The sequence below is a fragment of the Phasianus colchicus genome, chromosome 13, assembly GCF_987193195.1.
Source record: "Phasianus colchicus chromosome 13, bPhaCol1.hap1.1, whole genome shotgun sequence".
Classification (NCBI taxonomy): Eukaryota; Metazoa; Chordata; class Aves; order Galliformes; family Phasianidae; genus Phasianus; species Phasianus colchicus.
Window position 1 is genome coordinate 568,217 of NC_143448.1, and position 72,089 is coordinate 640,305.

Below are 72,089 nucleotides of genomic sequence, written 5' to 3' on the forward strand. Positions count from 1 at the left end.
TTGATTCCTAGCGACATTTCGTTTTCCTCTGTTTTTCCGATGCTACACTTCAGCATTCTGTGACGAACAGAGTAGAAGGGAAAAGCCCCTCTAATAAGGCAGCTAGAAGTTCCAGGAGCGACACACGTTGTGCTTTCAGAGAGGACGTTACAGAAAGTCGAGATCTGTGGATTCTTTCCTGCGGAGAAAAAACCCCTGTTTTCAGCAAATGCAGTATTTTAAAATCGCACGTTCTCGGCATAGCAATTTCGCTATTTCGCTCTCGTGGGAGCACAGCGCCACTCTCTGTTAACCGCTTCGGAGAGTTTGCAGTTGCTGGCCGAGAAATCGCTCTTCTCCAAATGCCGCTTTCTGCCTTCAGCAGCGGTCTCGTCTCTCTCGCATGCCGAGAAAGAGCGACTTGAGCCGGATGCGTTTCTCGGACGAGCGGCTTCTTCTGCGCACATCGGAAAATAGCGGTTCGGTCTTCTCCTTGTGTCCATGCATTCTGCACTACGCTTCTCTCTCATTCTTATGCCTTTCCTTTTATTCCTAGCGACATTTCGTTTTTCTCTGTTTTTCCGATACTACACTTCAGCATTCTGTGACGAACAGAGTAGAAGGGAAAAGCCCCTCTAACAAGGCAGCTAAAAGTTCCAGGAGCGACACACGTTGTGCTTTCAGGGAGGACGTTACAGAAAGTCGAGATCTGTGGATTCTTTCCTGCGGAGAAAAAACCCCTGTTTTCAGCAAATGCAGTATTCTAAAATCGCACGTTCTCGGCATAGCAATTTCGCTCTCGTGGGTTGACAGCGCCACTCTCTGTTAACCGCTTCGGAGAGTTTGCAGTTGCTGCCCGTTAAATCGCGGTTCACCCCGAATGCCGCTTTCTGCCTTCAGCAGCGGTCTCGTCTCTCTCGCATGCCGAGAAAGAGCGACCTCAGCCGGATGCTTTTCTCGGACGAGCGGCTTCTTCTGCGCACATCGCAAAGGAGCAGTTCTGTCTTCTTGTGTCCATGCATTCTGCATTACGCTTCTCTCACATTCGTAACCCTTGATTCCTAGCGACATTTCGTTTTCCTCTGTTTTTCCGATGCTACACTTCAGCATTCTGTGACGAACAGAGTAGAAGGGAAAAGCCCCTCTAACAAGGCAGCTAAAAGTTCCAGGAGCGACACACGTTATGCTTTCAGAGAGGACGTTACAGAAAGTCGAGAGCTGTGGATTCTTTCCTGCGGAGAAAAAACCCCTGTGTTTTCAGGCAATGCAGAATGCAGAATTCACACGTTCTCGGCATCACAGTTCCGTTATTTCCCTCACGCACTTCTAAAGCGGCACTCTCTGTTAACCGCTTCGGAGAGTTTGCAGTTGCTGGCCGAGAAATCGCGGTTTTGCCCGAATGCCGCTTTCTGCCTTCAGCAGCGGTCTCGTCTCTCTCGCATGCCGAGAAAGAGCGACTTCAGCCGGATGCTTTTCTCGGACGAGCGGCTTCTTCTGCGCACATCGGAAAATACCGGTTCGGTCTTCTCCTTGTGTCCATGCATTCTGCATTACGCTTCTCTCTCATTCGCAACCCTTGATTCCTAGCGACATTTCGTTTTCCTCTGTTTTTCCGATGCTACACTTCAGCATTCTGTGACGAACAGAGTAGAAGGGAAAAGCCCCTCTAATAAGGCAGCTAGAAGTTCCAGGAGCGACACACGTTGTGCTTTCAGAGAGGACGTTACAGAAAGTCGAGATCTGTGGATTCTTTCCTGCGAAGAAAAAACCCCTGTTTTCAGGAAATGCAGTATTTTAAAATCGCACGTTCTCGGCATAGCAATTTCGCTATTTCGCTCTCGTGGGAGCACAGCGCCACTCTCTGTTAACCGCTTCGGAGAGTTTGCAGTTGCTGCCCGTTAAATCGCGGTTCACCCCGAATGCCGCTTTCTGCCTTCAGCAGCGGTCTCGTCTCTCTCGCATGCCGAGAAAGAGCGACTTCAGCCGGATGCGTTTCTCGGACGAGCGGCTTCTTCTGCGCACATCGGAAAATAGCGGTTCGGTCTTCTCCTTGTGTCCATGCATTCTGCACTACGCTTCTCTCTCATTCTTATGCCTTTCCTTTTATTCCTAGCGACATTTCGTTTTCCTCTGTTTTTCCGATGCTACACTTCAGCATTCTGTGACGAACAGAGTAGAAGGGAAAAGCCCCTCTAACAAGGCAGCTAGAAGTTCCAGGAGCGACACACGTTGTGCTTTCAGAGAGGACGTTACAGAAAGTCGAGAGCTGTGGATTCTTTCCTGCGGAGAAAAAACCCCTGTGTTTTCAGGCAATGCAGAATGCAGAATTCACACGTTCTCGGCATCACAGTTCCGTTATTTCCCTCACGCACTTCTAAAGCGGCACTCTCTGTTAACCGCTTCGGAGAGTTTGCAGTTGCTGGCCGAGAAATCGCGGTTCTCCCCGAATGCCGCTTTCTGCCTTCAGCAGCGGTCTCGTCTCTCTCGCATGCCGAGAAAGAGCGACTTCAGCCGGATGCTTTTCTCGGACGAGCGGCTTCTTCTGCGCACATCGGAAAATACCGGTTCGGTCTTCTCCTTGTGTCCATGCATTCTGCATTACGCTTCTCTCTCATTCGTAACCCTTGATTCCTAGCGACATTTCGTTTTCCTCTGTTTTTCCGATGCTACACTTCAGCATTCTGTGACGAACAGAGTAGAAGGGAAAAGCCCCTCTAATAAGGCAGCTAGAAGTTCCAGGAGCGACACACGTTGTGCTTTCAGAGAGGACGTTACAGAAAGTCGAGATCTGTGGATTCTTTCCTGCGGAGAAAAAACCCCTGTTTTCAGCAAATGCAGTATTTTAAAATCGCACGTTCTCGGCATAGCAATTTCGCTATTTCGCTCTCGTGGGAGCACAGCGCCACTCTCTGTTAACCGCTTCGGAGAGTTTGCAGTTGCTGGCCGAGAAATCGCTCTTCTCCAAATGCCGCTTTCTGCCTTCAGCAGCGGTCTCGTCTCTCTCGCATGCCGAGAAAGAGCGACTTCAGCCGGATGCGTTTCTCGGACGAGCGGCTTCTTCTGCGCACATCGGAAAATAGCGGTTCGGTCTTCTCCTTGTGTCCATGCATTCTGCACTACGCTTCTCTCTCATTCTTATGCCTTTCCTTTTATTCCTAGCGACATTTCGTTTTTCTCTGTTTTTCCGATACTACACTTCAGCATTCTGTGACGAACAGAGTAGAAGGGAAAAGCCCCTCTAACAAGGCAGCTAAAAGTTCCAGGAGCGACACACGTTGTGCTTTCAGGGAGGACGTTACAGAAAGTCGAGATCTGTGGATTCTTTCCTGCGGAGAAAAAACCCCTGTTTTCAGCAAATGCAGTATTCTAAAATCGCACGTTCTCGGCATAGCAATTTCGCTCTCGTGGGTTGACAGCGCCACTCTCTGTTAACCGCTTCGGAGAGTTTGCAGTTGCTGCCCGTTAAATCGCGGTTCACCCCGAATGCCGCTTTCTGCCTTCAGCAGCGGTCTCGTCTCTCTCGCATGCCGAGAAAGAGCGACTTCAGCCGGATGCTTTTCTCGGACGAGCGGCTTCTTCTGCGCACATCGCAAAGGAGCGGTTCTGTCTTCTTGTGTCCATGCATTCTGCATTACGCTTCTCTCTCATTCGTAACCCTTGATTCCTAGCGACATTTCGTTTTCCTCTGTTTTTCCGATGCTACACTTCAGCATTCTGTGACGAACAGAGTAGAAGGGAAAAGCCCCTCTCACAAGGCAGCTAAAAGTTCCAGGAGCGACACACGTTATGCTTTCAGAGAGGACGTTACAGAAAGTCGAGAGCTGTGGATTCTTTCCTGCGGAGAAAAAACCCCTGTGTTTTCAGGCAATGCAGAATGCAGAATTCACACGTTCTCGGCATCACAGTTCCGTTATTTCCCTCACGCACTTCTAAAGCGGCACTCTCTGTTAACCGCTTCGGAGAGTTTGCAGTTGCTGGCCGAGAAATCGCGGTTTTGCCCGAATGCCGCTTTCTGCCTTCAGCAGCGGTCTCGTCTCTCTCGCATGCCGAGAAAGAGCGACTTCAGCCGGATGCTTTTCTCGGACGAGCGGCTTCTGCGCACATCGCAAAGGAGCGGTTCTGTCTTCTCCTTGTGTCCATGCATTCTGCACTACGCTTCTCTCTCATTCGTAACCCTTGATTCCTAGCGACATTTCGTTTTCCTCTGTTTTTCCGATGCTACACTTCAGCATTCTGTGACGAACAGAGTAGAAGGGAAAAGCCCCTCTAATAAGGCAGCTAGAAGTTCCAGGAGCGACACACGTTGTGCTTTCAGAGAGGACGTTACAGAAAGTCGAGATCTGTGGATTCTTTCCTGCGGAGAAAAAACCCCTGTTTTCAGCAAATGCAGTATTCTAAAATCGCACGTTCTCGGCATAGCAATTTCGCTATTTCGCTCTCGTGGGAGCACAGCGCCACTCTCTGTTAAACGCTTCGGAGAGTTTGCAGTTGCTGCCCGTTAAATCGCGGTTCACCCCGAATGCCGCTTTCTGCCTTCAGCAGCGGTCTCGTCTCTCTCGCATGCCGAGAAAGAGCGACTTCAGCCGGATGCTTTTCTCGGACGAGCGGCTTCTTCTGCGCACATCGCAAAGGAGCGGTTCTGTCTTCTTGTGTCCATGCATTCTGCATTACGCTTCTCTCTCATTCGTAACCCTTGATTCCTAGCGACATTTCGTTTTCCTCTGTTTTTCCGATGCTACACTTCAGCATTCTGTGACGAACAGAGTAGAAGGGAAAAGCCCCTCTAACAAGGCAGCTAAAAGTTCCAGGAGCGACACACGTTGTGCTTTCAGGGAGGACGTTACAGAAAGTCGAGAGCTGTGGATTCTTTCCTGCGGAGAAAAAACCCCCTGTTTTCAGGCAATGCAGAATGCAGAATTCACACGTTCTCGGCATCACAGTTCCGTTATTTCCCTCACGCACTTCTAAAGCGGCACTCTCTGTTAACCGCTTCGGAGAGTTTGCAGTTGCTGGCCGAGAAATCGCGGTTCTCCCCGAATGCCGCTTTCTGCCTTCAGCAGCGGTCTCGTCTCTCTCGCATGCCGAGAAAGAGCGACTTCAGCCGGATGCTTTTCGCGGACGAGCGGCTTCTTCTGCGCACATCGCAAAGGAGCGGTTCTGTCTTCTCCTTGTGTCCATGCATTCTGCACTACGCTTCTCTCTCATTCTTATGCCTTTCCTTTTATTCCTAGCGACATTTCGTTTTTCTCTGTTTTTCCGATGCTACACTTCAGCATTCTGTGACGAACAGAGTAGAAGGGAAAAGCCCCTCTAATAAGGCAGCTAGAAGTTCCAGGAGCGACACACGTTGTGCTTTCAGAGAGGACGTTACAGAAAGTCGAGATCTGTGGATTCTTTCCTGCGGAGAAAAAACCCCTGTTTTCAGCAAATGCAGTATTTTAAAATCGCACGTTCTCGGCTTAGCAATTTCGCTATTTCGCTCTCGTGGGAGCACAGCGCCACTCTCTGTTAACCGCTTCGGAGAGTTTGCAGTTGCTGGCCGAGAAATCGCTCTTCTCCAAATGCCGCTTTCTGCCTTCAGCAGCGGTCTCGTCTCTCTCGCATGCCGAGAAAGAGCGACTTCAGCCGGATGCTTTTCTCGGACGAGCGGCTTCTTCTGCGCACATCGGAAAATACCGGTTCGGTCTTCTCCTTGTGTCCATGCATTCTGCACTACGCTTCTCTCTCATTCTTATGCCTTTCCTTTTATTCCTAGCGACATTTCGTTTTTCTCTGTTTTTCCGATACTACACTTCAGCATTCTGTGACGAACAGAGTAGAAGGGAAAAGCCCCTCTAACAAGGCAGCTAAAAGTTCCAGGAGCGACACACGTTGTGCTTTCAGGGAGGACGTTACAGAAAGTCGAGATCTGTGGATTCTTTCCTGCGGAGAAAAAACCCCTGTTTTCAGCAAATGCAGTATTCTAAAATCGCACGTTCTCGGCATAGCAATTTCGCTCTCGTGGGTTGACAGCGCCACTCTCTGTTAACCGCTTCGGAGAGTTTGCAGTTGCTGCCCGTTAAATCGCGGTTCACCCCGAATGCCGCTTTCTGCCTTCAGCAGCGGTCTCGTCTCTCTCGCATGCCGAGAAAGAGCGACTTCAGCCGGATGCTTTTCTCGGACGAGCGGCTTCTTCTGCGCACATCGCAAAGGAGCGGTTCTGTCTTCTTGTGTCCATGCATTCTGCATTACGCTTCTCTCTCATTCGTAACCCTTGATTCCTAGCGACATTTCGTTTTCCTCTGTTTTTCCGATGCTACACTTCAGCATTCTGTGACGAACAGAGTAGAAGGGAAAAGCCCCTCTCACAAGGCAGCTAAAAGTTCCAGGAGCGACACACGTTGTGCTTTCAGGGAGGACGTTACAGAAAGTCGAGAGCTGTGGATTCTTTCGTGCGGAGAAAAAACCCCTGTGTTTTCAGGCAATGCAGAATGCAGAATTCACACGTTCTCGGCATCACAGTTCCGTTATTTCCCTCACGCACTTCTAAAGCGGCACTCTCTGTTAACCGCTTCGGAGAGTTTGCAGTTGCTGGCCGAGAAATCGCTCTTCTCCAAATGCCGCTTTCTGCCTTCAGCAGCGGTCTCGTCTCTCTCGCATGCCGAGAAAGAGCGACTTCAGCCGGATGCGTTTCTCGGACGAGCGGCTTCTTCTGCGCACATCGGAAAATACCGGTTCGGTCTTCTCCTTGTGTCCATGCATTCTGCATTACGCTTCTCTCTCATTCGTAACCCTTGATTCCTAGCGACATTTCGTTTTCCTCTGTTTTTCCGATGCTACACTTCAGCATTCTGTGACGAACAGAGTAGAAGGGAAAAGCCCCTCTAACAAGGCAGCTAGAAGTTCCAGGAGCGACACACGTTGTGCTTTCAGAGAGGACGTTACAGAAAGTCGAGAGCTGTGGATTCTTTCCTGCGGAGAAAAAAACCCCTGTTTTCAGGCAATGCAGTATGCAGAATTCACACGTTCTTGGCATCACAGTTCCGTTATTTCCCTCACGCACGTCTAAAGCGGCACTCTCTGTTAACCGCTTCGGAGAGTTTGCAGTTGCTGCCCGTTAAATCGCGGTTTTGCCCGAATGTCGCTTTCTGCCTTCAGCAGGGGTCTCGTCTCTCTCGCATGCCGAGAAAGAGCGACTTCAGCCGGATGCTTTTCTCGGACGAGCGGCTTCTGCGCACATCGCAAAGGAGCGGTTCAGACTTCTCCTTGTGTCCATGCATTCTGCACTACGCTTCTCTCTCATTCTTATGCCTTTCCTTTTATTCCTAGCGACATTTCGTTTTTCTCTGTTTTTCCGATACTACACTTCAGCATTCTGTGACGAACAGAGTAGAAGGGAAAAGCCCCTCTAATAAGGCAGCTAGAAGTTCCAGGAGCGACACACGTTGTGCTTTCAGAGAGGACGTTACAGAAAGTCGAGATCTGTGGATTCTTTCCTGCGGAGAAAAAACCCCTGTTTTCAGCAAATGCAGTATTCTAAAATCGCACGTTCTCGGCATAGCAATTTCGCTATTTCGCTCTCGTGGGAGCACAGCGCCACTCTCTGTTAAACGCTTCGGAGAGTTTGCAGTTGCTGCCCGTTAAATCGCGGTTCACCCCGAATGCCGCTTTCTGCCTTCTGCAGCGGTCTCGTCTCTCTCGCATGCCGAGAAAGAGCGACTTCAGCCGGATGCTTTTCTCGGACGAGCGGCTTCTTCTGCGCACATCGCAAAGGAGCGGTTCTGTCTTCTTGTGTCCATGCATTCTGCATTACGCTTCTCTCTCATTCGTAACCCTTGATTCCTAGCGACATTTCGTTTTCCTCTGTTTTTCCGATGCTACACTTCAGCATTCTGTGACGAACAGAGTAGAAGGGAAAAGCCCCTCTAATAAGGCAGCTAGAAGTTCCAGGAGCGACACACGTTGTGCTTTCAGAGAGGACGTTACAGAAAGTCGAGAGATGTGGATTCTTTCCTGCGGAGAAAAAACCCCTGTTTTCAGGAAATGCAGTATTTTAAAATCGCACGTTCTCGGCATAGCAATTTCGCTATTTCGCTCTCGTGGGAGCACAGCGCCACTCTCTGTTAACCGCTTCGGAGAGTTTGCAGTTGCTGCCCGTTAAATCGCGGTTCACCCCGAATGCCGCTTTCTGCCTTCTGCAGCGGTCTCGTCTCTCTCGCATGCCGAGAAAGAGCGACTTCAGCCGGATGCTTTTCTCGGACGAGCGGCTTCTTCTGCGCACATCGGAAAATACCGGTTCGGTCTTCTCCTTGTGTCCATGCATTCTGCACTACGCTTCTCTCTCATTCTTATGCCTTTCCTTTTATTCCTAGCGACATTTCGTTTTTCTCTGTTTTTCCGATACTACACTTCAGCATTCTGTGACGAACAGAGTAGAAGGGAAAAGCCCCTCTAACAAGGCAGCTAAAAGTTCCAGGAGCGACACACGTTGTGCTTTCAGGGAGGACGTTACAGAAAGTCGAGATCTGTGGATTCTTTCCTGCGGAGAAAAAACCCCTGTTTTCAGCAAATGCAGTATTCTAAAATCGCACGTTCTCGGCATAGCAATTTCGCTCTCGTGGGTTGACAGCGCCACTCTCTGTTAACCGCTTCGGAGAGTTTGCAGTTGCTGCCCGTTAAATCGCGGTTCACCCCGAATGCCGCTTTCTGCCTTCAGCAGCGGTCTCGTCTCTCTCGCATGCCGAGAAAGAGCGACTTCAGCCGGATGCTTTTCTCGGACGAGCGGCTTCTTCTGCGCACATCGCAAAGGAGCGGTTCTGTCTTCTTGTGTCCATGCATTCTGCATTACGCTTCTCTCTCATTCGTAACCCTTGATTCCTAGCGACATTTCGTTTTCCTCTGTTTTTCCGATGCTACACTTCAGCATTCTGTGACGAACAGAGTAGAAGGGAAAAGCCCCTCTCACAAGGCAGCTAAAAGTTCCAGGAGCGACACACGTTGTGCTTTCAGGGAGGACGTTACAGAAAGTCGAGAGCTGTGGATTCTTTCGTGCGGAGAAAAAACCCCTGTGTTTTCAGGCAATGCAGAATGCAGAATTCACACGTTCTCGGCATCACAGTTCCGTTATTTCCCTCACGCACTTCTAAAGCGGCACTCTCTGTTAACCGCTTCGGAGAGTTTGCAGTTGCTGGCCGAGAAATCGCTCTTCTCCAAATGCCGCTTTCTGCCTTCAGCAGCGGTCTCGTCTCTCTCGCATGCCGAGAAAGAGCGACTTCAGCCGGATGCGTTTCTCGGACGAGCGGCTTCTTCTGCGCACATCGGAAAATACCGGTTCGGTCTTCTCCTTGTGTCCATGCATTCTGCATTACGCTTCTCTCTCATTCGTAACCCTTGATTCCTAGCGACATTTCGTTTTCCTCTGTTTTTCCGATGCTACACTTCAGCATTCTGTGACGAACAGAGTAGAAGGGAAAAGCCCCTCTAACAAGGCAGCTAGAAGTTCCAGGAGCGACACACGTTGTGCTTTCAGAGAGGACGTTACAGAAAGTCGAGAGCTGTGGATTCTTTCCTGCGGAGAAAAAAACCCCTGTTTTCAGGCAATGCAGTATGCAGAATTCACACGTTCTTGGCATCACAGTTCCGTTATTTCCCTCACGCACGTCTAAAGCGGCACTCTCTGTTAACCGCTTCGGAGAGTTTGCCGTTGCTGCCCGTTAAATCGCGGTTTTGCCCGAATGTCGCTTTCTGCCTTCAGCAGGGGTCTCGTCTCTCTCGCATGCCGAGAAAGAGCGACTTCAGCCGGATGCTTTTCTCGGACGAGCGGCTTCTGCGCACATCGCAAAGGAGCGGTTCTGTCTTCTCCTTGTGTCCATGCATTCTGCACTACGCTTCTCTCTCATTCTTATGCCTTTCCTTTTATTCCTAGCGACATTTCGTTTTTCTCTGTTTTTCCGATACTACACTTCAGCATTCTGTGACGAACAGAGTAGAAGGGAAAAGCCCCTCTAATAAGGCAGCTAGAAGTTCCAGGAGCGACACACGTTGTGCTTTCAGAGAGGACGTTACAGAAAGTCGAGATCTGTGGATTCTTTCCTGCGGAGAAAAAAACCCTGTTTTCAGCAAATGCAGTATTCTAAAATCGCACGTTCTCGGCATAGCAATTTCGCTATTTCGCTCTCGTGGGAGCACAGCGCCACTCTCTGTTAAACGCTTCGGAGAGTTTGCAGTTGCTGCCCGTTAAATCGCGGTTCACCCCGAATGCCGCTTTCTGCCTTCTGCAGCGGTCTCGTCTCTCTCGCATGCCGAGAAAGAGCGACTTCAGCCGGATGCTTTTCTCGGACGAGCGGCTTCTTCTGCGCACATCGCAAAGGAGCGGTTCTGTCTTCTTGTGTCCATGCATTCTGCATTACGCTTCTCTCTCATTCGTAACCCTTGATTCCTAGCGACATTTCGTTTTCCTCTGTTTTTCCGATGCTACACTTCAGCATTCTGTGACGAACAGAGTAGAAGGGAAAAGCCCCTCTAATAAGGCAGCTAGAAGTTCCAGGAGCGACACACGTTGTGCTTTCAGAGAGGACGTTACAGAAAGTCGAGAGATGTGGATTCTTTCCTGCGGAGAAAAAACCCCTGTTTTCAGGAAATGCAGTATTTTAAAATCGCACGTTCTCGGCATAGCAATTTCGCTATTTCGCTCTCGTGGGAGCACAGCGCCACTCTCTGTTAACCGCTTCGGAGAGTTTGCAGTTGCTGCCCGTTAAATCGCGGTTCACCCCGAATGCCGCTTTCTGCCTTCTGCAGCGGTCTCGTCTCTCTCGCATGCCGAGAAAGAGCGACTTCAGCCGGATGCGTTTCTCGGACGAGCGGCTTCTTCTGCGCACATCGCAAAGGAGCGGTTCTGTCTTCTTGTGTCCATGCATTCTGCATTACGCTTCTCTCTCATTCGTAACCCTTGATTCCTAGCGACATTTCGTTTTCCTCTGTTTTTCCGATGCTACACTTCAGCATTCTGTGACGAACAGAGTAGAAGGGAAAAGCCCCTCTAATAAGGCAGCTAGAAGTTCCAGGAGCGACACACGTTGTGCTTTCAGAGAGGACGTTACAGAAAGTCGAGAGATGTGGATTCTTTCCTGCGGAGAAAAAACCCCTGTTTTCAGGAAATGCAGTATTTTAAAATCGCACGTTCTCGGCATAGCAATTTCGCTATTTCGCTCTCGTGGGAGCACAGCGCCACTCTCTGTTAACCGCTTCGGAGAGTTTGCAGTTGCTGCCCGTTAAATCGCGGTTCACCCCGAATGCCGCTTTCTGCCTTCTGCAGCGGTCTCGTCTCTCTCGCATGCCGAGAAAGAGCGACTTCAGCCGGATGCGTTTCTCGGACGAGCGGCTTCTTCTGCGCACATCGGAAAATAGCGGTTCGGTCTTCTCCTTGTGTCCATGCATTCTGCACTACGCTTCTCTCTCATTCTTATGCCTTTCCTTTTATTCCTAGCGACATTTCGTTTTCCTCTGTTTTTCCGATGCTACACTTCAGCATTCTGTGACGAACAGAGTAGAAGGGAAAAGCCCCTCTAACAAGGCAGCTAGAAGTTCCAGGAGCGACACACGTTGTGCTTTCAGAGAGGACGTTACAGAAAGTCGAGAGCTGTGGATTCTTTCCTGCGGAGAAAAAACCCCTGTGTTTTCAGGCAATGCAGAATGCAGAATTCACACTTTCTCGGCATCACAGTTCCGTTATTTCCCTCACGCACTTCTAAAGCGGCACTCTCTGTTAACCGCTTCGGAGAGTTTGCAGTTGCTGGCCGAGAAATCGCGGTTCTCCCCGAATGCCGCTTTCTGCCTTCAGCAGCGGTCTCGTCTCTCTCGCATGCCGAGAAAGAGCGACTTCAGCCGGATGCTTTTCTCGGACGTGCGGCTTCTTCTGCGCACATCGGAAAATACCGGTTCGGTCTTCTCCTTGTGTCCATGCATTCTGCATTACGCTTCTCTCTCATTCGTAACCCTTGATTCCTAGCGACATTTCGTTTTCCTCTGTTTTTCCGATGCTACACTTCAGCATTCTGTGACGAACAGAGTAGAAGGGAAAAGCCCCTCTAATAAGGCAGCTAGAAGTTCCAGGAGCGACACACGTTGTGCTTTCAGAGAGGACGTTACAGAAAGTCGAGATCTGTGGATTCTTTCCTGCGGAGAAAAAACCCCTGTTTTCAGCAAATGCAGTATTTTAAAATCGCACGTTCTCGGCATAGCAATTTCGCTATTTCGCTCTCGTGGGAGCACAGCGCCACTCTCTGTTAACCGCTTCGGAGAGTTTGCAGTTGCTGGCCGAGAAATCGCTCTTCTCCAAATGCCGCTTTCTGCCTTCAGCAGCGGTCTCGTCTCTCTCGCATGCCGAGAAAGAGCGACTTCAGCCGGATGCGTTTCTCGGACGAGCGGCTTCTTCTGCGCACATCGGAAAATAGCGGTTCGGTCTTCTCCTTGTGTCCATGCATTCTGCACTACGCTTCTCTCTCATTCTTATGCCTTTCCTTTTATTCCTAGCGACATTTCGTTTTTCTCTGTTTTTCCGATACTACACTTCAGCATTCTGTGACGAACAGAGTAGAAGGGAAAAGCCCCTCTAACAAGGCAGCTAAAAGTTCCAGGAGCGACACACGTTGTGCTTTCAGGGAGGACGTTACAGAAAGTCGAGATCTGTGGATTCTTTCCTGCGGAGAAAAAACCCCTGTTTTCAGCAAATGCAGTATTCTAAAATCGCACGTTCTCGGCATAGCAATTTCGCTCTCGTGGGTTGACAGCGCCACTCTCTGTTAACCGCTTCGGAGAGTTTGCAGTTGCTGCCCGTTAAATCGCGGTTCACCCCGAATGCCGCTTTCTGCCTTCAGCAGCGGTCTCGTCTCTCTCGCATGCCGAGAAAGAGCGACTTCAGCCGGATGCTTTTCTCGGACGAGCGGCTTCTTCTGCGCACATCGCAAAGGAGCGGTTCTGTCTTCTTGTGTCCATGCATTCTGCATTACGCTTCTCTCTCATTCGTAACCCTTGATTCCTAGCGACATTTCGTTTTCCTCTGTTTTTCCGATGCTACACTTCAGCATTCTGTGACGAACAGAGTAGAAGGGAAAAGCCCCTCTAACAAGGCAGCTAGAAGTTCCAGGAGCGACACACGTTGTGCTTTCAGAGAGGACGTTACAGAAAGTCGAGAGCTGTGGATTCTTTCATGCGGAGAAAAAAAACCCTGTTTTCAGGCAATGCAGAATGCAGAATTCACACGTTCTCGGCATCACAGTTCCGTTATTTCCCTCACGCACTTCTAAAGCGGCACTCTCTGTTAACCGCTTCGGAGAGTTTGCAGTTGCTGGCCGAGAAATCGCGGTTTTGCCCGAATGCCGCTTTCTGCCTTCAGCAGCGGTCTCGTCTCTCTCGCATGCCGAGAAAGAGCGACTTCAGCCGGATGCTTTTCTCGGACGAGCGGCTTCTGCGCACATCGCAAAGGAGCGGTTCTGTCTTCTCCTTGTGTCCATGCATTCTGCATTACGCTTCTCTCTCATTCGTAACCCTTGATTCCTAGCGACATTTCGTTTTCCTCTGTTTTTCCGATGCTACACTTCAGCATTCTGTGACGAACAGAGTAGAAGGGAAAAGCCCCTCTAATAAGGCAGCTAGAAGTTCCAGGAGCGACACACGTTGTGCTTTCAGAGAGGACGTTACAGAAAGTCGAGATCTGTGGATTCTTTCCTGCGGAGAAAAAACCCCTGTTTTCAGCAAATGCAGTATTCTAAAATCGCACGTTCTCGGCATAGCAATTTCGCTATTTCGCTCTCGTGGGAGCACAGCGCCACTCTCTGTTAAACGCTTCGGAGAGTTTGCAGTTGCTGCCCGTTAAATCGCGGTTCACCCCGAATGCCGCTTTCTGCCTTCAGCAGCGGTCTCGTCTCTCTCGCATGCCGAGAAAGAGCGACTTCAGCCGGATGCTTTTCTCGGACGAGCGGCTTCTTCTGCGCACATCGCAAAGGAGCGGTTCTGTCTTCTTGTGTCCATGCATTCTGCATTACGCTTCTCTCTCATTCGTAACCCTTGATTCCTAGCGACATTTCGTTTTCCTCTGTTTTTCCGATGCTACACTTCAGCATTCTGTGACGAACAGAGTAGAAGGGAAAAGCCCCTCTAACAAGGCAGCTAAAAGTTCCAGGAGCGACACACGTTGTGCTTTCAGGGAGGACGTTACAGAAAGTCGAGAGCTGTGGATTCTTTCCTGCGGAGAAAAAACCCCCTGTTTTCAGGCAATGCAGAATGCAGAATTCACACGTTCTCGGCATCACAGTTCCGTTATTTCCCTCACGCACTTCTAAAGCGGCACTCTCTGTTAACCGCTTCGGAGAGTTTGCAGTTGCTGGCCGAGAAATCGCGGTTCTCCCCGAATGCCGCTTTCTGCCTTCAGCAGCGGTCTCGTCTCTCTCGCATGCCGAGAAAGAGCGACTTCAGCCGGATGCTTTTCTCGGACGAGCGGCTTCTTCTGCGCACATCGGAAAATACCGGTTCGGTCTTCTCCTTGTGTCCATGCATTCTGCATTACGCTTCTCTCTCATTCGTAACCCTTGATTCCTAGCGACATTTCGTTTTCCTCTGTTTTTCCGATGCTACACTTCAGCATTCTGTGACGAACAGAGTAGAAGGAAAAAGCCCCTCTAATAAGGCAGCTAGAAGTTCCAGGAGCGACACACGTTGTGCTTTCAGAGAGGACGTTACAGAAAGTCGAGATCTGTGGATTCTTTCCTGCGGAGAAAAAACCCCTGTTTTCAGCAAATGCAGTATTTTAAAATCGCACGTTCTCGGCATAGCAATTTCGCTATTTCGCTCTCGTGGGAGCACAGCGCCACTCTCTGTTAACCGCTTCGGAGAGTTTGCAGTTGCTGGCCGAGAAATCGCTCTTCTCCAAATGCCGCTTTCTGCCTTCAGCAGCGGTCTCGTCTCTCTCGCATGCCGAGAAAGAGCGACTTCAGCCGGATGCGTTTCTCGGACGAGCGGCTTCTTCTGCGCACATCGGAAAATACCGGTTCGGTCTTCTCCTTGTGTCCATGCATTCTGCACTACGCTTCTCTCTCATTCTTATGCCTTTCCTTTTATTCCTAGCGACATTTCGTTTTTCTCTGTTTTTCCGATACTACACTTCAGCATTCTGTGACGAACAGAGTAGAAGGGAAAAGCCCCTCTAACAAGGCAGCTAAAAGTTCCAGGAGCGACACACGTTGTGCTTTCAGGGAGGACGTTACAGAAAGTCGAGATCTGTGGATTCTTTCCTGCGGAGAAAAAACCCCTGTTTTCAGCAAATGCAGTATTCTAAAATCGCACGTTCTCGGCATAGCAATTTCGCTCTCGTGGGTTGACAGCGCCACTCTCTGTTAACCGCTTCGGAGAGTTTGCAGTTGCTGCCCGTTAAATCGCGGTTCACCCCGAATGCCGCTTTCTGCCTTCAGCAGCGGTCTCGTCTCTCTCGCATGCCGAGAAAGAGCGACTTCAGCCGGATGCTTTTCTCGGACGAGCGGCTTCTTCTGCGCACATCGCAAAGGAGCGGTTCTGTCTTCTTGTGTCCATGCATTCTGCATTACGCTTCTCTCTCATTCGTAACCCTTGATTCCTAGCGACATTTCGTTTTCCTCTGTTTTTCCGATGCTACACTTCAGCATTCTGTGACGAACAGAGTAGAAGGGAAAAGCCCCTCTAACAAGGCAGCTAAAAGTTCCAGGAGCGACACACGTTGTGCTTTCAGGGAGGACGTTACAGAAAGTCGAGAGCTGTGGATTCTTTCCTGCGGAGAAAAAACCCCTGTGTTTTCAGGCAATGCAGAATGCAGAATTCACACGTTCTCGGCATCACAGTTCCGTTATTTCCCTCACGCACTTCTAAAGCGGCACTCTCTGTTAACCGCTTCGGAGAGTTTGCAGTTGCTGGCCGAGAAATCGCGGTTCTCCCCGAATGCCGCTTTCTGCCTTCAGCAGCGGTCTCGTCTCTCTCGCATGCCGAGAAAGAGCGACTTCAGCCGGATGCTTTTCTCGGACGAGCGGCTTCTTCTGCGCACATCGGAAAATACCGGTTCGGTCTTCTCCTTGTGTCCATGCATTCTGCATTACGCTTCTCTCTCATTCGTAACCCTTGATTCCTAGCGACATTTCGTTTTCCTCTGTTTTTCCGATGCTACACTTCAGCATTCTGTGACGAACAGAGTAGAAGGGAAAAGCCCCTCTAACAAGGCAGCTAGAAGTTCCAGGAGCGACACACGTTGTGCTTTCAGGGAGGACGTTACAGAAAGTGGAGAGCTGTGGATTCCTTCCTGCGGAGAAAAAACCCCTGTGTTTTCAGGCAATGCAGAATGCAGAATTCACACGTTCTCGGCATCACAGTTCCGTTATTTCCCTCACGCACTTCTAAAGCGGCACTCTCTGTTAACCGCTTCGGAGAGTTTGCAGTTGCTGGCCGAGAAATCGCGGTTCTCCCCGAATGCCGCTTTCTGCCTTCAGCAGCGGTCTCGTCTCTCTCGCATGCCGAGAAAGAGCGACTTCAGCCGGATGCTTTTCTCGGACGAGCGGCTTCTTCTGCGCACATCGGAAAATACCGGTTCGGTCTTCTCCTTGTGTCCATGCATTCTGCATTACGCTTCTCTCTCATTCGTAACCCTTGATTCCTAGCGACATTTCGTTTTCCTCTGTTTTTCCGATGCTACACTTCAGCATTCTGTGACGAACAGAGTAGAAGGGAAAAGCCCCTCTAATAAGGCAGCTAGAAGTTCCAGGAGCGACACACGTTGTGCTTTCAGAGAGGACGTTACAGAAAGTCGAGATCTGTGGATTCTTTCCTGCGGAGAAAAAACCCCTGTTTTCAGCAAATGCAGTATTCTAAAATCGCACGTTCTCGGCATAGCAATTTCGCTATTTCGCTCTCGTGGGAGCACAGCGCCACTCTCTGTTAACCGCTTCGGAGAGTTTGCAGTTGCTGGCCGAGAAATCGCTCTTCTCCAAATGCCGCTTTCTGCCTTCAGCAGCGGTCTCGTCTCTCTCGCATGCCGAGAAAGAGCGACTTCAGCCGGATGCGTTTCTCGGACGAGCGGCTTCTTCTGCGCACATCGGAAAATACCGGTTCGGTCTTCTCCTTGTGTCCATGCATTCTGCACTACGCTTCTCTCTCATTCTTATGCCTTTCCTTTTATTCCTAGCGACATTTCGTTTTTCTCTGTTTTTCCGATACTACACTTCAGCATTCTGTGACGAACAGAGTAGAAGGGAAAAGCCCCTCTAACAAGGCAGCTAGAAGTTCCAGGAGCGACACACGTTGTGCTTTCAGGGAGGACGTTACAGAAAGTCGAGAGCTGTGGATTCTTTCCTGCGGAGAAAAAACCCCCTGTTTTCAGGCAATGCAGAATGCAGAATTCACACGTTCTCGGCATCACAGTTCCGTTATTTCGCTCACGCACTTCTAAAACGGCACTCTCTGTTAACCGCTTCGGAGAGTTTGCAGTTGCTGGCCCAGAAATCGCGGTTCATCCCAAATGCCGCTTTCTGCCTTCAGCAGCGGTCTCGTCTCTCTCGCATGCCGAGAAAGAGCGACTTCAGCCGGATGCTTTTCTCGGACGAGCGGCTTCTTCTGCGCACATCGCAAAGGAGCGGTTCTGTCTTTTAATTGTGTCCATGCATTCTGCATTACGCTTCTCTCTCATTCGTAACCCTTGATTCCTAGCGACATTTCGTTTTCCTCTGTTTTTCCGATGCTACACTTCAGCATTCTGTGACGAACAGAGTAGAAGGGAAAAGCCCCTCTAACAAGGCAGCTAGAAGTTCCAGGAGCGACACACCTTGTGCTTTCAGAGAGGACGTTACAGAAAGTCGAGAGCTGTGGATTCTTTCCTGCGGAGAAAAAAACCCCTGTTTTCAGGCAATGCAGAATGCAGAATTCACACGTTCTCGGCATCACAATTCCGTTATTTCCCTCACGCACGTCTAAAGCGGCACTCTCTGTTAACCGCTTCGGAGAGTTTGCCGTTGCTGGCCGAGAAATCGCGGTTTTGCCCGAATGCCGCTTTCTGCCTTCAGCAGCGGTCTCGTCTCTCTCGCATGCCGAGAAAGAGCGACTTCAGCCGGATGCTTTTCTCGGACGAGCGGCTTCTGCGCACATCGCAAAGGAGCGGTTCTGTCTTCTCCTTGTGTCCATGCATTCTGCATTACGCTTCTCTCTCATTCGTAACCCTTGATTCCTAGCGACATTTCGTTTTCCTCTGTTTTTCCGATGCTACACTTCAGCATTCTGTGACGAACAGAGTAGAAGGGAAAAGCCCCTCTAACAAGGCAGCTAGAAGTTCCAGGAGCGACACACGTTGTGCTTTCAGGGAGGACGTTACAGAAAGTCGAGATCTGTGGATTCTTTCCTGCGGAGAAAAAACCCCTGTTTTCAGGAAATGCAGTATTCTAAAATCGCACGTTCTCGGCATAGCAATTTCGCTATTTCGCTCTCGTGGGAGCACAGCGCCACTCTCTGTTAACCGCTTCGGAGAGTTTGCAGTTGCTGGCCGAGAAATCGCGGTTCTGCCCGAATGCCGCTTTCTGCCTTCAGCAGCGGTCTCGTCTCTCTCGCATGCCGAGAAAGAGCGACTTCAGCCGGATGCGTTTCTCGGACGAGCGGCTTCTTCTGCGCACATCGGAAAATAGCGGTTCGGTCTTCTCCTTGTGTCCATGCATTCTGCACTACGCTTCTCTCTCATTCTTATGCCTTTCCTTTTATTCCTAGCGACATTTCGTTTTTCTCTGTTTTTCCGATACTACACTTCAGCATTCTGTGACGAACAGAGTAGAAGGGAAAAGCACCTCTAACAAGGCAGCTAAAAGTTCCAGGAGCGACACACGTTGTGCTTTCAGGGAGGACGTTACAGAAAGTCGAGAGCTGTGGATTCTTTCCTGCGGAGAAAAAACCCCTGTTTTCAGCAAATGCAGTATTCTAAAATCGCACGTTCTCGGCATAGCAATTTCGCTCTCGTGGGTTGACAGCGCCACTCTCTGTTAACCGCTTCGGAGAGTTTGCAGTTGCTGCCCGTTAAATCGCGGTTCACCCCGAATGCCGCTTTCTGCCTTCAGCAGCGGTCTCGTCTCTCTCGCACGCCGAGAAAGAGCGACTTCAGCCGGATGCTTTTCTCGGACGAGCGGCTTCTTCTGCGCACATCGCAAAGGAGCGGTTCTGTCTTCTTGTGTCCATGCATTCTGCATTACGCTTCTCTCTCATTCGTAACCCTTGATTCCTAGCGACATTTCGTTTTCCTCTGTTTTTCCGATGCTACACTTCAGCATTCTGTGACGAACAGAGTAGAAGGGAAAAGCCCCTCTAATAAGGCAGCTAGAAGTTCCAGGAGCGACACACGTTGTGCTTTCAGGGAGGACGTTACAGAAAGTCGAGAGCTGTGGATTCTTTCCTGCGGAGAAAAAACCCCTGTGTTTTCAGGCAATGCAGAATGCAGAATTCACACGTTCTCGGCATCACAGTTCCGTTATTTCCCTCACGCACTTCTAAAGCGGCACTCTCTGTTAACCGCTTCGGAGAGTTTGCAGTTGCTGACCGAGTAATCGCTGTTCTCCAAATGCCGCTTTCTGCCTTCAGCAGCGGTCTCGTCTCTCTCGCATGCCGAGAAAGAGCGACTTCAGCCGGATGCTTTTCTCGGACGAGCGGCTTCTTCTGCGCACATCGGAAAATACCGGTTCGGTCTTCTCCTTGTGTCCATGCATTCTGCACTACGCTTCTCTCTCATTCTTATGCCTTTCCTTTTATTCCTAGCGACATTTCGTTTTTCTCTGTTTTTCCGATACTACACTTCAGCATTCTGTGACGAACAGAGTAGAAGGGAAAAGCCCCTCTAACAAGGCAGCTAAAAGTTCCAGGAGCGACACACGTTGTGCTTTCAGGGAGGACGTTACAGAAAGTCGAGAGCTGTGGATTCTTTCCTGCGGAGAAAAAACCCCCTGTTTTCAGGCAATGCAGAATGCAGAATTCACACGTTCTCGGCATCACAGTTCCGGTATTTCGCTCACGCACTTCTAAAGCGGCACTCTCTGTTAACCGCTTCGGAGAGTTTGCAGTTGCTGGCCGAGAAATCGCGGTTCATCCCAAATGCCGCTTTCTGCCTTCAGCAGCGGTCTCGTCTCTCTCGCATGCCGAGAAAGAGCGACTTCAGCCGGATGCTTTTCTCGGACGAGCGGCTTCTTCTGCGCACATCGCAAAGGAGCGGTTCTGTCTTCTAATTGTGTCCATGCATTCTGCATTACGCTTCTCTCACATTCGTAACCCTTGATTCCTAGCGACATTTCGTTTTCCTCTGTTTTTCCGATGCTACACTTCAGCATTCTGTGACGAACAGAGTAGAAGGGAAAAGCCCCTCTAACAAGGCAGCTAGAAGTTCCAGGAGCGACACACGTTGTGCTTTCAGAGAGGACGTTACAGAAAGTCGAGAGCTGTGGATTCTTTCCTGCGGAGAAAAAAAACCCTGTTTTCAGGCAATGCAGAATGCAGAATTCACACGTTCTCGGCATCACAGTTGAGAGATGTGATGCTCTCTCTCTCAGCTTGGCAACTTTTCCTTTCATTATATACAAAAGTGACTCTCTCTAAAATAACTGTCAAACTAAGAGGGACTGTCAGAAACCTATCACAGGAGGTAATCTATTTGCTCAGGTTGCTGAAGAGCAATGGAAAAGTAGATATTGAGTTTCAGTTTTCAGCACATCCATTAAAGTCCCATGCCTGTAATTAGGTCTCCTACCTTCCAAATAGAATTTTAAAAAAGTTTGATACATGATTATTTTAAATTATTTTTCTATAATTGGTTAGTGGTATTGTGGAACACATATTTAAGGATTAATGATGAGAAAGATTAGAAATCCAAAAAGTGTAAAATTCCATGCAAACTCAATTAAGTTTCAAGGACATTTCCATCAGAAAGAATGGAAATGAAGAAAGAACGGAGCCCCCAGGCTGGTTGTTGAGTGAGAATTACTGCTTACCCAGCATCCGTTTGCTTCATCAAATGTCCCCCATCTGCTCACAGAAACCTCTCTAAGACGCTTTTCTGAAGAATATTTGGCAGCATGTTTCCCAGGGCTGATGCCTAGAGGAGAGGGTTACATGGAGACTTGCTGTCTATCTTGATGGCAAACCCCTCCTAAGTAGGAATCCAGAGCTGGTGACTCACTTTGTAGTCTTGTATAGGTCTGGGGCAAGACAACATTATGGCAGTGGGGAGATATTCATGGTCAGGCTGGACAGGCCTCTGAGGTCTCTGACCTCTGTGGGTGTCCCTGTTCATTACTGGGGAACTGGACTCAATGGTCCGTAAGAGTCCCTTCCAACTCAAAAACAAATTCTATGATTCTATGATTCTATGAATATTCCTGGTTTTATTACAAGTACAAATACTGATAAAGCCTACATTCAAATTGTTTATTCCTTGCTTTTGGAGAAGCTAAAACACTAGCACTAAGAGTTTTAATCAACGTAGATAATAGCTTGTCAGTTATGCACAGTGGTACGTGCACCCAGTTTGAAATTTCACTGCCATTAATGTTTTTAATTTTTTAAGTGATATGACACAGTACATGCAATCAACAATAATGAACATACCATGGTTCAGGACCCCTGATCTCTCAGCTAGTAATTTAAAATATTTTCATGTGTAGAGACAAGACAAGTATTATGTCCTAAATGGAGTCTAGGTCCCCAGCACTATTTCTCTCTCTATTTGATCCCTAAAAACAACTGTTCTCTTGCCAAAGATTTTGCATCGTTAAATCTCCTTTCTGAAACAATGAATATTGTGTAGTTGCAGGCCACTTTTTCAAACCTGTGGACATTCCCTTTGCTTCTACTTCTTTAAGCAACCTGCAGTTGCAATACACTTTTGCAGTACAGTCTTGAACCTCTTTATTCCTTGTTTTTCAGTCACCATTGGGCTGTGTCTGTGCTGTCTTTGTAACCAGGACCAGGGAATGACCTCTTTTCTCCCAGTCAGTTTTCTCAACACATCTGCTGGTGTGGATGAAGCAAGCAAAGGCAACAAGAAAAGCAAATACAATTATACTAGCAAGCAGGAGTATCATTTATTATAGATGATAATCACATGTTGGTTTGTCACTAGGTGTGTTTAATCAACTACTTTCTTTTTGAAATAAGAGTGAAGATAAAAGAAAAGTTCAAATAGGATTCCTACATGTCTCGTTTTCATTAAAGATTAGATCTGCTACAACACGATGAACTGAGGATAATATAATGTAACGTCCAAACACTTTTTTTCAAGTAATGTTAACACTGAATGAAAGGTATACAGGCTTCAATGAAATTAGGAAGTTGAGGCCTAGTTGAATGCTATTTGTTGTTGAATGGTATTTGTGACAGTGTTGAAAGAAATGGCTGATGTTATTGTAAAGTTACTGTCTGTCATCTATGAAAAACGGTGTTCTGCACAGGTCTGTGAGTGTTAGAAATGGGCTTTCTTGAAGAGCTGTCTTTATGGAAAAGGAGGCATTGCTTGCAAACTGGTAAATTGGGAAAAAAAAAAAAAAAAGTAACATTTCTGATTTCCAATTTAGTTATTAGAAAATCCCCATCATCTCTCTTTATATTATATGAATACTCCATGGTGTCCTTGGGATGACAAGATGCCTGTACTGCTATTTAGATATGCACAAATACAACAAATCCATGGGCAGATCTTTCCCCTACTGCATTTTTTTAATGTATTTCTTTATTGCTAAACTAAAAGGAAAATAATAGTAGAAAAAATTCAATCACCTTAATCAGCACATGCAAGTCTTAAAAATCTTTTTCTTGCTCTGACTGGATTGAGAGCCTATTGTACTGAGAAGCAAAAACAGATTACAAGTAAAACACATAAAACAGAATACAAGCATGTCTATTTCTAAGTTCTCTGGTACTCAAAAATCTAAATACCTATTCATGTAGCTGCATTCATTGCTTTAAGTCATTAGCCAAAAGTAAATACGTAAGGAGAAACAGAGACAAAATTGACTTTATAAGAAGAAAATATATTTTCATATTCAAAATATTCTAAGTCACCATGCTGCCCTTTGAAGACAGCATTCATGTCTCATCTTGATCATGCTGACAAGCATCTCACGGGTATCTGCTTTCACTTACGTTGATTGTACAGTTTAGTATCTGTAATACTGAAAAGACCTGATGGGAAATGTTACCTTCCAAATTTTGCTCTGTGTATATGCATTTCCTATTTAAACCCTCACTCAGCAAGAGCAGGAAAAACACTTCTCAGTTTCAGTGTAAGCGCCCCATGGAATTTTCTAGAGGAAAAATATCACTTTAGATCTGTCAGACAATAACATTTTATTACCTCAAGGATGTTATCTGAACCTGAGGTCTAATATCTAAATGAACTGCAGTTCAGATTATTTGAGATTTAGCAGAAAGACAGAGGGATGGAAAGTTTCATAGAAAGATTCTATGGGGAGAAGTCTCATTCATTTATTGTGGATAAATATGATGAAAAGGTATTCATATACCAAGTTTTAATAACTGTATGGTTAACAGGAGGAACAGTAGACAGCTTTGAGCAGTAGCTGACATACAGAACAGGAGAGTTGGAAGAGTAATATTTCCAAGAAGATTAATTTAATTTAAAGGCAGAATGTTTTTTGGCTATTGGAAAGTTCTCTGTTGTGTTGAGCAAAAGGATATATATACTGGCTGAAAATAAACCTGTAAAAGTGAGGTAATGCATTTACTAAAACAACAATAATTGCTATATCAGGATGGATCATATATTAAAGGCAATAAAACTCTGATTAATAGCTGTCAGGTTATTTCTTTATTTTTCTCAAATATTTATTTGAGCGCAACATACTATAAATACTTTAAAGAAAATGTTTATCTTATATTTGTACATGATTGCACTCAGTAATACATGGAAGAGCAGCCACTGAAGTGGGAGGATCATAAGCCCAATGTATGTGAAGAGAGAGAGCAATAAATTTGATTCTTCTCAGCATTTTTCTGTTACAGGTTTTGAGAAACTTGTTAGATTTTAGTACCTGCAAATGTAAATGAAACCAACATAAAATACCATACATAACCTTATTACTTTAAATAACATAGAAAATATGGATTGGAAGACTCGTGTGCATGTTCTTTTTTCCTGTCTTAGACCTGAATAAAGCTGTAAAGAAGAAATTAATGCTCTAGTAAGTCACTGTCAACTCTTGCAATTTGGGAGAAAATTTGACACTCCATTTTTTTTTTCTTGTTGCCCTTCTATCTCCTACTCTCCTTTTTGTGTATGTTTATTATTTGCCTCATTTCTGTGAAAACAAATCAGGCTCCATTTATTAATGGAGCAAAACCTGTTTAAGCAAAAACTGTTTAAGGCCATCCATCTTACTCTTTCTCCTCAAAGGTTTGCTGCCACTTGTTCTATCACAGAGGACTGCAAAACTTTTTTGCTCCACATTGTTACCCTCTAAAGATAAAATGAATAAATTGCTTAAGAAGATGTTGAAAGACTCTTAATGGTGCATTTATGACCATAACATACGTATTTGTGAGACCTAAGGATTTTTATTAATTCTACTTTTGTTCGATGTAAAATCAAGATTAACTTCTTAGATTTTCTGGACATCCTCGTTGTATAAATTTAATTTTTTACTCCTTTTCCTTGTACAACTTCTGAAATCTGACAGTAAGAACATTTTTATTTTTGTCTCAAACCTCTTTTTTATTCTTTGTCCATCTATTTTTTTTTTCCCCCTATGATGCTTCTTATAACTTTACCAATTACTTTGTGTTCCATTTCATTACGTTACTTATTTTTGCTTTTTCTTTAGGGCAGGATATGTCTACTGCTATGCATCTGCACAGTTCCTACAATGGAGCTTTGATCCTGGTTGGATTGCTTAAGTGCCATTAACATAAACGTGGTTAACAAAAATAGTAGTTTCAGCTTAGTATTTTTCATGCTAAATCAGGTTCAAAACTAGAAGAATAAAAGTTTTTTTGTAAGAAACATAAACATCCATGTTGATTTCATAAGTGAAACTGATTCTGTTTTTGAAGAGCGGAAGAAATGTAAATAATTCATCTGAAAGCAAAGTTCACTTCTGTTTTTATATTCTCAGAAGTGAATCATCAGATTAAACTAGCATGCCACAGTTTAGTGGTAAACCTCTAACACTACCAAATCTACATATGTAGATTTTGCTTTAATGTCACAGGCAACAGAATGTAATCAACTAACAAACAAAACAAGCAAACAGAAAATTCACATCCAAATAAACCAGAAAGAGGAGTTTATAGACACTCTACAGAACTGTTAGCTGTGCTATGCTTTTCAAAAGCTGGAATTTGTCCTACAGACATCTCAGAAGTTGCACATCTGTCCAAGAAGAATCATTGCACTTTATTTCTACTGTACATGTTCATCTTATATCTTATTCTTCATTACTGTTATGTACTATGCAAAACACATAAAGAAAAAAGCAGTAATCAAACTATACATACTGTGAGCAGGGCTTTGTGAAGGCTGCAGTACTGTACAGAAGAAAGCCTTGAACAGATTTATCTCAAATTCAGGGTAATAATACATTTATTTCCTACCCACATTGCTCATGTAATCCACCAACTATTTTAGGAACGCCTAGATTCTTAAAAATACAGAAATTAAAGTGATTTCCTGATCAACCCTTACAGAAAGACACAAGTTTAAACATGAAAGCAACTATGAATGCTTTGGAGAGAAAAAAATAGAATGTAATGTTAATAATCCCTGTAATGTTAATAAGCTAAATAACAGTTCCAAAGTTTAGTATCTTGATGCTTTACGGAGCTCCCATAAAATGGCTCTGAGCCATCCCTTTCTAATGATTTTGCACACCCACGCAACTTGCTCTGTGGGGATGGAAGATAACAGGATTTAGATCCTTGACACACTGCAATTGATTTAACAATAAATATTGTCCATCCTAGTTTTGGGTTACTATAAGATGAAAGCAAAAATGTATATACTGATCTACTGGTTTTCTTTTAAAAAGCATTCATCTGATGCTGAAGGCTAATTCTGTAAAGCTGAAACTTAAATCCCAGCAGAAACAGGTTCCCAGATATTAAAAACAAACAAACAAACAAACAAAAAATCATAAAAGTATGTATAATGAAATCTTTAGGCATGTGACAAACTTTGTTTTATATATTATATGATTTCAGAACATCTGTCACACACACTCACAAACTTTCCTTAGAAGGAGAAGCAGAAGTTTAGATGATGATAAAGTTATGTTCTTACCACATTAGAAGGTTCCAATTTCTTCCTTCTAGCAAGGTCAGTGATATTATTGCCATTGTAGTTGATGCTCTCCATACAGCCTTTGAAATTTTTTTCTGCTGTTAGAACTTGGCTTCCCAGAAAAAGGCATGCCTCCAAAGGTTATCTTTGAATGTATCAGAAAATGAAAGACAGTTACTGGAGGACAAGGGCTTAGAATTTTTGCTTACTAGAAAAAGAAAGTATCAAACAAGTACTGGAAAAGTAGGAAAAAGTCTATGATGAAGTCATGACTGCAAATATTTTTGGTGGTAAATTGTATCTGTTATTAGGTTTTCCCAAATACAGAGAAAATATGTATCACAGTTACATATAGACTGTAACGAAGAGAAGGTCTCTAAAAGGAATGCACTTTTAAATGCTTGGCAGAGCAAAATGTCAGTATTGTTAAGAAACAAGAATTTGTTGGCCAAAGAATGTGCTGTCTGTCTGATCTTGGAGAAGAAAAGTCTGCCTTTCTTTACAAACCTGAATGCAGAAAGTTTGAGAAGTAAAGGTGCCCAGTAAAACCTATTTCAATATGTAGACTGAAACAAACATTAAAATCAAAAAAAATCTACTAAATCAAAAGGGAAGAAGGAAAGTGTTGCTTTATGTAGAACATCCATCAGTTTGGTAGAGTGTCAGAAGTGAGAAGTGGTTGGTGGCAAGTCAGGAAAATAATTCTTCTCTATTATGATGCTAAAACTAACTAAAAATTGATGATAAGAAAAGAGAAGCAACTGGCACCTATAGAGAGCTTCCCTGTTATAATATTAGCCTAGAACATGGCTTTGAGAGCACAGGGTTGTCAGCAAAAATGAGTCTGAGGGCAGGAGGGAAAACGTGAAAGAGCAAAAATGTTACAGCATTTACAAAAATACATTGTTGGGGAAAAATAATTCCCTCCTCCCCCTTCACCCCCCTTCCATATTATGGTATGTATATAGTTATCTTAATCAAAAAAGTAACCAAGGAACAAAGGCTATAAAATACAGGTGTTGTGCTGTTTCCTGTTCAATCATCCCTTCCCTAGGGAACAATCTAAATACTAAATACTATTACTAAAATTCTGAAAAATGAAAGTAGTATTTCTGACCCTTATTACTACTTGGGAGAAAAAGGAGATATCATATGAAGGACTTGGAATGGGAAACTCAAAGTTACTGTAGACAAATTGTTGGATAGCAAAAAATACAGTGAGTTGTGGCCAGTTTACCAGGCAAAACGTTTACTCTTTACATATTAAATTGCATGGACAAGACAGTGTTATACTACTTTGCATGCCCAGAATGGGAAAAAGCAGATTTCAATTCAAAACTTAAATATCAATAATAAATGGAGACAATTGTGAATTAATTTCTTTTTTATTTAGTTTAAAAACAAAAACAACAGCACAAAAATGTTTCTAAAAATCTGTTTTTACTCATGACTGGAAAATCCAAATGTGATTTCCATGCATCTCGTGGGCCTGAGATAAAGACAATTTAAAAGGCAAGAAAGAAAAAAAAAGGGGGGGGGGGATGCTATGATGGTAATGTTTAATATTCGTGTGGGGGGTGAAAGGTGTACTTGAGTTGCCTAAGCACAAGGTTCTACTGCTATTGGTGATACCTGGGGTAGTGTGCCTTAGTAACCTCTGCTTTCTGCTTGAGGAGGTATGCATCTCTATAAATTCTCTGCCATTTCTGCCAACACCATGGGAGTGCTGCAGATATCTAGGGGTTCTTAAATGTTGTTGTTAGGGGAACACGGTAATTTCTGGAGCTAATGGTAGCTCAGGGATCTCCAGCTCTGCTGACTGTAATAGTAGCTTGAACACCTAACTCATGTGCAGATATCTGAATTTAGATGTATTAATCTGAAACCAAGTTCCACCTGAAGAGTTTCGGTCGAAGAAACCTGCTTGACAAGTCTGTCCAGGTTTAAAGTGGGGCTTTTTTTTAGAGGTCAACACATATGAGGAGGAGCTGAGGTTGGCTCAGCGCAGAGCAGAGGAGCTGAGGGGAGGCCTGATGGTGGCTGCAGCTCCTCACAGGGAGCGGAGGGGCAGCGCTGAGCTCTGCTCTGTGTGACAGCGACAGGGCCCGAGGGAACGGCATGGAGCTGTGTCAGGGGAGGGCAGCTGGGGCTCAGGGAAAGGGGCTGCACCACAGGGCGGTGGGCATCGAACGGGATGCACAGCGCTGTGGGCACGGCCCAAGTGCTGGAGTTCAGAACTCTCAGACGTTGGGTTTGATTTTGGGTGGTGCTGAGTGGAGCCAGGGGTTGGACTCCATGATCCTTGTAGGTCCCTTCCGACTTGGGTTATTTTATGATTGATTTTTTTTCTTTTTTTTTTTTCTTACACGATAGGAAAAAAGCACCTGTCTGTTGATAAGAATAGTCACAACAAGGTCTAGCCAAAAACAAATTGTCAAAGTGCCAGATTAGAGGAAAAAAAAAAGGAAGTGCTAAAGGTTTCTGGCAGAAGGAAATAGATTGTATCAGCTGCAAAAGTTGAGATTTCTGAGTTGAAGTCTGAATTGTGCTTTCTGAAGTTTAGTAAATCATGCTGTTTTGATGCTCAGATTTGAAATTAAAAAATGGAAGAGTCAGATAAGACTGTAATATATTGATGCATGTTTAAAACACAGAAGTACTTCCCATAAGCTTTACTTGTCTTGGTTTACCAGGTACCCAGGGAAGGAGTGTTACGTGATTAATACAAACAGTTCAGAAAATGGTTTAGCTACATGCATCTTGCTAGTCTCTGCATTTATGGCAGCAGCAGTCTCATAAAAGAGGAACATCAGTATCATAAAGCTCAATTTGTCTTTCTGTTTTTTCTACTTCGTTGTCACTTGTATTTCAAGCATCAAAATTAAGCTATAAAAACTGATTAAGCATACTGGTAGCTGTCCAATGCGCTATTATACCATTTATTAAATAGCTTTATTTTTATTTCCCAATTTTTAGGTTTAAATGAAAATATGGAAAATAAGTGAAATAGAATTGGAAGAAGATTGTGATTTGAAACTGGAAGGAGTAGTGATTTTTCAGTATCAGAAAATATGGCTACTTCATTATTTCTTAATTCTATTTTATATCTGTGGTTGAAATTAAACAATGGTGTCAAATTGTAAAATGATAAGGATTAATGTTACTGTAGTAGTACAACAGGATGAAATGAAGCCCAGATTATTTAAAACAAAGACAGTTGCAGTAATGCTGGTTTTCCATGAGAAGCCAAAATAATAGCGGTATTTAAAATATTTAAAAGCTGTTCTGTCTTTTACATCCATTTCATTACATTCTTGTATAATTTTTTATGGGGGGTGGGGGAGGAATCTTGCCTGGAGAAGCCTTACCAAAAACTGTATGGAAGAATGAAAGTTTCAATGCTAACCATTATCATCAGTCTAGTAGTCAGCAGAAAACACTTTCTTCACGTGTTATTTTCAAAGAAGCATTTTAGGGCTGTGGGACTCTTAACATTCTAACATGATAACCTTGGGTTAAAGAAACTGTTAATTCCCAACGTTTATGAAATCCCAGCATTCAGCAGAATGCGGGGAGAATTTGCACAGGGCTGGCATCAGTTGATAGAGCTCAACTCCCCAGGCTTCCTTCATTTGTGCCTGCATCTTTAGTCTGAATAGCTTCATGCACCTCTGCTGTGCCTGCAAGGCTGAGATTAGTTTTGACTTTTGTGGAAAGTAAAGGAGAAAAAGGCATAAATCAGAAGATTTCAACATTTTTAAAAATATAAAATGCAACCTAGTGCAAAATACAAAATCTGTCAGCATTCCTCAGAGGTATGAGGCAGGTCAAAGGGATCCACAATCCACAAGCCTATGGATTGTATATAAGCTGCTCATTCAGTTTACGTGTTTGTCTTTTTCTTGGATGAGAAATAGTTGCTGTTTATTATTTCCTTAAATGCAACACAAGCATTTACTCATAATATCCAATCTGAGAACACCGTTCTTGTAACTGCTTATGAAAATCATAGATACAGAAATCAAAAGAAACTGTTTCAATCTGCTTGCATTTAAGGAAATAGGAAGTCTCTTTCCACCCTTGCGCATATTTAAGACTGTTTTCTGACAAACTGCTAGCTAAAGGCTTCAGTCTTTCTTTTTGTGCTTACTCCCTCAAGGGAATAGCTGAGCTTTTGTAACTGTCCCTACTTTGAAGTTTTCTAGTGGATCCAGGTTGGTTTCAGTATCCTCTATTCCTCACTTCTTTCTTTTCTACCATTTTCTTCAAAAAGCAGCATGTTAAGAACATAAATTTCTATTCTGTTAAGAGTCTTCTCCTGCAGTTAGCTGGTTAGTACATAATACTTTGCTTTCAGAAGATAGGAAATGGATTTGTGGTCATTCTAGATGTTTCTTATCAGGTAAACTCTCATATGTATGTGTTGGAGAAATTCTAATCAGTTCTTCAGTAAAGGTATTATGAAAGCTCAGACAGACTGTTCTGTCATTATTTACCAAGAGATCTGTCTCTTCCTAAAAATAAACAAGACTTTTTGAATTAGGATGTAATTTCCTTTTAAACTGAAAAACTGGAGAAAGACATTTTCTCAAGGGGGAACTGCAGTGGTTGGAAAGAATCTCTGCAAGTCATTGAGTCTAACAAAGCTGGTTCCCTACAGTAAGTTACAGGAAAACGTCCAGATGAGTTTTGAATATCTCCAGAGGAGACTCCACCACCTCTCTGGGCAGTCTGTTCCTGGGCACAGTAAAGAAGTTCTTCCTTGTGTTCAAATGGAACGTCATTTATTCCAGTTTGTGTCCCCTGCTCCTTGTTCTGTCATTGGGCTCCACAGGCAAGAGCCTGGCCCCATCTGCTTGACTCCCACCCTTTGGGTATTTATAAGCATTGATAATATCCTCTCTCAGCCTTCTCTTCTTCAGGCTGAACAGCCCCAGGTCTCAGCCTTTCCTCATACAGGAGATGCTCCAGGCCCCTCATCATCTCTGTGGCCCTCCACTGGGCTCTCTCCAGAAGTTCTGTATTTCTTGAAGTGAGGAGCCCAGAACTGGACACAGCACTCCAGATGTGGCCTCACCAAGGTAGAGAAGAGAGGGGAGATCACCTCACTCAACCTGCTGGCCACATTCTTTTTAATGCATCCCAGGATACCATTGGCCTTCTTGACCACAAGGCCACATTGCTGGTTTGTGGTCACCCTGCTGTCTACAGGGACACCCAGGCCTTTCTCTGCAGTGCTTCTTTCCAGCAAGTCAGACCCTAACCTGTACTGATACATGCAGTTACTCTTCCCCAGATGTAGGACTCTGCACTTGCCCTTGTTGAACCTCATAAGGTTTTTTCTCTCCCTTTCCACCCTGTCCAGGTCTTGTTGAATGGCAGAAAGATAAAAACTGATCAATGCTTCTTGAGGGAAATTCCCAATGTATTTTAGGTGTATACAAGATTATGTAATACTGTGTGAATGTTGTTATGACTGGGTGACAGTTCACCGATCAGTTCACAGATGTTTTTGCTTCTCAATTGTTTTTACAAAATGTAAATAGTATTCATGAGAAGAGAATGTGATTGACTTCACTTCTTCTAGCAAAATTTTGGCCTTGGAGCTTTGTATCTGTGCAGACTGGAACCATAAGTCAATCACAGAACTTGCCACATCACCATTTGCTTTGGTAAACCATCACCACCCCCTTATTCAATATTCTTGAAGGTTCCCTTTTAAGTGAATTCAGATCTGGTCCAGTTGTGGAACTTGCAGCTTTCAGCGTAAGAATATTGTGAAAAGAAGAAGTATCACTAGTCTGTACAGTACTAACACATTTCATTTTACATATGACATTCTTAACAATAGGCTTTTATTATTCATTCTTTGTCATACATTAAAATAAAGGATGTTTTATTTTCTTTCATGTACCAAACAGTTCCATTTGTCTTAAATACTCTATACAACTGCAGATAATTACAGCAACATAAAAACCAGCATTATGACATACCTAGAGGGATTAGTTTGACTTGTGTTTGGTTCCCAGGTCCCAAGATGCCAGTATCTGGGAAAGTGGCAAATGGAAATTCAACTGTGCAGAGGAACAGGAAAAAAACCCTATATCTGTATATCAGCAATACAGAAATAATTGATAAAATGCTCAGGAAACAAGCTGTGTTTAACCAGCACTGTCCAATCCAGCCTGTTGCAGGGTCCACGACAGCAGTGAGAGGAAAGAGCAGCAGACAAGACTCCTCTGGCTTGTACCATGGTATTAGTTCTAGCACGCTTAAGTTCTGCATTTGAAGTTACATTAGCAAGCCTGATGTGCTTGGCAACAGCACAACATCTCACTCCATATGTAACGTATTTTCTGTGGCAAAGAACTTCTTTGTTCATAACTCACGGACTTTGCATGTTCATAAAAGCTGTTACATACTTTGGAAAGTTCAGGCATACCTTCAATCCTCCTCTGTATTCGATTCCTACTGACTTCATAGTAACTGCTGTTCCCAGCAGAGCTCAATGACAGCCGGCGCAGGATCGGGGCTGAATTTGAGGTAGCAGTCACTGGCTGAAAGGAATTCCTGTAATATGCTGCACTCCCCGAAGTACGATATTCAGTGGAATTTCGACGGGCTGGGCTTGACAGATTTACTGAATTAAGTGCAGAATCCATAGAGTCCTCAGAAAAGCGATGCTCTTTGGAAGTGCTGTTTTCTTCTATACGTAACGTTTCTGCTACAGAAAACAAAAGCATCAATCTGTTCAAAACGATGGGCTTTGTAGCTTTGTTATTTAATTCCTTGCTATGTTCTCTTGAAGATAATAACAAGCTCCAAGCCTGTTAACAAGTCTCCTGTGAGACAAGACTTACTGAAGAATAGTCATTCTCAAGTAATCACTGGTCCTTTACTACATTAAAAAATTTCCAGTAAAATGTCTAATAGACAAGTTTGAGACAGTCTTCCATAAATCATCTCAGCTGTATATGTTAAATATTATGAGCAGGATGTGGACATAAGGTTTGATTTTTTTTTCATTGTCTGATATTAGCATTAACACATATGCAATCTCAGTCAAGCATTTTCATTATCTTTCTTAATGGTTATCTTCTGAGAATTTGTTTAGGAGTGCATTATGTTTCTATTTTTTATAAATATAAAAAGAATTTTTTTAACATAAAAAACCCTCTCATGTTAACTAGCAAATGTTTAATTTGTTCTACACAGTAGAGGGAGTCTCTAACTTCATATGCAAGAGGACAATTATCATCTGTAGATCTCCATATGTTCGGAGACAATAGCCATCACAAAAAACTGAAGAGACTACATGCAGAGCTGCAGAAGGCTGTAAATCCTAGACTCACATGCACACTAACACAATACAGTCTGATCACAACGCTGCAACTACGAGTCGTTAAACATCAGTGGGAACACCACTCCATTCTCTCATCATTGTATGTTCTCAGCTCCACTTGCACTAGGCCAACATCTAGCCTGAGGAAGAAGTTGGAAGCCTGATGCAAAAATCTGCATGAAACAAATGCTGCTTTGGCAAGAGAGTTAAGAGCTGGAAAATATAGCTAACGGGTTCACAGAAGTGTAAACTCCACATTACCATCTTGAAAATTACTCTATGAAAGTTATAAAACATATGCTAGTGGAGCAGCATATTCTTGGGGGTAACTGGTACAATCTGTGAAACAAGTTCCTAGAATATGCTCTTTATTACTCTTCTTATATGACAACTTCCAATAATTTCTTGGGAAAATTCCAGAATTAAATAAAGGAAGAGTATTTTCCACAAACAAACAAACAACAGCAACAAAAAACACACAGAGAGCTTTTTAAGCACGTTTAACTTGTTCTATTAGCAATTACGTTCTCTCTCCTGAAGCCTGTATAAAACTGGAGTTTAGTGAAGAACTTGAGGTGTATTTCACAGTTATGATATTCAGGCAACATTATCCCAAAGTGGAACAAAGACACCCAGAGAACCGGTTCCCTACTTAGTGAATTCAGTAAAGCAAGACATGCAATCCACCATAACATCTTCTATTAAACACAACACTTATGAGCTTAGAATCAGAAAATCATAGAATGGCTTGGGTTGGAAGGGACCCTCAAAGATCATGAAGCTCCAACCCCTCCACCATATGCAGGGCCACCAACCTCCCTATTAAATATTAGACCAGGCTGCCCAGGACCTCATCCAACTGGCCTTGAACACCTCCAGGAAGAGGGGTGTCCACAGCCTCTCTGGGCAGCCTGTTCCAGCACCTCACCATTCACTCTGTAAAGAACTTCCCCTGATACTCAACCTAAATCCTCCCTCCCTCAACTTAAAGCCATTTCCCCTTGTCCTGCCATTATCTTAAGCTTATCTTAACATAGCTCCTCAGGTCACATACACAAGGTGGGAAAACTGGCATACTTCATAGGATGATCATCTTTTAAAATAGGTGTTTCTGTCCAGCAGCTATACTATCCCAATCCACTCCCTTTCAATTCATCTAGCCTCCCTACAAACCAACCCCAACTGCAGTCTTGTTATTGAAAGCACGGTAACAGGTATGAGAGCTGATTCAGAATTGGTGTCTGACAAATACAGTTTTGCAATTAACGGAGCAACAAATGACTCTTTTCCTACTTCGACATGTGGAGCAGATGCGAGTAGTAGAGGGATGGAATGAGAACAAGTTTTTTTCTGTTACTCAGGAGGTTCCACTGCAGAATACCTGAAATCTGTGTAGATGTATAAAAGGCCAGTAAAATGCCTTATGTTTCAAATGTAAGGGTGACAACAGACTGCGAAAGACTGAAGGCCTTCGAAGGAATTGGACGTTTTGTTTTCTTGAAGCTCCTCTGGGAATAAGTTAGTTGTTTTGCTTCATACATAACTGCATGATGTAACTGGCTGCAGTAGTAAAGAACACTCTGTTTTCAAGGGGAGGGAGACAGAGTTGTTTCTCTTTCCCTTCTCTTATCTTTCAAAACTTTAAGAAGAAACTGTAATGGAACAGAAATGACAGCAAAATCTGCAAAACATATCTACGAGTAGATCAGAAGGAAAATGAGCTGTTTGAAAGACCCTTTCCCACAATTATTCCATTTTGCGTTCAAATGGTATTTCAAAACAACTCTTTCAAGACAACTGTGTCTCAATGGAGCCAGAACATTTCAGGGGCAGATCTTTCTTGCTAACCAGCCCATGACTGACCGCTATGAAATTACCTCCAGATTTTCAGCACAGGACATTGCTCTAATGGGAAACACACAACAGTAGAGAATACTTTGTCTCTCAAAATACACACAGTACAAACTCAGACCTCTTTTTTTTTTCAATCCAAGTAACTGCACTTTACAATAAGCTATTGATATTAAAATGAATTTGAAGAAATACATCAACTTCATCTATAAAAGGGTTCCAGGATCAAAATGCTCATCAGGGTACAACACGCGTGCCGACTTACTTACAGGGAGATTTCTTATAAGAGAAGCAGGTCTAAGACATCTGTTTATCTCCAATTTAAACAACTTAATTTAGGTAGAATTATGTGTTTTACAGCTATTCACGCAGTTGCTTACTAGAGATATCTGATTTAATTGCAGAGATGTTCTAGACCTAAACCAGGGTCTATTTAAGACAGAGAAAGCTCTGCATTGACAATTTTTATATTTGTTGTGGTTACATCATTGAAGTGAATACATTGTGTTTATACTAAATTGTAAGAAGAACCATTTTTAATAAGCTTTAACATTTTAATTTGATATCCTCTTCTGATTTAAGTGTGGCCTTATGACTCTCCATAGAAAAAGATTATTCTGCCCACACTGAGGCTAAATGACAAAACCCCAGTAACTTAAAAAAAAAAAAAAAAGAGAGAGAAAAAAGAGAAACAAATGACTAATCTCAAAAGCCTTTGGAAATATTATGCAAATATACCACAGCAATAGAAAGTATCAGATGGGATGAGTCACATCAACAAGTTACCATGGTTTGACAAGTAGCAAAAGCAGAGTAAAACCACTCTTTCCTAAGTCTCTCTGTGAGGTTTAAGCTGACACGCTTCACTTCACATCTGAGGCAGACTACAAATCGGCACGAGCTACTGCACCTCAGCCATGGCACAGGCAAAAGCTTTCCTTGTCCTGGAGTCAGCTGCACAGAGAGGCTCTGCTGCTCTGGTCCCTGCCACGGCTGCATTTTATCCAACCCATTCCTGTGCTCATCTGAGCCCACGATGAGTCAGTGCAGAGAAGCTAACTGCAGATATCTCCTAGCTTTGCCAAAATGTTTTCTGTGCTTCACTGGGTCAGCTCGTCACCTCATCAGCAGGGAGGCTTGGGATGCACTACACGGACAAGGAGGCAAGGAGAGCAGGAGCAGAGCAACTTCTAGGGGCAGCTAGCCATACATTCAGTTAAACTGTACCATCAAAACACATCCTTGCTCTTACAGTCATTAGCCCAAACCAAGAGTTATTAGAGTTGCTTCCAATTTATCTCCTAATCCATTTCAAGGGAATTGTTTTTCTACTAAATAGCCATACAGGAAGCTTCAAATGTCACCTATCTGCCTGAGTGATTTCACAAAAAAGACTGACATGTTTAGGAGAAAGACTTCTTGAACTTGCAGTAGATCGTCCATAAGCACAAAATCCATGCCACTGATCAATAAATATCTCCATTCTCAGCTGTCAAGGGCTATAGACATACCAGAGAAATACACTATACTCAGTCCTTTTGACTAAAAATACCAAAATCATACGTAATCCTCATATGTATTACAACACAATGTAATCACCTTCAGATGGATGAGCATCACTCCTCGGAAGCTTAGGGGAAAGGGGAGCTGTGTATGGTGGAGAGTCCTGAGAGTATCGTTTAACACTTCCGTTTTCATGTATTTCTTCTTTTGCTGTGAAAAGGAAAGATATCACCAATTTATTATGGTATAAAAATGCTCACAGGGAAAGTCAAAGTACAAAAGCAAAAACATACATCAAGTCATTCACCAGGTAACAAATCCATTTCACATAGAATCGGTCATTCAATACAAACTTCAAAAGCTGAAGTAACAGCTTAGTTTATACTATCATCATCCAAATTTCCAAATTTAGGCTACTCTCCTGAAAAGTATTAAAGCAAATGACTTTTATTTGATGAAATGAAACAAATACAATTTCTCTACTGGAAAAAAACAAAACAAAACAAATAAAAACCGAAATACCAAAACCACCACAATACTTTATTTTCTAAAGCAGCACCTCTAAGACTGAAACTGCATTGATGTCAAAGTTTCCTCAGCTATGGCTCCTGATAACCCTTGGACCGGGACTCGTAATACCAGCACTGCAAGCCATTTGATGGGAGACCCTGAGCATGTTATTTCCCTCTCACTCTATATACCCCCAGAGTACCAAAACTCACATAAAATGTCACAAGCAGCCAGCTGCAAAACCCACCTTCTCTACTAGACTGTATGCTGCAGAATTTAAAATTTTGGAGCCGCCACTGAGCAAGGTGAACAAAGAAGGAAGAAAAGAGTATTTAATGTTGTAGGATAGGCTGAACTGAATCATCTCTCAGAGCAAGCCCCTTCTTATAAGGTAGTAAGCATCTTTCTCCAAGGTTATTTTATGATTCAAACATAAATTGAACAGGCAAAATGTGAAGTTTTGAGTCTGTTCTTTTAGTAACCCAGTGGTACAATTCCTACTTGACCACAAGAAAGTTAGGAGAACAAAATGATTTCTGCACATGTGGTATGAGCTATCCCAACCTGCCACAGCACTTGTGCTCTGGAACGAATCCTCTAAGAACTGAAGAGTATTCATTTCAATCAATTAAAGTTATAGCAAAGCAGATTAAAATGTTAAATTTCATAAAGTAACCACACTTATCAAAAATATCAGTACTTGTAAACAACAGCTGTTTGATAGTACCTGGTTTGTTCCTATCGTACTCCGTGGGACTATGTGCACACCCCATGTAGGGGCTGAAAGGCTGGCTACTGAAAAGATTATCGCATTGAAGACTGTGGCAGAGTTTCTCCAAGAAACGTAGGACAAACGATGCACTGTTTACAGAAGGAAGATTGATGGCATGCTTATCCCCATCAAAGGAAGCTGTGAATAAGAAGATGTCAAACAGCCCCTGAGCATCACGAAGTATAGCAAAACACTAACAAGTAAAGGAGAAGACATTCAGCTTTGATTTAAAACATGCAAGACATGAGAGGAATAAACAATCTTTCTGGTGTTTAACGCGTTTATATCCAAAGAACTGGTTGTACCTTCCATTGGATCCATGCCACTTTAAATTTGCTCTATGAGAACTTATTTTCAGAAAATAACACTGGCTTTAAACGAGTATAACAAATCTATTCTCTCAACATCAAAATCTTACAGGCAATTTCAGTTGTTTGCTTATAAAACAGTACCTCTATACCACCTATTTGCAGGAGATAACCAAGAAAAGATCCATTACAGCACTTGCTGGAGAGAAAAAAAAATAAACTTTTTTTTTTTTTTTTAGTTTGCAACTGAACTGAGCTTACTTGCAATAGCATGCTGGCATGCATCACCACTGAAATTTTGACTACAGAAACTCATCTTGTCATTTGATATTTTACCATTAGAGAAATCCATCCTGCTGTCAACGCTACAGTGATGAAACTCCAACTTAATTCTAAAAAATCTAGGTGGCAGAGATACCACAAGAATGGACTTGAATGAGTGATTACAAAGAGACTGAACATGGGCCAACATCTTTAACTTATTAACTTCCTTCCTTGCTCCCTAAATATTTAGAATGATAGTAGTACTATAGTAGTAGTAGTTAATGATAATTTTCCCTTTTTGTGATACTTGGTGAGATTCCGAAAAAACTTACTGTTGCAAATGCCACCACTACATAGGTAAATAATTACAATTACGTTATCTGAATCCTTTGGTTATTTCTAATTAGAAAGACACTACAACAGGAACAAACTTGTAAATTATGCTTAGGGTTGGAAAGAATCAGTGTGAACACCAGGTTTATGCATCAATTTGTCTTCTCAGGCAGCTTTCTGTTTTTGAGTTTCCAAATGGTAAGCAGAGCTGTAAAGGATCACATTTGGTTAGTGGCAGATGCATTTTCAAAAAAAAAAAAAAAAAAAAAAAACAAACCCACAAAAATTACAAGAAAGCCTTTATTCACAAGTCTGAAATAAGAAGCATACCCATATTGCGTTACAGAAGAAGACAGATATTACATGCAAAAACAAAGAAAACGCCCCAGCTCTAGCATATTTTATGCTTCCTTAGGAAATCAGAAGCGTGACTGACTTATACTGTTAAGTGAGCCTATGATTAGGGTTAATGCAAGTACACGAGCTAGCATCAACAATAACACACTACCTCTCGTTTGCTTTCATTGTGTGGTGATCAGTGCAGGTGCCTAGAGTTTAAGAGTCAGTACCACAGGGATAAATCCTGGACCCACGGGTTTCCATGGCCCATTCACATTCTTTCCAGACTCCAATGTTTGAATGAAAACCTAATGATTCACATGTGGCTCAGACACAAGGCTCTCTACCTCCTGTTTGGGGAAAAGGTCTCGGGAGGCATATTTCTGCTAGGAGCTCAACCAGTTCTGGAGAGCAAATGGGCTGTGAGACCCAGCACAGCCTGATCTCCTGGTATTTACTTCAAGGTAGCACTATCAGCTGCAGCAAACATTCAGATAACTTCATAATAGCCTCACAGGTAGTCTTACATGGCCCTAGGGAAATTACTTGTTCTCCACATCTTAATTTCTCATTTTGAAAAGAAGCACTGAAAAGAATAATATTATCTTAGAGTTGTCAGGAGGATAAAGCAAGAAACATCTGAGGCCATCTGAATGCCCCAAGTCACACCATGAGAAAAATCCACAAAAAAAAGAAAACAGGATTCAGTGCAAACACAGCTCCCTTGTACTCCAAACATCTGAGGGCAACCATAGGAACTCCAAGCAAAGGAGTGGGATCCAGATCTACAGGCTCAACTCTCTGCTCTGCCTGGGAACAACATAAGCTTCTTACTTCCAAGATAAATGCTAGGGCTGAAAATAAAAAGGAGCACTTCTGAGGTGCAACAACCTCAACCTCAAATGACAAATAAACAGGGAATGGAGCTTGTTTGTGCAACCCCAGCCCTTGGGATGAAGAGTCATTCTCATTTCTTTACTTTTCATTGTGTAGGTATGTTTCAAACAGCAAGCTCAAGCCAGGAGAAAGGCTGAGCACTAAACTATCAGACAAATGTGTCTGTCTGATAGTGAAGAAAATCACCCAAGAGACTGATTTAATTCTCTGCTTGAGAAGGTTTATCTGAACCTCAGTCTGTTTCATCCCACTAAATGACACAGACTCAGAGCTAGAAGCAGAAAAAAGGGGCTGACACCACCACCATGAGTGCGCTTGCTAATCAAGCCTTTAATTTCCCTTTGGTTACATTTGCTTGAATTGAAACCTTATGCATCAAGCAAAATTAAAATGGTTTGTGCTTTTGTTTTGAGTAAGAAAAAATCCTAAATTCAACTCCATTCAAAACAATTATTTTCTCTGGCAGCTGAACCAAAAGAACCCACTAATTATTCACACATATTGTAGCAAGATTATTTCATCCAAGTCCCAGCATGCAGTTTTCTACTATAGCAAATACAATACTTGCCATGAAAGTTCATCACAAAAGATTTAGATTTCTTTCCTTAATCTCTGATGCAGACAATTGTTTTTCTTGCCAGTCTTAAAGAAAAACCAACTATAAAAAAAAAAAACAACAACTTTCAAACAAAAACTCTACAAGAAAATATTCTCACAATTTCATTCTGCAATTTCTCATTTAATTCTACTGTCTACACCCTACCTTCCTATTCAACTGCACAGTTGGTTTTCACAGAATCACAGAATGGCCAGGGTTGGAAGGGACCTCAAGGATCATGAATCTCCAACCCCCTGCCAATGCAGGGCCACCAACCTCCACATTCAGTGCTAGACCAGGCTGCCCAGGGCCCCATCCAATCTGGCCTTGAACACCTCTAGCGACGGGGCATCCACAGCCTCTCTGAGCAGCCTGTTCCAGCACCTCACCACTCTCTCTGTAAAGAACTTCCCCCTGACATCCAACTTAAATCTTCCCTCCTTCACCTTAAAACCATTTCCCCTTGTCCTGCTGTTATCTACCCTTTCAAAGAGTTTTAATGCGTTACATTAACCTTAGCCACATTTTGTTCTTCTCAAAATATATCCCTCAAAAATTTTTTATAAAATGACTTACGATTTGACTTATCACTCAGTGAGCCTCTCAGCAACCTATCCAACAAGATGATGAGAAGACAAGAGCTAAAAAACACAGGAAACCCACAAGGGCCTTGTGGCTCTGTGAATCTAGCAGTAATTACAATAGTAATTCCTGTTCCTATAGGATTTTTGAATGAAAACATATCAGAACTAGATATTTATTTATTTATTTATTTATTTATTTATTTATTTATTTATTTATTACATCTGCTTTGTAAAATAATTACTTTCAACTATTCCATCATAGCCCACATTCACCACTCGCCTACAATTTAGTCCTTCTTCTAGAACAATAACAATCAGAATACTGGCAAAGCACATCTCAGTGTATTTTGTTCCAAAAAAAATGACTTGTTGGAATGAGGCACAACAAGGCACAACTATGTTATTATATTAATAATATAATAAAATTTCATATGTTTTGCAAAAAATAAAGTAATACAAGTTTCAAACCCATACTTACACAGTTCCAGTAAACTTCTATTACAAAGTAGAAAAGAAGCATCTATCTTTTGAACAAACTTGTGCAGACACATAAGCAAGGACTACTGAAATTCTGCTATATGCAGGTCAGGGTGCTATGTTACAGACACTGTTAGATAGCAACATCTTTTACAAGGATTTAATTAAACCTGTATTCCACTAATCATCTTTCAAACCTGGTGTTAATGTAAGGAGATTAAAGTAACACCAAGTCTTTTTACTGCCAGCGATAGAATTATGAATTGATGTGCTAACTGCCATACAGAGACTTCCTAGCCTAGAAGGAAAAAAAAAATGTCAAGCAGCAGCTATTCAGTTTGAGATGTAAGGATAATTTATCTGTAGGCATGGCATTAATATGTAGCAGAACTAAACCTATTCCTTAATAGAGGACATAAGAGAACGAACACTGACCTAAGAGACCAGGGAATGGGAGAAAGGAGGAAGCAGCAAATTTAACATGTGGAATCACTTGCCTGGAAGCTAAAGAGATTAGCTGGAAACTTTTCACTCACTTGGTTAAGGTATTAAGAACACAAACATTATGTATGGATAAGATTATGAGAATGACTTGAATTAATAAAGCTGATACTCCACTCATACTGAGCTTACTTGACAAATGTATAGCTTGTATAGCTGCAGCTGTTGAGATGCACAAGCTCTGCTTATTACCAACAACCTAACTGTACAGTGTACATGTAATTCAACTTTGCTATTGCTAGACTCTGATTTAAGAACTGTTCAGAAAATCCTGGACTCCCAGTGATATAAAGTATACTCCACCAGGACTATCTTAATAAAGTAGTTCACAAACATACATTCTTGACTATGCTTAAGGAGTTACAAAAGTGATAGAATCTCACTGCAGGTTACTTCCGTTCTTTCTCCCTACCCTAGGTTCACAAACAAGTGAAGAAACAAAAAAATTAGAAACATCTTCACATACCAGTTATCATTTCCCCTCCATGACGGCCAGATTTCAGAAATCCAAAGACTGTTTTGGATTGATAGGCACAATCCACACAAGCTTGTACAGCTTGTTGAAGTACCACGTTGACAGGACCTGGTCCAAAGTGATCTGGAAGCTCCTGAACCTTTTTCTTATCCAGGTGAGGCCCAGAATTTCCATGCTTGTTGACATAAACACACACTGAAAAAGAACAAGCCATATTTATACAGAATATTTCTGCTTTCTTCACACCTAGTGCACACAGAATAGAGACATGTTTCACGTGCTAGAACTGCATTGTTTCTTAAGTCCCAAATTCACTCCCATCTGACCTCTAAAGCCTTTCCGTACCCTGCTAACGTACAAAGCTATCACAGCCTGCATCTCTACTCACGCAATAGTCCCAGCAAAGCAAGAACTACCAGTACATGCTCTAAACTACCAAAAATCTATTCTTAAAAGTTGTCCTTGCTGCCCTATTTTTTCTCAGATTTGACACGATACAACAAACCAAACCCTATAGCATACGCCTGCTATTGGTGCCCATTCTGAAGCACCCACACAGCGTTAATAATGTCTGTGCACAATGGTCAGTATCTGCTATCTTCAGCAACCATGCATGTATGATTTCCACACTACAGTTTGACTTTCAGTGCTAAACAAAAGAACAGTACTTACCTGGAAACTGTGCAAAGTGGTTTAAGGCTTATCATGAAAGTAATCAAATAGGACTACTGAAAACAGAGACAATGAAAAACTCTCTTTCAAAAGGAACAACAAGGCAGAAAAATATGGAGAAAAGCTGTAACTGAAGGGTTTTTCTTTCTTCTTTTTGGTCTTGACTATCACATGACCAGGAATGCACAAAGACATTAGTACTGGTTAAATCTGTGGTGACTAAGCAGACAATCTAAGTGATACGTAATAGAAAAGACTGCTGCATTTTCTCAGCTGTAGTACCATTCTGGCTTAGTTAGAAGCATAGATTTTAAAAATGAAACATTTCTATGAAGTGCTTCACTGATCTTGTGTCTTCATGCCTATCTGCTTAGTCTCTGATGTCTGCAAATTGGAGGAAGCCGCTTTGTATGAATAAACAAAGATACAAATCAGCAAAAAGAGCTTTCATGACATCTTCTGTCTGACCTCAATAACAGCTGAAAGGTTTATTTTCCTAGGAAACACATAGGTATTTTCCCCTCATCCATCATTGAAGTTGGGATGGAGAAGAGCCTGACAACTTCTATTGTAAAAACAGTTTTTAATTTTGTTTGGGATACTTTTGACATTTAACATAAGTTATGGGCTTTTTTAGAAAGATCTGAGCTTTCAATTGACAACCTACAAATTGTTTCATTACAGAGTTACAAGCCCCTCAACAAGCCAGCTCATTAAGTGGCTTATTTTTGTTTTGCCAATGCTTTTTAAGATACATTTCATTACATTTTCTCTTAAGTTTGCTTGTTTAAAAATAAGGGAGATATTTCCCCTGATTGCTTTTACTTGGTTTAAATGGACTTGCTTTTTTAATAGAACACTGAAGAGAGACAAAATCTCCATTTTGTGTTATTAAAGTCAAGCGTGCATGAAAGCAAAATATCATATGAGCTTTTAGCTACATCAAATCCCATTTCATACATCAGAGAATGAGACAGAAATGAAACAATTGTACAGTTTCCTCCTTCAGACAGAGCAAAACTGACAGGTTTAGCAGATGTGTTCAAAGTCTCTGTGCCCCAGCACTTCTTGTTTTAATGCAGGCATCAAAATACCAGTTCTACAAAGTAACACTGGCACCTACAAACATCTTACGTAGTAGGTGAGTAAGTTCGCAGCACATTTCCATAAGAAGACACTACTAATTTTCTTGAAATTGAAGTCATTTCACACTAAAAATATCATTATTTTTTTTCTTTTACCTGTGGATATAACTGCTGCAGTTGCACCAGACAAACTAATTCCATCTTTAAGTATCTGCGTAGTGCCACTGTCCCCATCAGGAGAAGAAAGAGGAGAAGGTGGTGCAGTAGTCAGTTGCTCTGGTAAGACTTTTTTCTGTTTTGAGAAAAAAAAATAAAGTATTTAATGTTTTTTAAGTAGTATGCCAAACCTTTCCACTATCATTTATCATACTATTGAGTGCATGTAGCTCCTCATTACAGAAGTACTACACACTGCAAAGATGATGAAGCCTGGGAAGGGATGATCAGAAACTGCCTGCGTTTACAGCTACTTCAGCAATGGAGGGGAAGACAAATGACTTGAAAAGGAACCCACTTACAGTTGAAAAGGAGCAGGAAAGCAATGAGCTATATATAATCAATTCATGACCCTTCTAAATTTTAGGAATCACAGAAGAGGTATTTGGATTACTTTCCCACATACATTCTTCCCATTACCTGGGTTTACCACAATTCCAATAAATTATCTGGACTGTGCATACATTGTCATACCAATTCTGATTCAGATTTAGCTGTCAACTTTACAGAGCATCTAGATTTTCTCCCAGCTTGTCTCAAAGAGGTTGAAATTCTTACATAAACACTTTCAGAAACTGATGCTCTATGCAAGGTATCAAATAAAACAATATAGTTGAGTCACTTGAGTTTGCAAAACTTTCTTCTTTCCCAAGCCAACCTTATTTGCAGCCTATTATATACCACACAGACAGATTTTATAGCACAAGGATGTAGAAATCAGTCAGTGTCTCCCAGCTGAGAAAAAAGAAAATGTTGCAATTTAGTTTGGGCTGGGGTCTAGAAAAGAGGTGTATGCTAGAAAGGCACTTCTGATGTGTTATGAAAATACATGGAAATAAAAGAAGCAATTAATTGGCAAAAAATTCTTCACCTCTTCCTTCGCCATTTATTCTTGCACAAGAACATATTACATCGTCATTTTCTACCCTGAATAAAAAAAATTAGGAATATAAGAGATTAGTCAAGGTGGTTAAGGTAACAGAGACCCGGATAATCGTGTGGACAGAGTTTGTATCTAACACTGATCTGCAGCAAAGAAAAAAAAAAATCTGCCAAGCTGCCAGGGAAAGCTTCAATTTAGAAGTGCAATGTAATAAAAGTGTAATGGATGGATAAGGAGGATATTTACTAAATAGTACATTAACAAATTATATAGTAAGCAATCAAAATACACACACTATTCCAAAGAACAGTAGTGCCCAACTTCTCCACAACACCTACTAAGAATTGTAGTTCTTTTCTTCTAAAGTCTATGGCATGGTAAAGAAAATTTCTGTGCTCTTTATAGATCTAAGACGAGAAAATAGGTTTGGAAAGAGAAATTATTTGACAACACAGCACTGGATAGAATCACCACAAACGTAAGAGATAGACTGCCAAGGTTTGGCACTGCTGTGAATGAGACGAGGTGGAAAGGGTCAAACATTGAAGCAGTGATGTATTACTTGTCAGAGATTGCCTATGCATCTTAACACTGGGAAACAGAAAGGTCTCCATCCTTAACACAGAGAACAACAATGCAGTTAGGAAGTTAGAGCTTTTGATCTGAAGCCTGGCATTCCTGAAGCCTCTCTGCACAAGGGACTCTCCAGGGGACCAGTTGTCTGTTGTCATGCTGCAAAATGCCAGCGGTCGAGTTGAGAGGAAAAAGGAGGGAACAGGAGAAATGTAGCATGAAAACAAAATGTAAATACTAAGCTGTAAGCCAGAAGAATTGTCTACCCTCTACACGAATGCATAAGTGTGGTGAGGCTAGCCAGCCATTTCTTACTGTCTCCTCCAGAACGAGGAAAGAGCATATTTTGGGAATACAGTGTGTTATGCTTGCTCAGCTGAGTAATTTGTAATCCCAAAGTGATGAGCAGCACACCGCAGTCCAACAGCCAGGCTGTGTCTATCTCATTTTTTCCCTCATTTCTCCTCTCCATCTCACTGAGATGGGGGCAGTGAATGAACAGCCATGTGACGCTCAGTGATCTGCTGGGTTAAACCACAATGCATCACCATATCTTAAAGAACTTGCACGCTGTAAAAGATTTCTTCTTTTAAGAACGTCAGCTTGCCTTTATAAAACACACAGAGTATCACGTCCCTCAATGCCACAATGACATGTTTCTTAAACACCTCCAGGGACGGTAACTCCACTGCCTCACTGGGTAGCCTGTGCCACTGCCACAACCACTCCTTCCAAGAAGTTGTTTTTCCTAATATCCAATCCAATCCTGAAGTCATTCCCCCTCCTCCTATCACTGTTATCTGGGAGAAAAATCAATCCCCACCTCACCACAACCTCCTTTCAGGAACTGTAGAGAGCAATAAGGTCTCCCCTGAGCCTGCTCTTCTGCAGACTTAACAATTCCAGTTCCTTCAGCTGCTCCCCATAAGGCCTCTGCCCCAGACCCCTCACCAGTTTAGTTGCCCTTCTCTGGACACGCTCCAGTGCCTTGATGTCTTTCCTGCAGTGAGGGGCCCAAAACTGAACACAGCACTCGAGGTACGGCCTCACCAGAGCTGAGAAGAAAGCGATGAGCACCTCCCTGCTCCTGCTGGCAACACCATTTCTTATATGAACCGTCCTTTTCAACCCAAGCCATTCTATGATTCTACGAAAAAGCCATGAGAAAACAATATGGAGTAGAAGTCAGAGAACTCTGTGCCATCATCACCAGAGATGTAACCTATAAAAACAGATTAAAACAAGACCTCTTTTTCTCAGAGTTCCTCAAGTTTAAGTAGCCTCAACCTTTTTCATCCTGTTCACAATAGGATACGATCTCCTTATGGCATCATCTGAGTGCTGATGGAAGGATTCTAAGTGCACACAGCTTCTACAGTCCTCGGACAATAGAAAAATCATGCTAAGGCAGATGCTCTCCACCAGTAAGAATATCCACACAAGATCACCTGCCCATAGTATATTAGTCTGTCCAAACCACGTTAGTACTGAAGGTCAATGTAGTATGTAGTATTCTCACAATGCAGCATGTGAGAAACCTCCCATGAGCTAAGCAATTTCAGCTGTGAATCCTTATCTAGAATTGCTTGAGGATTCTTTTTTGAAGGCAGATGCAGTACAGGTTAGAGAATAAAGATGATTTTTGCTCCATTTTGAGTTCGTTGTCCTTACACAGAAATTGCTGGGTGATACTTTAAAAACTAGCAGACTAAGGCTGTTGATTATAGAAGTTACTGCAGGATTTAAGAGCTACTAGCCTAAGCTAATAAAAAAAAAAGTATAATTTTATGGAATGTAAGCTAAAAGCCACAGTGCCTTAGCTAACCAGTAGTCACAACAGCTAATTCAAAATGACTGAGTAACAATTACATGCTCAAAACACCTCTTTCTTAAAATATTGAATTCGTTGTCCAGATGCCACAAAACACATTGGTTGTTTCAAAAACCTATAGAGAATTTCACACTGATGTCAAGAGAAAAGGCCAGGACACCTAAGAAACCAGCAAAGAGCTGCAGGATCCCCTACCTGCAGCAGCTCGTGTGAAGCACAGAGCTACTGGAACACTGGTGCAACCCAGTTTCAGATTGCTTCCACTCAACACTGAAAATTCTTTCAAGTATTGTCTGCAAGAACACAGGGACCTAGAAATTTCACAAGTTATTAAGTTATAGCTATAGTCATAGTTTATCTGTGTTCTCCTGCCTCCATGTAGTCATAAGTGATTATTCTTGTATTACCACAGTCAGCGCTGTTAAGTGCAGCAATTCAACTACACTGATGAATTAGAACTTTTGCCCAAAAAATGAAGCTGAGCAAGGAGGGTGGAAAGGGAAAACAGCACACTTATCACAATTGACAAAAAGAATTCACATTCTTACTCTCAACTATTCCAAAATTCAACAGATTTCAATGCTCTCTGATTTAGGTTTTGTAACAGAAAACTGAACATCCCTCATCTGCTTAAGCCTTCAAAGAATGCTTCTGCCACTTCAGTTTTGTTAGATTTGTAATATGGAATCAGCACTCTCTTGACCTTTGCCCTGTGAAATAAATTGTTATGCTGCTCCTTTAATGTATTTCCATCCATTACTGCATGGATGGCATCACATCTGCAATAGAACCCAACATTCACCACCAAGTAACCAATCGATGCCTTGTAAAAAAGGGCTGATCTGAAATAATAAACACATTTTCCTTACTCTGTCTTGTATCTGAACAGGTATTAACCAGACCCAGTTGTACCACAGCACTGGTAAAATACTGAAAGCAGAAGGCACTGCCATGTGATCTTATGCTGTAAGGCAGGCCCTGTAAGTAATAACTGAAGTTTTATTCTCAAGTCAGCACCAGACACCAAGGGTTCATACATGTATGAGTCCCAATTAGGAAGTTCAGCTTTTCAAAAACCAGAGTTAAATATGTTAAAGGCTGCTATTTAATGATTTCACAATGCAGCAAGCTGTTAATGACAGGTAAATTCAGCAGAAGTAGAACTTCCATATGCAGAAGATCATTAACAACATCAAATTTACTACATCTAAGAGCCACTAACAGAGCCCAGTAAGCCATATCAATTTTATCTACAAATATCAGTCTTCCAGAGGTGAGTTTTTGCACACTTGAAATGTACAAAAGATCAATGAATAATTGTCTCACCTGAAGCTGGAAAGCATCAGTTTTTCAAGTTAATTTGGTATAGACTTTCTGCACCGAACGTTTACTGTTTCAAGACCTCAAGAGGAGATGAGCAATTGCTTGCGCATCCGTTGTTATAAATCTAGATTACAAGTATGTGTGTGTATATGTAGATATACATGCCATAATTATTATGCTTTTCTTTTTCTCTATCTCATTTTTTCCCTCATTTCTCCTCTCCATCTCACTGAGATGGGGGCAGTGAAGGAACAGCCACGTGACGCTCAGTGATCTGCTGGGTTAAACCACAATGCATCACCATATCTTAAAGAACTTGCACGCTGTAAAAGATTTCTTCTTTTAAGAACGTCAGCTTGCCTTTATAAAACACACAGAGTATCTTTGTAAGCAGATTCTGTCAGAAAGCAATCTTCTAACTCAATCCTGACTATTACAAAAATTCAGTACAGTTCTAATTATTAAAGGCAGCCATTCAACCTCACATGAAAACAGACTAGAGCACGTTTACACACGTATTTTTTGCCCTACTGACAAAGAATGCACACACAGCACAGAGCACCCACTTGGCACCTAAGAATGAAGTTCTTACATTTTATTGCTACAACAAACACAGAAGTGTTGAGTTTGAAATTTCAGCAGGATTCTTCCAATCAAAACATTTTCCTCCTGCTTAACTGACCGTAACATTTGCAGAAGTCACAGACAACTGTAAGCTTCTACAGTTTCAAGGAACAGAATAACCCATATTGGAAAATTCGAGACCAAAAATAAAGCTGTCTGCATAACCGAATAAAGGCAGATCTCACTATAGATCTATTTTCCACTGATGAAAAAGCAAATTTGCTTGCTGTTCTTAATTACAGTATTTGTAGGGCATTTCATAGATGTATTACAGCATTAAGAACTCTCTCCTCTCACCCCCATTCTCATAAGCAAATGCTTCCCTCTTGCTGCTTCCACATTCTATCACCTCATTAGTTAATTATTGCTTAAACGCAAACATACACTACCTGCATATGTTATAATGGAGACTTTGTTTTACTTTCTCATACACAAGAATACAGCTAAACTATAAAGCCAGAAAGGTAAAATTTATGCAACTATGACTTAATTACTGTCAGGCTCTTAGCCTTCAGGAGAAGTACATCATCAAGATCATAGTGGGTTTTTTGTGTCCCAATTAGAACACCACCATTAAATGTATGACAAATAAACGTGTTAGGAAGCAGAACAACTCCTACAAGATAACTGACTTTCCTTCTACTTGTACACACCATGTGAAGGACAGCTCAAACTCTGAGGTGCTCGCAACAGTCCAAAGCAAACACCTTGCTTCTCACAGGAAGAGATGGTGAGCAACTGCTACACATCTGCACGCTGACAAAAGACACGCTCAGCATCCTCACAACATTGCTCTGTTGTAATCTAACGTCTGGATGAACATAAAAGCTCCTGAACAGTGCACGGACTCAGGATTCCAACACAAACAAGAGGATTCTCTCTCTTCAGCCCTACATACTTTCTGCAGACCATCAGACCACTGCTACCGAGCTTCTCCACAGCTGTGTAGAGACAGCTACTTCATGTGGAGTCTCTGATTGTCTTCTCGCATCCTTTTAAGTGGTATGACATTCTCATTGTGGCACTTTGATATTGTCACCTTGTGTACAGTCTGACTGTGACTCATATAACCACAGACTGTTCTCTTCTGCACATAATCGCACATCTCTTTTTTCTTTTTTTTCTTTTTTCCCTACAGAATACCTCATATTTCCCCGTTTCCTATGTGTTCCTATCTGCCTCTATGTTACCACCCACCTCAACCCAGCAGTACCGAATGACACATTCCTTTTTTCATACCTTTTCCCCCAATGTGTGGAAATCCCACTATCCCCCATCACACCATGCCCACTAACCATGTTCCTCAATGCCACATCCATACATTTCTTGAACACCTCCGGGGATGGTGACTCTACCACCTCCCTGGGCAGCCTGTGCCACTTCCTCACCACTCCTTCTGAGAAGAAACATTTCCTAATATCCAACCTGAACTTTCCCTGTGCAGCTTGAAGCCATCACTTCTCACACTATTGCTGGTTACCTTCACAATTGGTCTGTAGTGTTGTAGTTTTGCAGAGTTACTCAACCTAACTTCTCCATTCTGCTTGCTTCCCTCCTGCCTGCGCTCCTGGACTGGTTTGTGACAGCTAGGCTAGTCTTGTACTACACTCCTTATCTTTTCTGTGCGGACAGATAGTTCATTCACAATCTTGAAGCAGTTTCTTTGAGTAACTGCCAGGTTTCAAACATTTTTTCATCTGTGTCAGCTTTCTGGGACATCATACTGAGTTGTTGTAGGGGTTCATTGTAGTCTATCTTCATGAGATATTTTTATTTTGACATCCTTGCTTCTTTTGAAAATGATGTAATTTCCCTGCAAAAACCTGCAAAGCCATGCATACATGTATGTATGTATATACGTATAAAATATGTATGAAAGCATAAGTATAGCGTATATATAAAAACATGTATGCATGCATGCGTACATACTATATACTGTAGTGTATACATACATAACTCTCTCTGTTTCTAAAGAATAACGAGAATTTAAATATTTCCTGGCTTTTGTGACCAATTAATTCAGATTAAGACCCATAAAAGTAAACAAAGGATGATGGGTGTGCCATCAGCAAACAAGCTTGTCACACTGCTGGCAAATGGAAACAGGCATGACTCCTTACTCATTTTTCTAATAATCCTGTGCAGAAATTGTTGGCTTTGCATCCACTGCCGCTAGTTAGGTGAAAGTGCTATGGATCCCTTTAGCTGCCGAATTACAAGAGAGCTTTAAAAGTTTTATTTTGTTCTGCTGTTTTTACTGGTGACGGTGGGTGATCTTGCACACATTCATTCTCAAGTCTGTTTATTAGCTACCGATTTGCTCAGGTTGCCAAGAAAGCCAATGGCATCCTGGCTTATATCAGAAATAGTGCAGCCAGCAGGAGCAGGGAGGTGATCCCTGTATTCAGCTCTGATGGGGCTGCACCTCAAGTGCTGAGTTCAGTTTTGAGCTCCTCACTACAAGAAAGACTTTGAGGCTCTGGAGCGTGTCCAGGGAAGGGCAATGAAGCTGTGAGGGGTCTGGAGCATATAAGTCTTACAGGAAGCAGCTGAAGGAACTGGGATTGTTCAGTCTGGAGGAGGCTCAGGGGAGACCTTATTGCTCTCTACAACTGCCTGATGAGAGGTTGTGGTGAGGTGAGGGTCGGCCTCTTTTCCCAGGTAACAGCGATAGGACAGGAGGGAGTGGCCTCAAGTTGTGCCAGGAGAGGTTGAGGTTGGGTATTAGGAAAAATTTCTTCTCAGAAGAAGTGGTGCTGCAGTGGCACAGGGAGGTGGTGCAGTCACCGTCCATGGAGGTGTTCAAGAACCGTGTGGATGTGGCACTGAGGGATGTGGTCAGTGGGGATGGTGTGATGAGTTGGAGGTTGCACTAGATGGCTTTAGAGGATTTTTCCAACCTTAATGATTTTATGATTCAGTTATGTATTGCTTATTTCTGTCACACTGTCTAAGCACTAAGAATTAAATGGTGAAGATTCATCTTCCTTCTTTCTGAAGAACCACTGACCGCTCTGAGGGCGTTACTTTAAGTGCAGTAGCGACACTAGCACTGGCTGGCTGAATTCGACTTCCACACTGAAGAATTTGGTGCTTTATTTGGTATATATTTGGATTTCTTTTCTTTCCTTCTTCCCTTTCTTTTCCCTTCCCTTCCCCATCAGCACAGCCCGGACCCCCAAACACCCCGCCGGCTCCCCGCAGTTAGGGGTGAGGCCAGGCGGAGGGGGGGCGGTGAGGCCGGGTCGGGCATGCGCGTTGCCCCCGCAACATGGCGGCGGCGTGAAGCGGCCGGTGGCGGGAGCCGCTCGAGGGAGGCGGGGGTGCTTCTGCCCCCGGCTCGGTGAGTGGCGACGGGCAGGACCGCGGGGCGGGAGCGGCGGGGCGTGGAGCCGAGCGGGAGCGGCCACGTCCGTGTCACGGTAACGGCGGCAGGGGTCGGGTGCGGCCGTGCCCGGCCTCCGGGGCGGGCGATCATTGACAGCGGGGAGCGGGCGGAGGAGGGGGAGCGGCTCCTGGGGAGCGATCCTCAGCGCTGTGAGAGCCTGAGCGCGGGCTGAGCTGCGAGGAGCGCTGAGAGGGCTCTATTAAGCCTCAATAACTTTACAGAGGATTTCCTGGCGCTTCCAACATGCCAGAAGTCTCAAGAGTCCTGGGACACTTACATGGCACGTCTTACATTTTGAAGAACAGTGACAGCATCATCCTTTACATTTAAGATTTTAATCTCTGGAAGAAGCAATCAGCACTAAGACTGTGCGCCTAAGGCTACTTCTGTCAAATGGGAACAAACAGAACCTCACATTCCCATCAGATGCAAAGGTCAATGAGTTGGTCAACAGCCTCACTTGTGCAGACTTGCTGAAGCACTATCCCCATCCCCACTTGTCATTTGTTTTAGTTACCCTTGGAAAATATGACAGTACACTGAGGTACTTTCAGAGATCATGTGAACACGTGCAAGAAGAACCGTGCACTTTGCCCATCCCTGCCTGAGGAAGCCTGACAAGCTAGACAGCCAGCTGCAGCATCCTGGACAGCTAATGACAATGGGCTCTTCCCATCAGTGATGCTGTTTAATATCAAGCAGTAACTACTGCAGACTCTGTTTCTCCTCAGACTTCCACTCCATCACATACAGACTCTAGCAGTTAAGGAAGCAAACATGGCTCACTCCCAGCTCACAAGCCAATCTGAATATTAAGAAAGCAACGAGACAAATTTGTGAGAAAAAGAAACCCATGTGCAATGGGCTGAAGTTGCTACATACATTTGCTTCAGCCTATTCCATGCTCTCTCAAGTAAAGCAGAGTCGGCATTTCATATAAGCAACTTTTAGGCAGATACTGGAAACAAATGCATTCTCAGTACTGCAAATTTCACACTAGTGAAAAAAAAATTACACTTGGTTGTATAATGGAAACCCTCTCTGATGCCTCCTCTGAACTCAGCCAGCCACTCTAGAAAGCAATACAATACCTCTCTCTGCCTTACCAGAGCAATATACTGCAGACAGCAAGGGCAGCAGCAGCATCTCTGCCAGTGGAAGGAAAGAAAGCAGGCACCTGCATTCAAAGCAGCATCACACAGAGTTTGAGGAAATACCTTCTAGGAAACTGTCACTGCTTCTTGTTCAATCCACTCTGCATTAAGATAGACACTTATAATAGGGTCCAACTTTAAGAATGACCTCGTTAGAGCTGCATTTATATACCTAGGCCACTTCTAAGTGGTGTGAAAGGAATGTATCACATGGAGTCATGTATTTCTTTGCAGAACCTGAACATTCCTATAAAATATGTAATACCAAGCAACCTGGCGGATACTACACAAATATTACTGCATTACTTACAGCAGTGAGAGAACTAGAGCCATCAATCCTGTCAGCTACATCTCAAAACACAGTCAGTGAGCATTACTTGAATACTCAGAACTGGACCTCGTTACACTTAACAGCCCTACAAATACTTCAACACCTAGATTTCAGCTTCTACTTTATACACTTTCTGCTTGCATTACCATGAAATTTCCTGTAAATGAAGTACCAACCAAATTGCAACAGGTTGCCCAAGGAGGTTTTGGATGCCCCATCCCTGGAGGCATTCAAGGCCAGGCTGGATGTGGCTCTGGGCAGCCTGGTCTGGTGGTTGGCGACCCTGCACATAGCAGGGGGGGGGGGGGTTGAAACTAGATGATCATTGTGGTCCTTTTCAACCCAAGCCATTCTATGATACTAGATCTTTAACTCGGTTCTTCTTTACACCAATCCAAGTGCCATCATCCTGAAGAAGCACTTAGGTTTTATTATGCCCTAAGGGGACCTTAGGGCTCACCCTGCCCCAGGCAGGCAGCAGTTCCCCCAGACACTGCCAAGACCCCCGAGCTGACAGCAGTCCGCAGGGCGTTCACCTCCTGGTTATGCCCCAATGCTAAGGTGCTGCCTCGCAGTACAGCCACCACCGGGTGCCCTCCTGCTGTCACTCTGCCACCTGCATGGGCGCTGCCACTGGTCCCACACCCACTGTCCCACACACTGCTTTCCCCTGCCACCTCCAAAGAGCAAGATGCAGCATGGCAGCTTTAAACACCCAAAGATTTAAGGCTGCTCTTCTTTGAATAATAATGATAATAATTAAAAAAAAAAAAAAAAAAAACATACCCCAGCTTGCACTGAAGAGTTGTTCACGAGACAGACCATCAAATCTACACGGCACAGAACCATACAGTTCTTTGAGTTGGAAGGGACCCTTGCGGGCCACCTGGTCCAACTCCTCTGCAGTGACCAGGGACACCGACAGCCACATCAGGATGCTCACAGCGCTGTCCATCGTTAAGCGCTACTTAAAACATTTGCTAAAACACGTGAAGCGTCCTTACATCTCCCCAAGAGTACCTGCTAGTGTAAGATCTCGCTCGGACACCACCGTAACTCTGCAGTCCCGCAGCCGGCCCTCGTGGCCGCCCTCTCAGCGCTCCTCGCAGCTCAGCCCGCGCTCAGGCTCTCACAGCGCTGAGGATCGCTCCCCAGGAGCCGCTCCCCCTCCTCCGCCCGCTCCCCGCTGTCAATGATCGCCCGCCCCGGAGGCCGGGCACGGCCGCACCCGACCCCTGCCGCCGTTACCGTGACACGGACGTGGCCGCTCCCGCTCGGCTCCACGCCCCGCCGCTCCCGCCCCGCGGTCCTGCCCGTCGCCACTCACCGAGCCGGGGGCAGAAGCACCCCCGCCTCCCTCGAGCGGCTCCCGCCACCGGCCGCTTCACGCCGCCGCCATGTTGCGGGGGCAACGCGCATGCCCGACCCGGCCTCACCGCCCCCCCTCCGCCTGGCCTCACCCCTAACTGCGGGGAGCCGGCGGGGTGTTTGGGGGTCCGGGCTGTGCTGATGGGGAAGGGAAGGGAAAAGAAAGGGAAGAAGGAAAGAAAAGAAATCCAAATATATACCAAATAAAGCACCAAATTCTTCAGTGTGGAAGTCGAATTCAGCCAGCCAGTGCTAGTGTCGCTACTGCACTTAAAGTAACGCCCTCAGAGCGGTCAGTGGTTCTTCAGAAAGAAGGAAGATGAATCTTCACCATTTAATTCTTAGTGCTTAGACAGTGTGACAGAAATAAGCAATACATAACTGAATCATAAAATCATTAAGGTTGGAAAAATCCTCTAAAGCCATCTAGTGCAACCTCCAACTCATCACACCATCCCCACTGACCACATCCCTCAGTGCCACATCCACACGGTTCTTGAACACCTCCATGGACGGTGACTGCACCACCTCCCTGTGCCACTGCAGCACCACTTCTTCTGAGAAGAAATTTTTCCTAATACCCAACCTCAACCTCTCCTGGCACAACTTGAGGCCACTCCCTCCTGTCCTATCGCTGTTACCTGGGAAAAGAGGCCGACCCTCACCTCACCACAACCTCTCATCAGGCAGTTGTAGAGAGCAATAAGGTCTCCCCTGAGCCTCCTCCAGACTGAACAATCCCAGTTCCTTCAGCTGCTTCCTGTAAGACTTATATGCTCCAGACCCCTCACAGCTTCATTGCCCTTCCCTGGACACGCTCCAGAGCCTCAAAGTCTTTCTTGTAGTGAGGAGCTCAAAACTGAACTCAGCACTTGAGGTGCAGCCCCATCAGAGCTGAATACAGGGATCACCTCCCTGCTCCTGCTGGCTGCACTATTTCTGATATAAGCCAGGATGCCATTGGCTTTCTTGGCAACCTGAGCAAATCGGTAGCTAATAAACAGACTTGAGAATGAATGTGTGCAAGATCACCCACCGTCACCAGTAAAAACAGCAGAACAAAATAAAACTTTTAAAGCTCTCTTGTAATTCGGCAGCTAAAGGGATCCATAGCACTTTCACCTAACTAGCGGCAGTGGATGCAAAGCCAACAATTTCTGCACAGGATTATTAGAAAAATGAGTAAGGAGTCATGCCTGTTTCCATTTGCCAGCAGTGTGACAAGCTTGTTTGCTGATGGCACACCCATCATCCTTTGTTTACTTTTATGGGTCTTAATCTGAATTAATTGGTCACAAAAGCCAGGAAATATTTAAATTCTCGTTATTCTTTAGAAACAGAGAGAGTTATGTATGTATACACTACAGTATATAGTATGTACGCATGCATGCATACATGTTTTTATATATACGCTATACTTATGCTTTCATACATATTTTATACGTATATACATACATACATGTATGCATGGCTTTGCAGGTTTTTGCAGGGAAATTACATCATTTTCAAAAGAAGCAAGGATGTCAAAATAAAAATATCTCATGAAGATAGACTACAATGAACCCCTACAACAACTCAGTATGATGTCCCAGAAAGCTGACACAGATGAAAAAATGTTTGAAACCTGGCAGTTACTCAAAGAAACTGCTTCAAGATTGTGAATGAACTATCTGTCCGCACAGAAAAGATAAGGAGTGTAGTACAAGACTAGCCTAGCTGTCACAAACCAGTCCAGGAGCGCAGGCAGGAGGGAAGCAAGCAGAATGGAGAAGTTAGGTTGAGTAACTCTGCAAAACTACAACACTACAGACCAATTGTGAAGGTAACCAGCAATAGTGTGAGAAGTGATGGCTTCAAGCTGCACAGGGAAAGTTCAGGTTGGATATTAGGAAATGTTTCTTCTCAGAAGGAGTGGTGAGGAAGTGGCACAGGCTGCCCAGGGAGGTGGTAGAGTCACCATCCCCGGAGGTGTTCAAGAAATGTATGGATGTGGCATTGAGGAACATGGTTAGTGGGCATGGTGTGATGGGGGATAGTGGGATTTCCACACATTGGGGGAAAAGGTATGAAAAAAGGAATGTGTCATTCAGTACTGCTGGGTTGAGGTGGGTGGTAACATAGAGGCAGATAGGAACACATAGGAAACGGGGAAATATGAGGTATTCTGTAGGGAAAAAAGAAAAAAAAGAAAAAAGAGATGTGCGATTATGTGCAGAAGAGAACAGTCTGTGGTTATATGAGTCACAGTCAGACTGTACACAAGGTGACAATATCAAAGTGCCACAATGAGAATGTCATACCACTTAAAAGGATGCGAGAAGACAATCAGAGACTCCACATGAAGTAGCTGTCTCTACACAGCTGTGGAGAAGCTCGGTAGCAGTGGTCTGATGGTCTGCAGAAAGTATGTAGGGCTGAAGAGAGAGAATCCTCTTGTTTGTGTTGGAATCCTGAGTCCGTGCACTGTTCAGGAGCTTTTATGTTCATCCAGACGTTAGATTACAACAGAGCAATGTTGTGAGGATGCTGAGCGTGTCTTTTGTCAGCGTGCAGATGTGTAGCAGTTGCTCACCATCTCTTCCTGTGAGAAGCAAGGTGTTTGCTTTGGACTGTTGCGAGCACCTCAGAGTTTGAGCTGTCCTTCACATGGTGTGTACAAGTAGAAGGAAAGTCAGTTATCTTGTAGGAGTTGTTCTGCTTCCTAACACGTTTATTTGTCATACATTTAATGGTGGTGTTCTAATTGGGACACAAAAAACCCACTATGATCTTGATGATGTACTTCTCCTGAAGGCTAAGAGCCTGACAGTAATTAAGTCATAGTTGCATAAATTTTACCTTTCTGGCTTTATAGTTTAGCTGTATTCTTGTGTATGAGAAAGTAAAACAAAGTCTCCATTATAACATATGCAGGTAGTGTATGTTTGCGTTTAAGCAATAATTAACTAATGAGGTGATAGAATGTGGAAGCAGCAAGAGGGAAGCATTTGCTTATGAGAATGGGGGTGAGAGGAGAGAGTTCTTAATGCTGTAATACATCTATGAAATGCCCTACAAATACTGTAATTAAGAACAGCAAGCAAATTTGCTTTTTCATCAGTGGAAAATAGATCTATAGTGAGATCTGCCTTTATTCGGTTATGCAGACAGCTTTATTTTTGGTCTCGAATTTTCCAATATGGGTTATTCTGTTCCTTGAAACTGTAGAAGCTTACAGTTGTCTGTGACTTCTGCAAATGTTACGGTCAGTTAAGCAGGAGGAAAATGTTTTGATTGGAAGAATCCTGCTGAAATTTCAAACTCAACACTTCTGTGTTTGTTGTAGCAATAAAATGTAAGAACTTCATTCTTAGGTGCCAAGTGGGTGCTCTGTGCTGTGTGTGCATTCTTTGTCAGTAGGGCAAAAAATACGTGTGTAAACGTGCTCTAGTCTGTTTTCATGTGAGGTTGAATGGCTGCCTTTAATAATTAGAACTGTACTGAATTTTTGTAATAGTCAGGATTGAGTTAGAAGATTGCTTTCTGACAGAATCTGCTTACAAAGATACTCTGTGTGTTTTATAAAGGCAAGCTGACGTTCTTAAAAGAAGAAATCTTTTACAGCGTGCAAGTTCTTTAAGATATGGTGATGCATTGTGGTTTAACCCAGCAGATCACTGAGCGTCACGTGGCTGTTCCTTCACTGCCCCCATCTCAGTGAGATGGAGAGGAGAAATGAGGGAAAAAATGAGATAGAGAAAAAGAAAAGCATAATAATTATGGCATGTATATCTACATATACACACACATACTTGTAATCTAGATTTATAACAACGGATGCGCAAGCAATTGCTCATCTCCTCTTGAGGTCTTGAAACAGTAAACGTTCGGTGCAGAAAGTCTATACCAAATTAACTTGAAAAACTGATGCTTTCCAGCTTCAGGTGAGACAATTATTCATTGATCTTTTGTACATTTCAAGTGTGCAAAAACTCACCTCTGGAAGACTGATATTTGTAAATAAAATTGATATGGCTTACTGGGCTCTGTTAGTGGCTCTTAGATGTAGTAAATTTGATGTTGTTAATGATCTTCTGCATATGGAAGTTCTACTTCTGCTGAATTTACCTGTCATTAACAGCTTGCTGCATTGTGAAATCATTAAATAGCAGCCTTTAACATATTTAACTCTGGTTTTTGAAAAGCTGAACTTCCTAATTGGGACTCATACATGTATGAACCCTTGGTGTCTGGTGCTGACTTGAGAATAAAACTTCAGTTATTACTTACAGGGCCTGCCTTACAGCATAAGATCACATGGCAGTGCCTTCTGCTTTCAGTATTTTACCAGTGCTGTGGTACAACTGGGTCTGGTTAATACCTGTTCAGATACAAGACAGAGTAAGGAAAATGTGTTTATTATTTCAGATCAGCCCTTTTTTACAAGGCATCGATTGGTTACTTGGTGGTGAATGTTGGGTTCTATTGCAGATGTGATGCCATCCATGCAGTAATGGATGGAAATACATTAAAGGAGCAGCATAACAATTTATTTCACAGGGCAAAGGTCAAGAGAGTGCTGATTCCATATTACAAATCTAACAAAACTGAAGTGGCAGAAGCATTCTTTGAAGGCTTAAGCAGATGAGGGATGTTCAGTTTTCTGTTACAAAACCTAAATCAGAGAGCATTGAAATCTGTTGAATTTTGGAATAGTTGAGAGTAAGAATGTGAATTCTGTTTGTAACAGAAAAAAACTTGTTCTCATTCCATCCCTCTACTACTCGCATCTGCTCCTCATGTCAAAGTAGGAAAAGAGTCATTTGTTGCTCCGTTAATTGCAAAACTGTATTTGTCAGACACCAATTCTGAATCAGCTCTCATACCTGTTACCGTGCTTTCAATAACAAGACTGCAGTTGGGGTTGGTTTGTAGGGAGGCTAGATGAATTGAAAGGGAGTGGATTGGGATAGTATAGCTGCTGGACAGAAACACCTATTTTAAAAGATGATCATCCTATGAAGTATGCCAGTTTTCCCACCTTGTGTATGTGACCTGAGGAGCTATGTTAAGATAAGCTTAAGATAATGGCAGGACAAGGGGAAATGGCTTTAAGTTGAGGGAGGGAGGATTTAGGTTGAGTATCAGGGGAAGTTCTTTACAGAGTGAATGGTGAGGTGCTGGAACAGGCTGCCCAGAGAGGCTGTGGACACCCCTCTTCCTGGAGATGTTCAAGGCCAGTTGGATGAGGTCCTGGGCAGCCTGGTCTAATATTTAATAGGGAGGTTGGTGGCACTGCATATGGTGGAGGGGTTGGAGCTTCATGATCTTTGAGGGTCCCTTCCAACCCAAGCCATTCTATGACTTTCTGATTCTAAGCTCAAATGCTAGTGTCTTGGGAATCAAAGCAGAGTTTCTCTTTGCCATCCCTATTTACAGTTGCTTAACTAGGATCTGTAGTATCAGAAAGAAACCTGGGATATAATTGGAGTAAATGCAATTAAATTCTTCTGTAAAATAGTCAATTTAAAACCCTTTATGTCTTGAGCGATCATGGAAAGAGTGACATAAAATGATTATTTAACGGATGTATTTGGGATCTCTGCTTGATTACTATAAAAAGATTCCTTCATAAGACATTGTATGGAGTTGGCTGATATTTGCTGAAATACTCCTGTTGAAACTTTCTGGTGTGGAATATTGCTTCCAGTATTTCATCATACCTTTAAAAACTTATGAAGTTTCAATCTACATGTTTTGGACTCCTTCATAGTGCTTTTCTGTAGCCATCTGAAGTATTACTTCTGCCTTTCAGTCTTGCACTGAGACTTCATTTGGTGGTCTCATTCTCTACTGATCTAATTTTCTCATTTGTTTCCTTTAATATTATAGTGCTTATCATTGATTGTGTCTGTTAGTATCTCTGAAATTCTATAGAAAGGTGGCTATTGCTTTCCTTTTAGCAAGTTGCTGCAGCTACTTCAAGCCGACAAATAAAAGTTTGCTTTCTCCAAAAACCTCAGTAGCCACTGCTTTGCTTTTTTGATACAGATCAAACTAGAAAGTTTATCATTATTGTCTTGAGGATTGTGTACTTGAAAGAGAAGGGCTTGTGGACTTAAAAGCTTCTTTTTGCCACAAGTGTTGTGTTTAATAGAAGATGTTATGGTGGATTGCATGTCTTGCTTTACTGAATTCACTAAGTAGGGAACCGGTTCTCTGGGTGTCTTTGTTCCACTTTGGGATAATGTTGCCTGAAGATCATAACTGTGAAATACACCTCAAGTTCTTCACTAAACTCCAGTTTTATACAGACTTCAGGAGAGAGAACGTAATTGCTAATAGAACAAGTTAAACGTGCTTAAAAAGCCCTCTGTGTGTTTTTTGTTGCTGTTGTTTGTTTGTTTGTGGAAAATACTCTTCCTTTATTTAATTCTGGAATTTTCCCAAGAAATTATTGGAAGTTGTCATATAAGAAGAGTAATAAAGAGCATATTCTAGGAACTTGTTTCACAGATTGTACCAGTTACCCCCAAGAATATGCTGCTCCACTAGCATATGTTTTATAACTTTCATAGAGTAATTTTCAAGATGGTAATGTGGAGTTTACACTTCTGTGAACCTGTTAGCTATATTTTCCAGCTCTTAACTCTCTTGCCAAAGCAGCATTTGTTTCATGCAGATTTTTGCATCAGGCTTCCAACTTCTTCCTCAGGCTAGATGTTGGCCTAGTGCAAGTGGAGCTGAGAACATACAATGATGAGAGAATGGAGTGGTGTTCCCACTGATGTTTAACGACTCGTAGTTGCAGCATTGTGATCAGACTGTATTGTGTTAGTGTGCATGTGAGTCTAGGATTTACAGCCTTCTGCAGCTCTGCATGTAGTCTCTTCAGTTTTTTGTGATGGCTATTGTCTCCGAACATATGGAGATCTACAGATGATAATTGTCCTCTTGCATATGAAGTTAGAGACTCCCTCTACTGTGTAGAACAAATTAAACATTTGCTAGTTAACATGAGAGGGTTTTTTATGTTAAAAAATTCTTTTTATATTTATAAAAAATAGAAACATAATGCACTCCTAAACAAATTCTCAGAAGATAACCATTAAGAAAGATAATGAAAATGCTTGACTGAGATTGCATATGTGTTAATGCTAATATCAGACAATGAAAAAAAAATCAAACCTTATGTCCACATCCTGCTCATAATATTTAACATATACAGCTGAGATGATTTATGGAAGACTGTCTCAAACTTGTCTATTAGACATTTTACTGGAAATTTTTTAATGTAGTAAAGGACCAGTGATTACTTGAGAATGACTATTCTTCAGTAAGTCTTGTCTCACAGGAGACTTGTTAACAGGCTTGGAGCTTGTTATTATCTTCAAGAGAACATAGCAAGGAATTAAATAACAAAGCTACAAAGCCCATCGTTTTGAACAGATTGATGCTTTTGTTTTCTGTAGCAGAAACGTTACGTATAGAAGAAAACAGCACTTCCAAAGAGCATCGCTTTTCTGAGGACTCTATGGATTCTGCACTTAATTCAGTAAATCTGTCAAGCCCAGCCCGTCGAAATTCCACTGAATATCGTACTTCGGGGAGTGCAGCATATTACAGGAATTCCTTTCAGCCAGTGACTGCTACCTCAAATTCAGCCCCGATCCTGCGCCGGCTGTCATTGAGCTCTGCTGGGAACAGCAGTTACTATGAAGTCAGTAGGAATCGAATACAGAGGAGGATTGAAGGTATGCCTGAACTTTCCAAAGTATGTAACAGCTTTTATGAACATGCAAAGTCCGTGAGTTATGAACAAAGAAGTTCTTTGCCACAGAAAATACGTTACATATGGAGTGAGATGTTGTGCTGTTGCCAAGCACATCAGGCTTGCTAATGTAACTTCAAATGCAGAACTTAAGCGTGCTAGAACTAATACCATGGTACAAGCCAGAGGAGTCTTGTCTGCTGCTCTTTCCTCTCACTGCTGTCGTGGACCCTGCAACAGGCTGGATTGGACAGTGCTGGTTAAACACAGCTTGTTTCCTGAGCATTTTATCAATTATTTCTGTATTGCTGATATACAGATATAGGGTTTTTTCCTGTTCCTCTGCACAGTTGAATTTCCATTTGCCACTTTCCCAGATACTGGCATCTTGGGACCTGGGAACCAAACACAAGTCAAACTAATCCCTCTAGGTATGTCATAATGCTGGTTTTTATGTTGCTGTAATTATCTGCAGTTGTATAGAGTATTTAAGACAAATGGAACTGTTTGGTACATGAAAGAAAATAAAACATCCTTTATTTTAATGTATGACAAAGAATGAATAATAAAAGCCTATTGTTAAGAATGTCATATGTAAAATGAAATGTGTTAGTCCTGTACAGACTAGTGATACTTCTTCTTTTCACAATATTCTTACGCTGAAAGCTGCAAGTTCCACAACTGGACCAGATCTGAATTCACTTAAAAGGGAACCTTCAAGAATATTGAATAAGGGGGTGGTGATGGTTTACCAAAGCAAATGGTGATGTGGCAAGTTCTGTGATTGACTTATGGTTCCAGTCTGCACAGATACAAAGCTCCAAGGCCAAAATTTTGCTAGAAGAAGTGAAGTCAATCACATTCTCTTCTCATGAATACTATTTACATTTTGTAAAAACAATTGAGAAGCAAAAACATCTGTGAACTGATCGGTGAACTGTCACCCAGTCATAACAACATTCACACAGTATTACATAATCTTGTATACACCTAAAATACATTGGGAATTTCCCTCAAGAAGCATTGATCAGTTTTTATCTTTCTGCCATTCAACAAGACCTGGACAGGGTGGAAAGGGAGAGAAAAAACCTTATGAGGTTCAACAAGGGCAAGTGCAGAGTCCTACATCTGGGGAAGAGTAACTGCATGTATCAGTACAGGTTAGGGTCTGACTTGCTGGAAAGAAGCACTGCAGAGAAAGGCCTGGGTGTCCCTGTAGACAGCAGGGTGACCACAAACCAGCAATGTGGCCTTGTGGTCAAGAAGGCCAATGGTATCCTGGGATGCATTAAAAAGAATGTGGCCAGCAGGTTGAGTGAGGTGATCTCCCCTCTCTTCTCTACCTTGGTGAGGCCACATCTGGAGTGCTGTGTCCAGTTCTGGGCTCCTCACTTCAAGAAATACAGAACTTCTGGAGAGAGCCCAGTGGAGGGCCACAGAGATGATGAGGGGCCTGGAGCATCTCCTGTATGAGGAAAGGCTGAGACCTGGGGCTGTTCAGCCTGAAGAAGAGAAGGCTGAGAGAGGATATTATCAATGCTTATAAATACCCAAAGGGTGGGAGTCAAGCAGATGGGGCCAGGCTCTTGCCTGTGGAGCCCAATGACAGAACAAGGAGCAGGGGACACAAACTGGAATAAATGACGTTCCATTTGAACACAAGGAAGAACTTCTTTACTGTGCCCAGGAACAGACTGCCCAGAGAGGTGGTGGAGTCTCCTCTGGAGATATTCAAAACTCATCTGGACGTTTTCCTGTAACTTACTGTAGGGAACCAGCTTTGTTAGACTCAATGACTTGCAGAGATTCTTTCCAACCACTGCAGTTCCCCCTTGAGAAAATGTCTTTCTCCAGTTTTTCAGTTTAAAAGGAAATTACATCCTAATTCAAAAAGTCTTGTTTATTTTCAGGAAGAGACAGATCTCTTGGTAAATAATGACAGAACAGTCTGTCTGAGCTTTCATAATACCTTTACTGAAGAACTGATTAGAATTTCTCCAACACATACATATGAGAGTTTACCTGATAAGAAACATCTAGAATGACCACAAATCCATTTCCTATCTTCTGAAAGCAAAGTATTATGTACTAACCAGCTAACTGCAGGAGAAGACTCTTAACAGAATAGAAATTTATGTTCTTAACATGCTCCTTTTTGAAGAAAATGGTAGAAAAGAAAGAAGTGAGGAATAGAGGATACTGAAACCAACCTGGATCCACTAGAAAACTTCAAAGTAGGGACAGTTACAAAAGCTCAGCTATTCCCTTGAGGGAGTAAGCACAAAAAGAAAGACTGAAGCCTTTAGCTAGCAGTTTGTCAGAAAACAGTCTTAAATATGCGCAAGGGTGGAAAGAGACTTCCTATTTCCTTAAATGCAAGCAGATTGAAACAGTTTCTTTTGATTTCTGTATCTATGATTTTCATAAGCAGTTACAAGAACGGTGTTCTCAGATTGGATATTATGAGTAAATGCTTGTGTTGCATTTAAGGAAATAATAAACAGCAACTATTTCTCATCCAAGAAAAAGACAAACACGTAAACTGAATGAGCAGCTTATATACAATCCATAGGCTTGTGGATTGTGGATCCCTTTGACCTGCCTCATACCTCTGAGGAATGCTGACAGATTTTGTATTTTGCACTAGGTTGCATTTTATATTTTTAAAAATGTTGAAATCTTCTGATTTATGCCTTTTTCTCCTTTACTTTCCACAAAAGTCAAAACTAATCTCAGCCTTGCAGGCACAGCAGAGGTGCATGAAGCTATTCAGACTAAAGATGCAGGCACAAATGAAGGAAGCCTGGGGAGTTGAGCTCTATCAACTGATGCCAGCCCTGTGCAAATTCTCCCCGCATTCTGCTGAATGCTGGGATTTCATAAACGTTGGGAATTAACAGTTTCTTTAACCCAAGGTTATCATGTTAGAATGTTAAGAGTCCCACAGCCCTAAAATGCTTCTTTGAAAATAACACGTGAAGAAAGTGTTTTCTGCTGACTACTAGACTGATGATAATGGTTAGCATTGAAACTTTCATTCTTCCATACAGTTTTTGGTAAGGCTTCTCCAGGCAAGATTCCTCCCCCACCCCCCATAAAAAATTATACAAGAATGTAATGAAATGGATGTAAAAGACAGAACAGCTTTTAAATATTTTAAATACCGCTATTATTTTGGCTTCTCATGGAAAACCAGCATTACTGCAACTGTCTTTGTTTTAAATAATCTGGGCTTCATTTCATCCTGTTGTACTACTACAGTAACATTAATCCTTATCATTTTACAATTTGACACCATTGTTTAATTTCAACCACAGATATAAAATAGAATTAAGAAATAATGAAGTAGCCATATTTTCTGATACTGAAAAATCACTACTCCTTCCAGTTTCAAATCACAATCTTCTTCCAATTCTATTTCACTTATTTTCCATATTTTCATTTAAACCTAAAAATTGGGAAATAAAAATAAAGCTATTTAATAAATGGTATAATAGCGCATTGGACAGCTACCAGTATGCTTAATCAGTTTTTATAGCTTAATTTTGATGCTTGAAATACAAGTGACAACGAAGTAGAAAAAACAGAAAGACAAATTGAGCTTTATGATACTGATGTTCCTCTTTTATGAGACTGCTGCTGCCATAAATGCAGAGACTAGCAAGATGCATGTAGCTAAACCATTTTCTGAACTGTTTGTATTAATCACGTAACACTCCTTCCCTGGGTACCTGGTAAACCAAGACAAGTAAAGCTTATGGGAAGTACTTCTGTGTTTTAAACATGCATCAATATATTACAGTCTTATCTGACTCTTCCATTTTTTAATTTCAAATCTGAGCATCAAAACAGCATGATTTACTAAACTTCAGAAAGCACAATTCAGACTTCAACTCAGAAATCTCAACTTTTGCAGCTGATACAATCTATTTCCTTCTGCCAGAAACCTTTAGCACTTCCTTTTTTTTTTCCTCTAATCTGGCACTTTGACAATTTGTTTTTGGCTAGACCTTGTTGTGACTATTCTTATCAACAGACAGGTGCTTTTTTCCTATCGTGTAAGAAAAAAAAAAAAGAAAAAAAATCAATCATAAAATAACCCAAGTCGGAAGGGACCTACAAGGATCATGGAGTCCAACCCCTGGCTCCACTCAGCACCACCCAAAATCAAACCCAACGTCTGAGAGTTCTGAACTCCAGCACTTGGGCCGTGCCCACAGCGCTGTGCATCCCGTTCGATGCCCACCGCCCTGTGGTGCAGCCCCTTTCCCTGAGCCCCAGCTGCCCTCCCCTGACACAGCTCCATGCCGTTCCCTCGGGCCCTGTCGCTGTCACACAGAGCAGAGCTCAGCGCTGCCCCTCCGCTCCCTGTGAGGAGCTGCAGCCACCATCAGGCCTCCCCTCAGCTCCTCTGCTCTGCGCTGAGCCAACCTCAGCTCCTCCTCATATGTGTTGACCTCTAAAAAAAAGCCCCACTTTAAACCTGGACAGACTTGTCAAGCAGGTTTCTTCGACCGAAACTCTTCAGGTGGAACTTGGTTTCAGATTAATACATCTAAATTCAGATATCTGCACATGAGTTAGGTGTTCAAGCTACTATTACAGTCAGCAGAGCTGGAGATCCCTGAGCTACCATTAGCTCCAGAAATTACCGTGTTCCCCTAACAACAACATTTAAGAACCCCTAGATATCTGCAGCACTCCCATGGTGTTGGCAGAAATGGCAGAGAATTTATAGAGATGCATACCTCCTCAAGCAGAAAGCAGAGGTTACTAAGGCACACTACCCCAGGTATCACCAATAGCAGTAGAACCTTGTGCTTAGGCAACTCAAGTACACCTTTCACCCCCCACACGAATATTAAACATTACCATCATAGCATCCCCCCCCCCCTTTTTTTTTCTTTCTTGCCTTTTAAATTGTCTTTATCTCAGGCCCACGAGATGCATGGAAATCACATTTGGATTTTCCAGTCATGAGTAAAAACAGATTTTTAGAAACATTTTTGTGCTGTTGTTTTTGTTTTTAAACAAAATAAAAAAGAAATTAATTCACAATTGTCTCCATTTATTATTGATATTTAAGTTTTGAATTGAAATCTGCTTTTTCCCATTCTGGGCATGCAAAGTAGTATAACACTGTCTTGTCCATGCAATTTAATATGTAAAGAGTAAACGTTTTGCCTGGTAAACTGGCCACAACTCACTGTATTTTTTGCTATCCAACAATTTGTCTACAGTAACTTTGAGTTTCCCATTCCAAGTCCTTCATATGATATCTCCTTTTTCTCCCAAGTAGTAATAAGGGTCAGAAATACTACTTTCATTTTTCAGAATTTTAGTAATAGTATTTAGTATTTAGATTGTTCCCTAGGGAAGGGATGATTGAACAGGAAACAGCACAACACCTGTATTTTATAGCCTTTGTTCCTTGGTTACTTTTTTGATTAAGATAACTATATACATACCATAATATGGAAGGGGGGTGAAGGGGGAGGAGGGAATTATTTTTCCCCAACAATGTATTTTTGTAAATGCTGTAACATTTTTGCTCTTTCACGTTTTCCCTCCTGCCCTCAGACTCATTTTTGCTGACAACCCTGTGCTCTCAAAGCCATGTTCTAGGCTAATATTATAACAGGGAAGCTCTCTATAGGTGCCAGTTGCTTCTCTTTTCTTATCATCAATTTTTAGTTAGTTTTAGCATCATAATAGAGAAGAATTATTTTCCTGACTTGCCACCAACCACTTCTCACTTCTGACACTCTACCAAACTGATGGATGTTCTACATAAAGCAACACTTTCCTTCTTCCCTTTTGATTTAGTAGATTTTTTTTGATTTTAATGTTTGTTTCAGTCTACATATTGAAATAGGTTTTACTGGGCACCTTTACTTCTCAAACTTTCTGCATTCAGGTTTGTAAAGAAAGGCAGACTTTTCTTCTCCAAGATCAGACAGACAGCACATTCTTTGGCCAACAAATTCTTGTTTCTTAACAATACTGACATTTTGCTCTGCCAAGCATTTAAAAGTGCATTCCTTTTAGAGACCTTCTCTTCGTTACAGTCTATATGTAACTGTGATACATACTTTCTCTGTATTTGGGAAAACCTAATAACAGATACAATTTACCACCAAAAATATTTGCAGTCATGACTTCATCATAGACTTTTTCCTACTTTTCCAGTACTTGTTTGATACTTTCTTTTTCTAGTAAGCAAAAATTCTAAGCCCTTGTCCTCCAGTAACTGTCTTTCATTTTCTGATACATTCAAAGATAACCTTTGGAGGCATGCCTTTTTCTGGGAAGCCAAGTTCTAACAGCAGAAAAAAATTTCAAAGGCTGTATGGAGAGCATCAACTACAATGGCAATAATATCACTGACCTTCCCAGAAGGAAGAAATTGGAACCTTCTAATGTGGTAAGAACATAACTTTATCATCATCTAAACTTCTGCTTCTCCTTCTAAGGAAAGTTTGTGAGTGTGTGTGACAGATGTTCTGAAATCATATAATATATAAAACAAAGTTTGTCACATGCCTAAAGATTTCATTATACATACTTTTATGATTTTTTGTTTGTTTGTTTGTTTGTTTGTTTTTAATATCTGGGAACCTGTTTCTGCTGGGATTTAAGTTTCAGCTTTACAGAATTAGCCTTCAGCATCAGATGAATGCTTTTTAAAAGAAAACCAGTAGATCAGTATATACATTTTTGCTTTCATCTTATAGTAACCCAAAACTAGGATGGACAATATTTATTGTTAAATCAATTGCAGTGTGTCAAGGATCTAAATCCTGTTATCTTCCATCCCCACAGAGCAAGTTGCGTGGGTGTGCAAAATCATTAGAAAGGGATGGCTCAGAGCCATTTTATGGGAGCTCCGTAAAGCATCAAGATACTAAACTTTGGAACTGTTATTTAGCTTATTAACATTACAGGGATTATTAACATTACATTCTATTTTTTTCTCTCCAAAGCATTCATAGTTGCTTTCATGTTTAAACTTGTGTCTTTCTGTAAGGGTTGATCAGGAAATCACTTTAATTTCTGTATTTTTAAGAATCTAGGCGTTCCTAAAATAGTTGGTGGATTACATGAGCAATGTGGGTAGGAAATAAATGTATTATTACCCTGAATTTGAGATAAATCTGTTCAAGGCTTTCTTCTGTACAGTACTGCAGCCTTCACAAAGCCCTGCTCACAGTATGTATAGTTTGATTACTGCTTTTTTCTTTATGTGTTTTGCATAGTACATAACAGTAATGAAGAATAAGATATAAGATGAACATGTACAGTAGAAATAAAGTGCAATGATTCTTCTTGGACAGATGTGCAACTTCTGAGATGTCTGTAGGACAAATTCCAGCTTTTGAAAAGCATAGCACAGCTAACAGTTCTGTAGAGTGTCTATAAACTCCTCTTTCTGGTTTATTTGGATGTGAATTTTCTGTTTGCTTGTTTTGTTTGTTAGTTGATTACATTCTGTTGCCTGTGACATTAAAGCAAAATCTACATATGTAGATTTGGTAGTGTTAGAGGTTTACCACTAAACTGTGGCATGCTAGTTTAATCTGATGATTCACTTCTGAGAATATAAAAACAGAAGTGAACTTTGCTTTCAGATGAATTATTTACATTTCTTCCGCTCTTCAAAAACAGAATCAGTTTCACTTATGAAATCAACATGGATGTTTATGTTTCTTACAAAAAAACTTTTATTCTTCTAGTTTTGAACCTGATTTAGCATGAAAAATACTAAGCTGAAACTACTATTTTTGTTAACCACGTTTATGTTAATGGCACTTAAGCAATCCAACCAGGATCAAAGCTCCATTGTAGGAACTGTGCAGATG

At 42.6% G+C, this 72,089-nt stretch overlaps 1 protein-coding gene across 7 annotated transcripts; it reads right to left on the reverse strand.

The window, feature by feature from the left end:
- Positions 1-26,340: 26,340 nt before the first annotated feature.
- LOC149916086 (sex comb on midleg-like protein 2) lies at positions 26,341-53,382 on the reverse strand. 7 transcript variants are annotated; one of them, XR_016470804.1, is made up of 8 exons: positions 53,250-53,382; positions 45,877-45,932; positions 44,946-45,081; positions 43,024-43,227; positions 38,212-38,394; positions 37,732-37,780; positions 37,071-37,184; positions 32,109-33,002 (listed from the first exon to the last, which is right to left on the reverse strand). XR_016470804.1 is itself a non-coding variant. In XM_090149645.1 (6 exons), the coding sequence occupies exons 1-6, from the start codon at positions 45,889-45,891 to the stop codon at positions 26,380-26,382; spliced, it is 696 nt and encodes a 231-aa protein (XP_090005771.1). In that variant the 5' UTR covers positions 45,892-45,906; the 3' UTR covers positions 26,341-26,379. The 7 variants fall into 7 exon arrangements, 5 of the variants coding, with proteins under 5 accessions (XP_090005771.1, XP_090005770.1, XP_090005769.1 ...); XM_090149645.1 differs by lacking the exons at positions 32,109-33,002; positions 37,732-37,780; positions 53,250-53,382 and adding an exon at positions 26,341-26,423 and having other exon boundaries at positions 45,877-45,906; XM_090149644.1 differs by lacking the exons at positions 37,732-37,780; positions 53,250-53,382 and having other exon boundaries at positions 32,114-32,999; positions 45,877-45,906.
- Between the last annotated feature and the right edge of the window lie 18,707 nt (positions 53,383-72,089).

Bases quoted from the DNA above. Each gene is read 5' to 3' on its own strand.
- LOC149916086 (XM_090149643.1), bottom strand. The intron at 43,228-44,945 runs GTAAAAGAAAAA...GTTCTTTTTCAG, and splicing joins TGCAGCAGTTATATCCACAG to TGTGTGTTTATGTCAACAAG. The intron at 38,395-43,023 runs GTATGTGAAGAT...TCTTATTCACAG, and splicing joins TGGAGGGGAAATGATAACTG to CTTCCTTTGATGGGGATAAG.